Source organism: Natator depressus, chromosome 1, assembly GCF_965152275.1.
Source record: "Natator depressus isolate rNatDep1 chromosome 1, rNatDep2.hap1, whole genome shotgun sequence".
Lineage (NCBI taxonomy): Eukaryota > Metazoa > Chordata > Testudines > Cheloniidae > Natator > Natator depressus.
This window is the reverse complement of record NC_134234.1, coordinates 3101587-3173675: the sequence shown is the minus strand read 5'-3', so window position 1 is coordinate 3173675 and position 72089 is coordinate 3101587. Positions and strand designations below refer to the sequence as shown.

At 45.9% G+C, this 72089-nt stretch overlaps 2 protein-coding genes and 1 pseudogene across 2 annotated transcripts; 2 read left to right on the top strand and 1 right to left on the bottom strand.

The window, feature by feature from the left end:
- Positions 1-15355: 15355 nt before the first annotated feature.
- LOC141999504 (olfactory receptor 52K2-like) lies at positions 15356-16297 on the top strand. Its single transcript, XM_074973064.1, has one exon. The coding sequence runs from the start codon at positions 15356-15358 to the stop codon at positions 16295-16297; it is 942 nt and encodes a 313-aa protein (XP_074829165.1).
- Positions 16298-24346: 8049 nt separating this feature from the next.
- LOC141981000 (olfactory receptor 52K1-like) lies at positions 24347-24967 on the bottom strand (annotated as a pseudogene).
- A 22068-nt stretch (positions 24968-47035) lies between these two features.
- Positions 47036-47977, top strand: LOC141980999 (olfactory receptor 52K2-like). The gene has a single exon (XM_074942823.1). The coding sequence runs from the start codon at positions 47036-47038 to the stop codon at positions 47975-47977; it is 942 nt and encodes a 313-aa protein (XP_074798924.1).
- Positions 47978-72089: the final 24112 nt, after the last annotated feature.

The window sequence follows — 72089 nt, the reverse complement described above, 5'->3', positions numbered from 1 at the left end:
ACTATCATGTAATTAGTATACGTTTTGTACAAAGTATGCCTTGTGAGATATCATTCTGAAAGCCTTGATCTGCTAGACACTAATATCTCATTGGATTGTATGTGCTATCTTTGTATGTGAAGTTATGAAGTCTGACTATGTATGTGTTACTGAAACATGTCCTGAGGCTGAAAACACCAACAAGCAGCCTTTCAGATACAAAAGTAAAAAGGCCAAAGAATGTTTATGGCTAATTGAGGAAATGCACACAAGCACAACAATTACCCCAGGAACTGTGTACAATAGAAACCTCTCAGAGATATCACTACATAACGGGAACTGTTTGACCCATGTCACAGCAAAAGAGCTTTCCAGCAAGTGGGAAGAAGATATAAAAGGGGGAGAATTACATCATGATGGTATCTCACTCTGCCTACAACCACAAACCTGGAAACATCTGATAAACAAGGGCTGAACTGTGGGAAGCGATGGCCCCAGGCTACGGGATTGCTAGCCTGTGTATGAAAACTTGGGAAACCCAAGCTGAAAAGCCAAGACAGCTTGTGCCCTAAGAATCTGCCAGCCTGTCACTCAGGGTGAGAATTTGCTATTTCATATCCTACCTGTCTAGTATATTAAGCTTAGTTTGTGGTTTCTGTTTATTTACTAGGTAATCTTCTTTGATTTGTTTGTTATCACTTATAATCACTTAAAATCTGTCTTTTGTAGTTAATAAACTTGTTTTTATCTTGCCTAAAACCAGAGTGTGGAAATCATACTTAGGTGGGAAGCTGTTGCATATCTTCCTCCACATTGAGAGAGGGAGTGAATTTCATGAGCTTACCCTGTACAGTTCTCTGTGCAGCACAAGACGGTACAATTTTGGGTTTACCCTTCAAAGCGGGGTGTGCACTTGAGTAACTGGGCAGTTCCTTAGCTGAGCCTTCCCATACAGAGCTGATTTCAGAAGCTGCAGCTGGGTGTGTCCCTACCTGTGTGTATGCTGGTGAAAGAGCAAGTGTGGAAAGCTTAGCAACTTGTTACAGTGTGAGAGGGAGCCCAGGCTGATGGCTCATCTCTTTGATAAACTAAATAGATTGAGCTCCTTGAGTCTATCATGAAAATATATGTTTTCTAATCATTTAATCATTCTCGTGGCTTTTCTCTGAACTCTCTCCAACTTATTAACCACCTTCCTGAATTGTTGACTCCAGAACTGGACACAGGATTCCAGCAGTAGTCACATCAGTGCCAAATACAGAGGTAAAATAACCTCTCTACACCTGCTTGAGATTCCCCTGTTCATGCATTCAAGGACTACATTTGCACTGGGAGCTCATGTTCAGCTGATTATTCACCATGACACTCAATCTTTTTTCAGAGTCACTGCTTCCCAGGACAGCGTCCCACATCCTGTAAATATGGCCTGCATTCTCTGTCCCTAGATGTATGCATTTACATTTAGCTATATTACAACACATATTGTTTTCTTGTACCCAGTTTACCGAGCAATGAAATCACACTGTATCAGTGACTTGTTCTCTTCATTATCTTCCACTCTGTATTGAGGAAGAGTGCCCTCCCACAGACCCGGACGGGGAATAACCTCTCACTGAGCCCTGGTGGATGGTATAAGCTTTATACAGAGTAAAACAGATTTATTTGGGGTTTGGATCCCATTGGGAGCTGGGCGCTGGAAGTAGGTGACTTGCTGAGCAGTTTTTGGTTAACGTCTGAAGCTTTGAGGGCATGGACCAGACCCTGGGCCTGAGTTGCAGCAGGCTAACGTGTCTGGCTCAACAAGACAGGGTTCTGGAGTCCCAAGCTGGCAGGGAAAATGGGCTCAGAGGTAATTCCAACATGTCAAGTGACAGTCCCAAGGGGGTCTCTGTGACCGTCAAAATGTGTTTTAACACAAATGTGAAATCCTTCATCTAGGAAAAAAAACTTTAGGTTACATTAATAAGAAGGTAGACTGTGTCCTGGGAAGGAGTGAGTCTGAACAGGACTTGGGAGTCACAGTAGCTAGCCAAATGAATGTCAGTTCCAAGTTCAATGCTATAGCAAAAAAAGACAATCCTCAGACGCACAAGAAGAGTAAAGTCAAGTAGGAATAGGGACGTGGCACGACCTCTGTATAGGGCAATTACTGTGAGCCTATTAGTGGAATAATGTCCCCAGTTCTGCTGGCCACACTTCAGAAAGCATGTTGATAATTTGGAAAGGGTTCAGATCATAACCTAGCACACCCAGAAAATGTGCAATCGTCCAACCAGCTCTGTAGAAATACAAGTGATCTCACCAACTACCATCCAGTGTCTGACCCCCTTCCTAAGCCAGCTAATGGAGAAATATGGACTCAGCACCAGGCCTTGGCCTGAGCCATGGTACTGAGAGAGAGCCAGGATTCTGCACCTTTCAGGCAGCACTGGAGACAGGTTTTTGATGAGCTTCTTAATTAAAGCTGTTTTAGGCCAGGGGTACACGAGTCACTTTTGCTGGGATAGCAACATTGGCAACCAGGTGATTTTTTGCAACATTTCTAACCAGGCAAAAGCTCTAGTGTAGACACAGTTATGCCGGCATAAAAGCGCTTTTGCTGGTGTAGCTTATTTTACTTACTGCCGATTTAAGACGCGTCTACACGAAGAGGGTTTGCCAGAAGGACTACACTGCCTCTGATGGAGTCTTAAAACTTGGGTCAGGCGTGGGAGCTAAACTCTTGTTTTGTAACTGACCAGACACTGAGTTGGCATCAGGTTCCTTTACCCTGCAACAGGGGCTACATGCTCCCCACATTACCCCAATCCCAGGGCGGTGCAGGGCAGGCCTGACCCCAGCACTCTAGAACCGGCCCCAGCTCAGAGACCCATGGAGTCCCTATGGCTGTCTCCCCCAGTCCCAGCACAAGCCCTGCCTCGCCACACTCACTGGAGTCTTCCTCAGCCCAGCCTCTGATGTGGCCAGGCAGCCACGGCCTGTGAAGTCCTCAAGGTCATGCAGGAGCCATACGGCTGAGGGGGCGGGCCAGCCCACATCCACAGGCAGAGATGGCCAGACCCAGTGGGAGAGAGTGGCCTTGTGACCTGGCCTATGGGGTTGCAATGACACTCAAATTCACAGCAGCTTTGTGATTCCTGCAGCCAATGGGCAGCCAGGGATTTTCTTGCAGCCGGATCTATGAATGACTCCAGGAACGTACAGCACTTGAACGGGCTCCTAGAGTTCGTGAGCCTTGGCAAACCCTGCATGGCTTTTAATTTGTTTGATAATAATGAGCTCCCCCCTATGTTTCTACTTGTTCCTGGTGCATCAACCTACCCAGCCCCCTCGGGGTGCCGTATGCACAAGCAGGGGGAAGCAGGGGACTGTTTCCTCAGTCTCAGACTCTCTGCTGAGCTGCGGCTGCTGAGGTGAGTCAGAATTCTGCTGGGATCCCCCAGCGATGGCTATAAACCTCCCTGCCCAGCGCTCCTCCGGCACTTCACAGAGACTCTCTGGACACCTCCCGCTGCCCAGGGCAGCCCCTCTGCTGAGCAGGAGCCCGGTGAGTGCAGGGCTTTGGAGCCCAGAAATGGCCCTGGTTAGCAGCACCTGCCCCACATAATAGCCCAGAGAAAGCACAGCACTGAGACAGGTGAGGGTGCATCCTGCAGATTGCGCCAGGCCAGGGAGGGCCAAATCGCACCTGGAGCTGCAGCTAGCAAGAGATGTCAAGAGTAACAAGAAGGGTTTCTTCAGGTATGTTGGCAACAAGAAGAAAGCCAAGGAAAGTGTGGGCCCCTTACTGAATGAGGGAGGCAACCTAGTGACAGAGGATGTGGAAAAAGCTAATGTACTCAATGCTTTTTTTGCCTCTGTTTTCACTAACAAGGTCAGCTCCCAGACTGCTGCGCTGGGCATCACAGAATGGGGAAGAGATGGCCAGCCCTCTGTGGAGATAGAGGTGGTTAGGGACTATTTAGAAAAGCTGGACGTGCACAAGTCCATGGGGCCGGACGAGTTGCATCCGAGAGTGCTGAAGGAATTGGCGGCTGTGATTGCAGAGCCCTTGGCCATTATCTTTGAAAACTCGTGGCGAATGGGGGAAGTCCCGGATGACTGGAAAAAGGCTAATGTAGTGCCAATCTTTAAAAAAGGGAAGAAAGAGGATCCTGGGAACTACAGGCCAGTCAGCCTCACCTCAGTCCCTGGAAAAATCATGGAGCAGGTCCTCAAAGAATCAATCCTGAAGCACTTACACGAGAGGAAAGTGATCAGGAACAGTCAGCATGGGTTCACCAAGGGAAGGTCATGCCTGACTAATCTAATCGCCTTTTATGATGAGATTACTGGTTCTGTGGATGAAGGGAAAGCAGTGGATGTATTGTTTCTTGACTTTAGCAAAGCTTTTGACACGGTCTCCCACAGTATTCTTGTCAGCAAGTTAAGGAAGTATGGGCTGGATGAATGCACTATAAGGTGGGTAGAAAGCTGGCTAGATTGTCGGGCTCAACGGGTAGTGATCAATGGCTCCTTGTCTAGTTGGCAGCCGGTGTCAAGTGGTGTGCCCCAGGGGTCGGTCCTGGGGCCGGTTTTGTTCAATATCTTCATAAATGATCTGGAGGATGGTGTGGATTGCACTCTCAGCAAATTTGCGGATGATACTAAACTGGGAGGAGTGGTAGATACGCTGGAGGGGAGGGATAGGATACAGAAGGACCTAGACAAATTGGAGGATTGGGCCAAAAGAAATCTGATGAGGTTCAATAAGGATAAGTGCAGGGTCCTGCACTTAGGATGGAAGAATCCAATGCACCGCTACAGACTAGGGACCGAATGGCTAGGCAGCAGTTCTGCAGAAAAGGACCTAGGGGTGACAGTGGACGAGAAGCTGGATATGAGTCTACAGTGTGCCCTTGTTGCCAAGAAGGCCAATGGCATTTTGGGATGTATAAGTAGGGGCATAGCGAGCAGATCGAGGGACGTGATCGTTCCCCTCTATTCGACACTGGTGAGGCCTCATCTGGAGTACTGTGTCCAGTTTTGGGCCCCACACTACAAGAAGGATGTGGATAAATTGGAGAGAGTCCAGCGAAGGGCAACAAAAATGATTAGGGGTCTAGAGCACATGACTTATGAGGAGAGGCTGAGGGAGCTGGGATTGTTTAGTCTGCAGAAGAGAAGAATGAGGGGGGATTTGATAGCTGCTTTCAACTACCTGAAAGGGGGTTCCAAAGAGGATGGCTCTAGACTGTTCTCAATGGTAGCAGATGACAGAACGAGGAGTAATGGTCTCAAGTTGCAATGGGGGAGGTTTAGATTGGATATTAGGAAAAACTTTTTCACTAAGAGGGTGGTGAAACACTGGAATGCGTTACCTAGGGAGGTGGTAGAATCTCCTTCCTTAGAGGTTTTTAAGGTCAGGCTTGACAAAGCCCTGGCTGGGATGATTTAACTGGGAATTGGTCCTGCTTCGAGCAGGGGGTTGGACTAGATGACCTTCTGGGGTCCCTTCCAACCCTGATATTCTATGATTCTATGATTCTATGGAAGCTCAGATAGGGGCAGGCTGAGGGTCTGGGGGGAGAGCTCTGAGAGCCGCTTGTCTGGAAGATTACTCTGCAGGAAAGGCGCTTAGCCTGGGTGACCCTCTTAGCTTCATCCCCCTTTAACTGCCCAGCAGGGGCAGCGTTATTCAGTGGGGCTTGGCTGGGAAATGTGAATTCAGCATGAATTTCCCTCTCCCACACAGTGGTGGCCCTGTATATAAGCGGCGTATATATCCCAGAATATGATCAAGCTAATTGCAACCATATTATGTGCATTCCTCCAGAATGAATTGATAAAATAGAACACCACATAGTTAATGGTTAATTTGGAGATGGGCTTTCAGGAGCAAGGTCATAAGCACTGGCAGTTTTGCTAATTAGTATAAGAAAAGTGAATAACTACAAATAAAAAAAAAATATGTAAATAAACAGCCGTAAGTCTAGACACCTCTAAAAATAAAAGTCTATTAAACGTTAAAAAAGATAACAACTTAATAGGGGTCATTGTGACTTATATGTTTTATAGAAGTTAGTTATGAAAAGTTTAAATAATAAAGCGTACTTGGGAGCAGTCCTCGGTGGCTGTCCTGAATAGACGTTTTCCTGACACCTTTACTCCCCGGCAGGGAGGTGTTTGGCCAGCACTGACCTTTCATTGATTACTCAATACAGTCTCAGAATATAGGTAAATATCTGGGATGTTCTTAATCTGTTGCTTATTTCTGAGTGTGCTTAAATCTAGTATACCGCAGTGATAGACAAGAGCATGTTCACTTGCATTACTCCTTGATCAGACAGAATCACTAAGTTCCTCTTGGTTTACTTCTTACACTGCCTGAAGTGAAATAGTTAAATTGCCCCTCTTGGAGGTTCTGACAACCCCCGGCAACAGATACTGGCGAGCCAAGCCAGGAGTGGTGTAAGGAGAGGAACGATTAATGCACGTGGTGTGTTTGTGTTATTTGCAATAGGTGAGGGGGGCAGTGGAACTGGGTAGCAACCTGTAATTCTTCACACCATGGCTTGTGTGTTGATTTGCGGTCACACTCCATTGTTGGTTTACAGGCTCAGGCTGAAAAGTCTGATTTAGTAAAAAAGAGATGTCAGAAGGACAGGAAACGCCTGAAAAAAAGAAACTAGAAATAGCTTTGAATAACAGCTTGGCAAATTTTATACAGAAAAAAAACGTGGGAACAGCCCTTGGAAGGCTCCTGCATTTAGTGGCCCTGGAGAGTTCTTGCAGCTCTGTAAACCATGGGAAGCCTGGGCTGGTACAGGAAAAGGGGGGGATCCTAATGTTAAAGAAAAGAAAAAAAGCTGCATTACAGGGGCTACGGATGGCACAACAACATTCAACCAGGAGTTAGAATATTTAAGGGTTAAAAGAAAAAGAAATAAGAAAAAAATATATATAACTAATTTCTCGGCAAATTCCAAAACCCTCCGAGCCACCCCCCTCTCACACAGGCAGCACAGCTGGTAGCTATGCAGAAGCAAGTGTGTAATAGTAAAAAAACCCACCAGGCTGGAGCAGGAAGTGTCCCTGTTAAGACAGGAGAGTGAATCGGCTGTCAGAGCCTTAATACAGGAATCCCATAGTAGAGCTCAGGCTGACCATGGGAATGTAAGAGGCAAATTTGTGCTCTTAGCACTATGTTGGGAGAGCAGAAGGGAAGAGTGGCTGTGATTCGAGGTAGTCACAGCCTGGGAAGGGGGGGCGGGGTCAGATGAGGATATCGACTTGTGTCCTTCTCATTATGATAACGAGAAAAGTGATCCCCATGATCTTCCTTTTCCCTTGGGCACTTCTAAGCAATCCCCTTACGGTCCCCTGCTTGGAACACTGGAAAAGCTGCAGAAGCCCCAGCCCATGGCTTCCATATTGACCACCTCAGTATGGAAACAGGGTGGTCAGAGGGGGGAGGAACAGAAAAGCAGGGGGAAGTTAGACCCTTTCCCCCTGATCAGGTTAGAGCTGCAGGGAAATGATCTGGTCTGTTACATCAGAGCACAGCCTTGGGGTGCCTGGCCAGGGTAGCTGGCACCCCTGGACTCACCCCAACAGATGTGGCTGCTTTGGTAAGTGAATGTATAACCCCTGAGGATTTTGCAGGGCTTTCTTACAGCACCCAGGTATGGACACCTCCTGAAAATAATGATGCCCAAAACCATATTTACTTACAAGGGGAAGTGTTAGAGGCACTTTCCCCAGGGGAAAGTCTTGTGGTAATATTCCATCAGGAGAAGCAACAAAGGGGGGGAAACCAGAAAGCTATGTGGCTAAGAAGAAATTAGCATTTAAGAACTCTGGGTTAACTATTCCTCAGCATCCTGTATATGAGTCAGATGAATTTAAACAGGCTTTAAGTCAATGCTTTATCCGCATGATTCAAATGGCCCTGGCTGGCAATTACCCAGAGGAGGTTCTTTTAAGAGCCATTGAAGCAAAGGCTAAGGAAGCCTATCAGGTCCAGACAGGTTTCAGAGTAACAGCCGTGTTAGTCTGTATTCGCAAAAAGAAAAGGAGTACTTGTGGCACCTTAGAGACTAACCAATTTATTTGAGCATAAGCTTTCGTGAGCTACAGCTCACTTCATCGGATGCATACTGTGGAAAAAAACAGTATGCATCCGATGAAGTGAGCTGTAGCTCACGAAAGCTTATGCTCAAATAAATTGGTTAGTCTCTAAGGTGCCACAAGCACTTCTTTTCTTTTTGCAGGTCCAGAAAGAAATTTACCCTCCTAAAAAGAAAGTTGACAAGTTGGCTGCAGTTACTGTCCCAGATGCTGGCCCCAAGGAGGCCAAAAAGGAACAAAAATAAGTAAATAAATAAATAAAACCTCTTAAAGGGTCAAACCAAGTCTCCTAATCCCTGGCAACTGACAATGTAAAGACGGCTCCTAAGGTATGAGCCAAAAAATAGACTGCCCACTTCTGACTTGTTGTTAAAGCTGGCTGAGCATGAAGGGAAATCCCCGAGTGCACCCCTGCTACCATCGCCACTGCCAGTTGCCTCCCTGTAGGGAGGCCGGGCACCCCCAGCTCCCCCAGTAATGGCACATTTGGACACCAATGGGTGGGGAAGCTTCATGGTTCATGTGGAGTTTGAAGGTGGGGCGCGCGGACAAAATCTGCTGCTAGATACAGGTGCCACTTACTCCCTGACTAGTAACCAGAATAAGAACCTGTCTGGCCCTCCTGCTGGAGTTAAGACCTTACAGGGATTTAATGAGGTGCAGAGTGTTGTTCCCTTTTGCAAAAGTATTTTATATTGAATAAAATAACAAGGGGAAATTTGACTTAATGGATCTGGGAGAAGAAGGGATTTTAGGAACTGATGTCGTAAGAGAACTAAACATCTTAGTTGATTTTGCTAACAGGGTTCTGTGGGAAACACTTCTTGGCACATCCTGGGAACCAGTAAAGATTTCAGCAAGCTACTGGATATTAGCCCTTAAGGGATTTAAAGAATTGGAGGGGCCCACATGGGCTCTAGAAGTTCTGGCAATTGCAGAGTAATACCGGGAGGTGTGGGCCAAAAACAAAATAAAATGTGGTCAAATTAAAGCAAAAATCCGAGTTACAGACCCTGATCCCCCACCCCTGAAGCAAAACATGTTTCCAAGAGAGGCACAATCCAGACTAAAAGTACAATTAATGGGCTTTAAGCCAAGGGGTTTTAGTGGAACAGTCAAGCCCCAATAATGCTGCTCTCTGGCCGGTCCTAAAACGCAATGGAAAGACTTGGAGGCTGGAAGTTGATTTTCGTCCCCTTAATTGGGTTACACCCCCAATGGCCCCCATAGTGGCTAAGTATTGGGAGGTGATGGCCTCCATAGTGTGTGTGTGGGGGGGGTGGGTCAGTGGTTTTCAGTTTTAGATCTAGCCAATGCTTTCTTTGCTATCCCTTTACATGGGAACAGCTATTACAAATTTGCTTTTACCTTAAAAAAAAACCAGTTATGTTTTGCCAAAACTCCAATGGGATGGACTAACAGCCCTATTATTTCCCATGCCCATGCAGTTAAGATGTAGAATGGAATGCCTAAAAGAGAAAGTGTGATTTCTTATGTGGATGACATTCTGATTTGCACCCAGACCAAAAAATAAATTGGAAGTACTGGATAGGGTGTTACCAAAAATTCAGAAAAATGGGTTCAAAGTAAGCCCAAAGAAAGCCCAGTTGTGTTCCCAACAAGTGACTTACCTTGCGGTGACTTTGGGACAGGAGGGAAGTTCCTCTGATCAGCAGAGAGTGGAGCTGATTCTTAAATTACCAGCTCCCACAGATGTTACAGCTTTCAGATCAGGAATGGTAAATTTCTCCTGAAATTTTATAAATGGATTTTCATAAAAGGCAGCCCCACTGCATAATTTGTTAAACAAGGGGGTGATTTAATTTGTTAAACAGCAGATCGAGGGACGTGATCATTCCCCTCTATTCGACATTGGTGAGGCCTCATCTGGAGTACTGTGTCCAGTTTTGGGCCCCACACTACAAGAAGGATGTGGATAAATTGGAGAGAGTCCAGCGAAGGGCAACAAAAATGATTAGGGGTCTGGAACACATGACTTATGAGGAGAGCCTGAGGGATCTGGGATTGTTTAGTCTACAGAAGAGAAGAATGAGGGGGGATTTGATAGCTGCTTTCAACTACCTGAAAGGTGGATCCAAGGAGGATGGATCTAGACTGTTCTCAGTGATAGCAGATGACAGGACAAGGAGTAATGGTCTCAAGTTGCAGTGGGGAAGATTTAGGTTGGATATTAGGAAAAACTTTTTCACCAAGAGGGTGGTGAAACACTGGAATGCGTTACCTAGGGAGGTGGTGGAATCCCCTTCCTTAAAAGTTTTTAAGGTCAGGCTTGACAAAGCCCTGGCTGGGATGATTTAATTGGGGATTGGTCGTGCTTTGAGCAGGGGGTTGGACTAGATGACCTCCAGAGGTCCCTTCCAACCCTGATATTCTATGATTCTATGAACGGAACTGGGATCACCCACAGCAGGAAGCCACGATCCAGTTAAAGCAGGCTTTAGTTGAGGCCCCATCTTTGGCATATCCTCAGGTGGAACAACCATTTGTGTTATAGCTGGCAACTACAGAAAAGGGATTAGAAGATCTGCTAAGTCAGAATCATGGAACAAGACTCTGTCCTGTGGCTTATGCCTTCAAAATTTTAAATAAAATAGAAAGTGGGTTTACTCCATGTAAAAAAAATAAAGCTTTTTAGCATTAGTTTGGGCTTAGAAGCATTAAGAATATCTGGTGGTATTGTTCCCAGTGTTATTAAAAACTGCCCACTCCCCAGTAAAGTATGTGCTCACTAAAAAAAATTAAGAATGTCCACGTGTCCATCCACAGACTAGAAAAGTGGACCCTAGCCTTGTTAAATACAAATGTAAATATAACCCCCCACTCCAGTGGTGTCCCCCAGTACCCTACGGTCTCATGATCGAGGGTGAGGAGTATGAGTGTCCCTTACCAGAGCCAGTACCCCTAGACTCCTCACCCTTTGAGGCAGGAGCTGTGTTAAATGAAATACAGGACAAGGTGAATGTGATATGGTTTACATATGGCTCTTGTTTTCACAAAAAGGGGAAGCCATACACAGGATATGGTGCTGTACAATTTCCTACTAAGGGTGTATTTAGAGGACAGTGCCTGCTGCACTCTGCCCAGGCAGCTGCGATTGTGGCCACCGCAGTAGCCCTTGAACATACCCCCACCACTCAGAGGGTGGCCGTTTTACTGATTCAGATTGGGTCCCCTGTGCCCTCGTGCACTGGGTTCCCAAGTAAAAAAAAAAGGCATGAAATCTGCAGATGGGAAGCCCACAGAGCATGCTGACAAGTTAATGTACGTGTGGTCTTTAGCAAAGGCATGGAATACACTAACACATCTAAAAAAAGGGTAATGCTCCTTAAAAAAAATCTGAGGAAGAAAAATGGAATAACCGGGCTGATCAGGAAGCAAAACAAGGGGCAAGGGAAGGAGAGAAAGGAAATGCTAAACAAATAGATTTAATCACCCTTCAAAGTCAGGATCCCCGTCTAGCACAGATCGTAGCAAGAAAGCAATACAGAGAATGGAAAGTGTGGCAAAATGAATCCAAATTAATTCTAGCCACTAAGATTGGCAAGAAAGAAGGAGTAGTTTGGGTGATACCCACAGTATTAAGAACACAAATGATTTATTTAGCCCATGGGGGGCATTTGAAAGTAAAAAAAATAAAATCAACCTTGGCTAGATTGCAAGCCACCAGCTGGTGGCCAAATGTAAGCAGTAATGTGGGACAGTTTGTAAATAACTGTCTGCCCTGTGCAGCAAATAATGCTGATTCCAAAGTAATCAAAGGACCTCTAAGAAACCAGAGGATTGAAGCACCTTGGGCCCATTTCGAGATTGATTACATTGGCCCTTTGCCAAGAACGGCCAGGGTTAATCTGTATTGTTTAGTGATTGTTGATCCATTTACTAAATGGAATGAAGCAATCACAACCGAAAATAATACAGCCCAAATAACAGCCCAGGTGCTCATTAAGTAGGTAATAACATGGTGAGGAATCCCCCCCAAAATTAATTCAGATCAAGGGGAATTCCCTTCATTGGGAATATCACCAAAGGAATTTGTCAAGCATTAGAAATTAAGCAGAGACTGCACATAGCAGGGCACTCTCAAAGTTCAGGCCAAATAGAAAAAAAATTAACCACACTCTTAAAACAGCTCTAAAGAAAGTAGTGAACCTGCCGGGTAAAAACTGGGACATCAGCTGTGGCCCCCATGAAGTTACCGCATTCAAGGCAATGACTGGAAGAGATGTGTTCCTTCCAGAACAAAGGTGGGTAGATGGGACACCACCCGATAACCTGCAACCTCGAGTCCTTACAGACCAATGGATGCAGCGGCTGTTAAAAGTTGTCACGAGTACTCCTAGGCAGGTTGCTGGGGCCCTAGAGTTAATATTGGGGGAAAAAATAAAAAAATGGATCCAATGCAGAGCCCCAGGAGTGGCAGATAGGGAATATGGTTATGTAGCGACTAATTAAAAAAAAAAAAAAACATGCTCTAAGTCCAGTCTGGGCAGGCCTGTAAAAATTTGCAATAAGGCAAGTCCCACTGTTTATCAGTTAGAAATGTGTACAAAAAACCCCATCAACACTAAAATGATTCCACTCCTCACAGATAAAACAGTAAAAAAAAGAAGAAAAGGAGTACTTGTGGCACCTTAGAGACTAACCAATAAATTGGTTATTCTCTAAGGTGCCACAAGTCCTCCTTTTCTTTTTGCGAATACAGACTAACACGGCTGTTACTCTGAAACCTAAAAAAAAGAAAACCCTAATCAGCCCCAAACAAATTAAAATTACTGCACATGCTAGACCCCAAAATGGCGTTTGGAGCACAATAACAAATAATTAAGAACCCACTCCTGAGAAAGGTGGGGGGGAGGCGGGGAAGCTCAGCCAGCTGGTCTAAGTACAAATTAATATGTTTAGTTTGTATTATTATGTAACCTCCCGCTATATAAAATAAAAGATTTGTTTTGTGTTTCAGATCAAGTGGTGAATGTTCAAAAATTAAAAAAAATAAGGCACTCCTGGGTGGTGTGTTTGCTGGAATTGCAACTCCAGGTGTGCTTCTTTAAATGTATAAATCCAAAAGCTGTTGTATTTGAGGTGAGGGAAGACTTCCCATAAATAACTGCAAAATGAAGAGTGAACAATACCCTTGACATCACTACTGGCTTCAATATCCTGGGGAAACATATAGACCCCCCCGGATGGACACTCTCCCACTATGATAAAGCTGAAAGGCTTGAACTTAGACAAAATAAACATCAGTGTGGGAATAAACAACTGGTAATGCATTATAGTTTCAATGAAACTAATTTAGTTAAACAGATGCAAACCCTTGTGTGGTCACTTTTATTTTGGTTTAAATTTCTCCCTAATCTTCTTAAACTTAATTGCAATAAGCCATTCTTAGTCTGAAATCAAAATGTCCACAAAGTCTTTTGCACCAATTTAACTGAATGAGTATAAAATTGCACCCTACGTTAAACCAGAACAGCCCCATGTATACACGAGCCCCAACCTCTACTTTGCATCCAGTGACCCCGGAAAAACCAGGCCAGGAGCTGGTTGAAGTTCTCCTAGCTTGCACGAAGACACTAGTACACTGCAATTAGATCAGGGATCTCAAACACATGGCCTTTGGAGTTATTTCCTGCAGCCCGCCATAGGTGCTGACTCCACCAGCAGCCAAGTTCCCCTCACCCCCCACCTCCCCTCCAAAAGGGTTCATTAGAGGAAGGCGGGCTACACGTGTAGGTGTAATTCCCAGCTTGGGCAGATGCACCCACACTAGTTCTGACCCAGCTCTCTCACTACAAATAGAAGTGTAGGTTTCAGAGTAGCAGCCGTGTTAGTCTGTATTCGCAAAAAGAAGAGGAGTACTTGGGGCACCTTAGAGACTAACAAATTTATTTGAGCATAAGCTTTCGTGAGCTACAGCTGGCATGGTGTGAGTAGTGGGACAGGCCAGCCTCCCAAATACACAGCTAGGGATACCCCTGGGCTTGAATTCTGCCCCCTGCATCACCATGGCTACCCTGCTGTGTTTAGCATGCTGGCTCTCTCAGGGCTGGGAGCGACGTTTCCGGCTGCTGTGTAGACAAACCCGCACGCCCTAGGCAGAGGCGTGAGAACATCACTGGGGGAGAAGTAGGCAAGGCGTGCCCTGCGTTCCCGTCATGAAATCATTTGTTCCCAATCCTTTGGGTGCTTTGTGTGCAAAGATCCATCCAATGTCCATAGGACACCTGGGCTCAGAGAGCTCCATGGTCAAATGCCTGATATGAACCTCCTGGGTCCTTCCTCCAAAAGGCAGGGCTGTGAAAAAGGCCACATCTGTCCCAGGAATATGAGGAGCTCAGCCCTGTGTCTCCTGGCACCAGGGCCGTCCTTAGGCATATGTGTAGGACACCCGGAAATTTGGGGCACTCCTGGGTCTTAGAGTCTATCCCCCCTCTGCCTCTTCCTATCCCATCATGGCAGGTTTTCCCTAGCTGTGAATCCTGAAACAAGAGACTTTAGGCACAACAGAATCAGTCCGGCTGAAGGGTTTTCTCCTCTCATGTGAATTTATTGCTGGAATTGATGCTGGCTTGACAGCCCTGGAGAAAGCTTTGGGGGAGCCAATCTACAATCCCCCATGCCATTCCAATAGACCTCATCTTTGACTGACAGAGGCTGCCTCTGTCCCACAAGAATCAGGGCTGAGCCATCCAAATCCTTTACCCACGTGAATGGTAATGCTCACATCACTTTCCCTCCGCTCCCCTGCTGCAGGTATTCAGGAGGCAGTGCACAATTTGTAAAAATGGTTTGAATCAGGTCTTTCTTTCAGCTGCCCGCAATGGGCCAGATCTCCAGCTCCTGTACATGTGTACAACTCTAATAGCTCTCTGCCCATTTATGCCAGCTCAGGACTGGGCCTGATGAATCTATTTTAAGGCAAGTTTTTCATGGACAGTTCATAGTGCATCTAATGAGAGGAGTGTAGAGAAAAAGAAACAGAGCTTTGAACTGCTACAGAGCCCTCACTTACCGCTTATTGTCTCTGTAATGAGGGTGGAATGGCTGCGGTGCAGGAGCCAGGAATAGGTTATTTGTGACTCGCTCTTCATGTGGCATTGGCACAGGACGGGTGAAGAACTAATGCTGAAAAAACGCCGTCTTGTTGGGTTCCCATCAGACAGTTACTGATTCTTTTAATCGTTAGTTACAGGGACAGGAAGTAGCCGTGCCGTGGAACTGAACGTACCCAACCGACCCCGCCATGGCAGCTTCCAACTGGACCACGCCCAACCCCTCCACCTTCATCCTCCTCGGCATCCCGGGACTGGAGGCAGCACACGTCTGGATCTCCATCCCCTTTTGCTCCATCTACATTCTGTCCCTCCTGGGGAACGGCCTCCTCCTGGCTGTTATCAAGACCGAGCCGAGCCTCCACGAGCCCATGTACCTTTTCCTTTCCATGCTGGCGCTCGCCGACCTGGTCGTATCCACCACCACTCTGCCCAAAACCCTCTGCATTTTCTGGTTCAGAGAAAAGGCTATTCACATCAACAGTTGCCTGGCCCAGATTTTTTTGATTCACTCAGTTACTACCATGGAGTCTGGGTTCATGCTGGCCATGGCCTTTGATCGCTACGTTGCTATCTGTAACCCGCTGCGACACTCGGCCATCCTGACCAATAGGGCCATAACCAAGATAGGGTTGGGCGTTGTGATGAGGGGATGCGTGTTATTAGGCCCACACCCATTCCTGCTTCAGCGACTCCCGTACTGCAGGACAAGAATCATTTCTCACACCTATTGTGAGTTCATGGCGATGGTGAAACTGGCCTGTGCAGACACAACGGTCATGAGTGCCTATAGTCTAGCAGTAGCGTTTCTTGCCGCGGGATCAGATTTTATCCTCATTGTCCTGTCCTACATCCTGATCCTCTGGGCCGTCTTCAGATTCCCCTCCAAGAAGGCACGGCAGAAGTCCCTCGGCACCTGCAGTTCCCATGTCTGTGTCATGCTGGTGTTTTACATCCCCGCGCTCTTCAACTTCCTCTCCCACCGCTTTGGCCACGTGGCTCCCCACGTTCACATCCTCAGTGCCAACATTTACCTGCTCTTCCCTCCGATGATGAACCCCATCATCTATGGGGTGAGGACCCCTGGGATCAGGCAGAGGGTGCTCCACATCTTGGGCATCAAATCAGCCTGAAGGCGAACGGGACGGGTCAGCGGCTGGGGAGCAAGATGGGTGCCAGGGCCAGCAGGGTCGGGGATCCAGACGGCTCAGTCACCCCCAACGGTGGAACCCCTTCTCAGCCTTACTGAACAGCAGGGCTAATAAACAGGCTTGTCTGGGTCTGCAGCACAACAGAGCTTCGACTTTTCACTGCTCCAGAACATTGTTATCACTTGTCATTTTTGTTGGCCCAATCAAGATCAGGGCCTCCTTGTGTGAGGTGCTCTGTGACATAATGCTAGAGACCATCCCTGCCCCATGGGCTTCAATCCAAACAGACAAGACGGACCAACCGTGGGCAAAGCAGGGTTGTGGTCATCCCAGATCACAGGTGGGGAATGAGGCCAAGAGAGCCCAAGGACTTGCCCAACATCACACAGGGAGTCTAAGAGAAAGCCAGCCAAGCTCTCCCTATTGGGCGTGAGGAGAAATAGTCCCCTGGGGGTAGGTTACCACCAGCTGCCCCATGCAGGGGGTTTGAACCTGATCTGGTCATTGTCAAACGGAGGAGATTGGATTATGCCAGACTCCGGCCTGAGCCACTTAACACAGATCTGAGCCCTGGTCCAGAGCCTGAACCACAAGACCAGACTCCCAATCTACCACATAGCAAACTCATGCCCAGCCGACTACCTGTTTCCCTGCCATGCACCCTCTCATGTCCACCCTCTCATGCCTCTGCCACCCGCCACACACCCTCTCACACCCAGCCAGGTGTCCCTGTTGGATCATATTAAAGAAGTTCTGTATTAAAATCACAAATGAGTTTGATTCCCCATAGTTTAAATTCCAGGGTATTACTAATTAAGAGGTCTCTTGGTTTTTGGTACTGTTTCTCTCCCCCTATGCGTGAAACTTGCAAGCTGCTAATTGCGTTAGTACATTCTAAGACAGAGTCTGTTCTCAAAGCAATTCACACAGAGAGAGACTCAAAGCAATACTCTGTAACAACAGAAACAGCACCCAGAGACTCCCCGCCCTTTTGTTGTGTTAACAATTGTGATTAAAACAGACATAGAGGATGTATGTGGATGGATGCTTGGTGTGGATAATAACTGAATGATCAGGGAGGTGCCAGCCTAAGAATCCAGTGTCCATGGGCTGAAGAAGGCATCAAGTGGAAATAACCAGAGGACCCCCGGAGGGCAGACTGGAATCCACCCGACAGCCTCAAGAATGGGAGAACCAAAGAACAAGATAACATCTAGCAGCACGGAGCCGTCAGGAATGTGACATCTGCTGATTGATTCAGCAACAGCATGATGAAGCAATTCCCATAGACTGGCATAGGAAGAAATTCCTATAAAAATGGACTCTAGAAAGTGAGAACTTTGGGGTCTGATTCTGCAAACCAACTTCCAGGAACATCAGATGAGCATCTGACAAGGCCCTGCTCCCTCCTCATGTCCAGGCCACCTGGCCCGTGGCTTGGCATGAGCAACTCTAAGGCTGGTAACTATGATAACAACCTTGCAGAACCTGTGTGTCTGTGTGTGTGTGTGTATGAATGAATGTGTGAATAAATATGAGATTGAATGGAATGTTATAGCTATAACTGCTTACTATGATTTGTTCTGTATTCACAATAAATGTGGTATTTTGCCTTATCCTTTTAATAAGATCCTGCTGGTTTTTAATTTATCTGTATAACATCCCTTTACCCCCTGCCCAGCTGACTGCCCCTCTTTCCTCCTGCCATGCTCCCTCTCACACCCAGCCCACTGCTCCTCCCCCCCGTCACCTTCCCTCTCATGCCCAGCGGGCTGCCCCTCTTCCCCATGCCGCCCATCCTCTCACTCCCAGCCGGGTGCCTCTCTCCCCCTCAGAATCTTCCCTTGGTTCCCAGGCCAGAAGGAGCTTCACTGACTATCTCATCTGACCCCCTGCCTGGCACAGGCCCGAGGACTTCACCACAACAGTTCCAGCAATAAGTCCATATCTTATGGTTCAGTAAGAGGATGTACTTTTCCAAAGACATCCAGTCCCAATCTCAGGACACTGAGCAATGGTTGGTGAGAGAGACAAGCTTTTGGGCTTCCACAGCTCTCTCACCAACAGAAGCTGGTCCAATAAAAGATATTCCTCACCCAGGTAATCTAATGTCCTGGGACTGACGTGGCTTTAACACCACATGCAATATATATTCCAATCATTTAAGTATGCATAGTATTAAGCATTAAGAACAGTTATAGAGCCCAAATTGTGGGGGACGGGGGAGCCCAGAAGAGGCTGCCTTCCTATACAGTCACTCCCAGGTGAGGTGCAGCTCACCCCCTTTCCCTGGCCACTTCTGAAGCATTTCTCTCCTGTCTGTGCTGGGTTCAGCTGCTATTTTTGAAATCCAGTGCAAAGTGTAAAAACGTCACCGCTACCCATGTAACTAAAGAAGATGGAGAGGGTTCCCGTCATCCTGGCCTGACCCCGTCCCATCCCATGCTTTTGGGTATGTCTAGACACAGATCCAGCTGTCAGTTTTCTAGCAATGTTCACAATTTCCTCGTTCTCTGCTGTGCTAGCCCTCGTGTCATACAGAGCAGAAACTTCTTTCCTCAGCGCTCGGTCACTTCTGCAGTCCAGGTGTCCCCTTTCAGGGGCAGGCTCTTAAAAAAACCTGTTATGCTGGCCCTTAAATGCAGACTGCAAGCTGGCATGCCCCTGTGCCCAATTCCAGCCATAAGTGTAAACCTTCTGCCAGGTGGAGCAGCAGCAACCAGGGCTGTTTTCAGTATCTAGGGGTTCCTTTTCAACAATATAACATAGAACCGGCTTAAGCAGGATCTTCTGCCTCATGTTCTTGAGTTCTACAACCAAGAGTTCCTTTTCTGTGTCCCCTTCTGCTCCCTCACCATACCCCACTCACAGTGATTGTCCTTGGTCAGTAAGGACCCAGGGTTCAGAGATGCATCTGTGTGAGTTCACCTCCCACATGAGGAAGAAGGCACCTTGCTTGCTCTGCCATCTGAGCACTTGATCTGGCTGGCCACTCCACCAGCCACTGCTCCTTGCTGCCCCGCCAGCCATGGCTCCCTGCTCTCTCTGGCCCCACCTCTGAGCACCCATTAATGACCATCTGCTACAACCTGCCTCTCTGCCGTGACCTTGGCAGGTCAGCCTCTTAGAGTGATTTTTCAGCTCCTAGCAGGTTGAGCAGAAACACAATCCCACCACAACTGATTTTCATAGAATCACAGAATCATAGAATATCAGGGTTGGAAGGGACCTCAGGAGGTCATCTAGTCCAACCCCCTGCTCAAAGCAGGACCAATCCCCAATTAAATCATCCCAGCCAGGGCTTTGTCAAGCCTGACCTTAAAAACTTCTAAGGAAGGAGATTCTACCACCTCCCTAGGTAACGCATTCCAGTGTTTCACCACCCTCCTAGAGAAAAAGTTTTTCCTAATATCCAACCGAAATCTCCCCAACTGCAACTTGAGATCGTTACTCCTTGTCCTGTCATCTTCTACCACTGAGAATAGTCTAGAACCATCCTCTTTGGAACCACCTCTCAGGTAGTTGAAAGCAGCTATCAAATCCCCCCTCATTCTTCTCTTCCGCAGACTAAACAATCCCAGTTCCCTCAGCCTCTCCTCATAAGTCCAGACCCCTAATCATTTTTGTTGCCCTTCGCTGGACTCTCTCCAATTTATCCACATCCTTCTTGTAGTGTGGGGACCAAAACTGGACACAGTACTCCAGATGAGGCCTCACCAATGTCGAATAGAGGGGAATGATCACGTCCCTCGATCTGCTCGCTATGCCCCTACTTATACATCCCAAAATGCCATTGGCCTTCTTGGCAACAAGGGCACACTGCTGACTCATATCCAGCTTCTCGTCCACTGTAACCCCTAGGTCCTTTTCCGCAGAACTGCTGCCTAGCCATTCGGTCCCTAGTCTATAGCTGTGCATTGGGTTCTTCCGTCCTAAGTGCAGGACCCTGCATTTATCCTTATTGAACCTCATCAGGTTTCTTTTGGCCCAATCCTCCAATTTATCCAGGTCCCTCTGTATCCTATCTCTGCCCTCCAATGTATCTACCACTCCTCCCAGTTTAGTATCCTCCGCAAATTTGCTAAGAGTGCAATCCACACCATCCTCCAGATCATTTATGAAGATATTGAACAAAACCGGCCCCAGAACCGACCCCTGGGGCACTCCACTTGACACCGGCTGCCAACTAGACATGGAGCCATTGATCACTACCCGTTGAGCCCGACAATCTAGCCAACTTTCTACCCACCTTATAGTACATTCATCCAGCCCATACTTTAACTTGCTGACAAGAATACTGTGGGAGACAGTGTCAAAAGCTTTGCTAAAGTCAAGAAACAATACATCCACTGCTTTCCCTTCATCCACAGAATCAGTAATCTCATCATAGAAGGCGATTAGATTAGTCAGGCATGACCTTCCCTTGGTGAATCCATGCTGACTGTTCCTGATCACTTTACTCTCGTCTAAGTGCTTCAGGATTGATTCCTTGAGGACTGCTCCATGATTTTTCCGGGGACTGAGGTGAGGCTGACTGGCCTGTAGTTCCCAGGATCCTCCTTCTTCCCTTTTTTAAAGATTGGCACTACATTAGCCTTTTTCCAGTCATCTGGGACTTCCCCCGTTCGCCATGAGTTTTCAAAGATAATGGCCAATGGCTCTGCAATCACATCCGCCAATTCCTTTAGCACTCTCGGATGCAACTCGTCCGGCCCCATGGACCTGTGCACGTCCAGCTTTTCTAAATAGTCCCTAACCACCTCTTTCTCCACAGAGGGCTGGCCATCTACTCCCCATGTTGCGATGCCCAGCGCAGCAGTCTGGGAGCTGTCCTTGTTAGTGAAGACAGAGGCAAAAAAAGCATTGAGCACATTAGCTTTTTCCACATCCTCTGTCACTAGGTTGCCTCCCTCATTCAGTAAGGGGCCCACACTTTCCTTGGCTTTCTTCTTGTTGCCAACATACCTGAAGAAACCCTTCTTGTTACTCTTGACATCTCTTGCTAGCTGCAGCTCCAGGTGCGATTTGGCCCTCCTGATTTCATTCCTACATGCCCGAGCAATATTTTTATACTCTTCCCTGGTCATATGTCCAACCTTCCACTTCTTGTAAGCTTCTTTTTTATGTTTAAGATCCGCTAGGATTTCACCATTAAGCCAAGCTGGTTGCCTGCCATATTTACTATTCTTTCGACTCATCGGGATGGTTTCTCCCTGTAACCTCAACAGGGATTCCTTGAAATACAGCCAGCTCTCCTGGACTCCTTTCCCCTTCATGTTAGTCCCCCAGGGGATCTTACCCATCTGCTCCCTGAGGGAGTCAAAGTCTGCTTTCCTGAAGTCCAGGGTCCGTATCCTGCTGTTTACCTTTCTTCCCTGTGTCAGGATCCTGAACTCGACTATCTCATGGTCACTGCCTCCCAGATTCCCATCCACTTTTGCTTCCCCCACTAATTCTTCCCTGTTTGTGAGCAGGAGGTCAAGAAAAGCTCCCCCCCAGTTGGCTCGTCTAGCACTTGCACCAGGAAATTGTCCCCTACGCTGTCCAAAAACTTCCTGGATTGTCTATGCACCGCTGTATTGCTCTCCCAGCAAATATCAGGAAAATTGAAGTCACCCATGAGAACCAGGGCGTGCGATCTAGTAACTTCCGCGAGTTGCCGGAAGAAAGCCTCATCCACCTCATCCCCCTGATCCGGTGGTCTATAGCAGACTCCCACCACTACATCACTCTTGTTGCTCACACTTCTAAACTTAATCCAGAGACACTTAGGTTTTTCTGCAATTTCGTACCGGAGTGTGAGCAGTCATACTGCTCCCTTACATACAGTGCTACTCCCCCACCTTTTCTGCCCTGCCTGTCCTTCCTGAACAGTTTATAACCATCCATGACAGTACTCCAGTCATGTGAGTTATCCCACCAAGTCTCTGTTATTCCAATCACGTCATAATTCCCTGACATCACCAGGACCTCCAGTTCTCCCTGCTTGTTTCCAAGGCTTTGTGCATTCGTATATAAGCACTTAAGAGAACCTGCTGATCGTCCCTCGTTCTCAGTATGAGGCAGGAGCCCTCCCCTCACAGACGTTCCTGCCTGTGCTTCCTCCCGGTATCCCGTTTTCCCACTTACCTCAGGGCTTTGGTCTCCTTCCCCCGGTGTACCTAGTTTAAAGCCCTCCTTACTAGGTTAGCCAGCCTGCTCGCAAAGATGCTCTTCCCTCTCTTCGTAAGATGGAGCCCGTCTCTGCCCAGCACTCCTCCTTCATGGAACACCATCCCATGGTCAAAGAATCCAAAGCCTTCTCTCCGACACCACCTGCGTACCCATTCGTTGACTTCCACGATTCGACGGTCCCTGCCCTGGCCTTTTCCTTCCACGGGGAGGATGGACGAGAAGACCACTTGCGCCTCAAACTCCTTTATTCTTCTTCCCAGAGCCACGTAGTCCGCAGTGATCCGCTCAAGGTCATTCTTGGCAGTATCATTGGTGCCCACGTGGAGAAGCAGGAAGGGGTAGCGATCCGAGGGCTTGATGAGTCTCGGCAGTCTCTCTGTCACATCGCGAATCTTAGCCCCTGGCAAGCAGCAGACTTCTCGGTTTTCCCGGTCAGGGCGGCAGATAGATGACTCAGTCCCCCGGAGGAGAGAGTCCCCGACCACCACCACCCGCCTCCTCCTCTTGGGAGTGGTGGTCGTGGAACGCCCAACCTCAGGACATCGCATCTCATGCCTTCCAACCAGTGGAGTCTCCTGCTTTCTCCCCCCAGATGTATCGTCTGGTCCACTCTCCGCAATGGTACCTGTGGAGAGAACATGAAAGCGGTTAGTTACCTGTGTCTGCGTTGCTGGAACTCGGACGTTCCCCCTTCTTCTTCTGGAGGTCACATGTTGCCAAGCTTCTTCACTGGCCTCTTGGCTCCGCAGTGCAACCTGCTCTAAATCTTTAGAGCTTTGCGCCTGTAGAAGCATATCCTGACGTTTGTCCAGAAAATCCTCAGATTCTCGTATGCAACGCAGGGTCGTTATCTGTTGCTCCAGACCTTCAATCTTCTCTTCCAATATGGAGACCAGCTTGCACTTTGTACAGACAAAGTCGCTTCTGTCCTGTGGAAGAAAGACAAACATGGCACATCCAGTGCAGGTCACAACAGCTGAACCCCCCCCTTCCATATCACCTTCCTACTATGAGCTTCCTCGGAGAAGTTGGCAAGTTGTAAGCCTCACTGGGCTCACTCCAGGCGAACTCCCAGGCAAACTCCTGCTGTGTGCTGCTCTGCTGTCCCCCGCTGCTCAGCTGATTCGCGAAGCTCTGGCTATTTTTAAACAGCCAGGCTTCCCTGAAACAAACAAGCAGACAGCCCCAAGGCCCGCCCCCTGCAGGCTACCAGCCAATCAGACACTCGCTCAGGCTCAGCTACAGCTCACTTCACGAAAGCTTATGCTCAAATAAATTGGTTAGTCTCTAAGGTGCCACAAGTACTCCTTTTCTTTTTGTCTTCACAAGGGTGGAGATTCCAGGAAGGAAGCAAGAGCTGTGCTGAAGAGATCCAGGGAAAGAGCAGGGTGCAGTAGGGATACTATGAGAGGCCCTGGAAAGAAGCAGGCTGCTGTACGGATGTTAGGAGAGACCCTGGGAAGGAGCAGGCTGTGGTAGGGACACTACAAGAGGCCCTAGAATGGAGCAGGCTCCTGTAGGGAGCCTAGGAGGGGTCTGGGAAGGAGCAGTGCTGGAGCAGTTTTTATAGTGGGGATGCTGAGAGCCATTGAACCAAACTGTAAATTGTGCATATGATGGAAACCACTTCTAGCCAGGGGGAATGGCACCCCCACCCCCATACCCCTAGTTCCAGAACCTATTCTGGGAAGTATCAGGCTGCTGTAGGGATTCCAGGAGAGGCTGGGGAAGGAGCAGGCTGCTGTAGGGACTCTAGGAGGGAGCTGGGAAGAAGCAGGCTGCTGTAGGGACGCTTGAAGATGGGTCAGAGGATCTGGACGTAGGACAGGACAACAAGGATAAAATCTAACCCCACTGTTAGAATGCCACAACCAGACCGTAGGCTTTCATGTCTGTTGTGTCTGCACAGGCCAGTTTCACCAGTGCCATTAACTCACAATAACTGTGAGAAATGACATTGGTCCTGCAGTACGGGAGCCATTTCAGCAGGAATGGGTGTGGACCCACTAACACATCCCCCCTCATCACAACACCCAGCCCTATCTTGGCTATGGCCCGATAGGTCAGGACGGCCGAATGTCACAGCAGGTTACAAATAGCAAAGTAGCAGTCGAAGGCTATGGCCAGCATGAACCCGGAATCCATGACTGACAATGGATGAAGGCAGTGCATCTGTGTGAGGCAGGCACTGGTGTGAATGGCCCAGTCCCTGAACCAGAATATGCAGAGTGTTATGGGCAGGGTGGTGGTGGATACGACCAGGTCGGCGAGCGCCAGCATGGAAAGGAAAAGGTACATGGGCTCGTGGAGGCTCGGCTTGGTCTTGATAACAGCCAGGAGGAGGCCGTTCCCCAGGAGGGACAGAATGTAGATGGAGCAAAAGGGGATGGAGATCCAGACGTGTGCTGCCTCCAGCCCCGGGATGCCGAGGAGGATGAAGATGGAGAGGTGGGGCGTGGTCCAGTTGGAAGCTGCCATGGTCGGGCCAGTTGGGTGCGTTCAGTTCCATGGCACGGCTGATTCCTGCCCCTGTAACTAACCATTAAAAGAATCAGTAACCATCTCATGGGAACATGACAAGGTGGTATTTTCTCAGCAGTAGCTCATCCAATAGACCCCTAACATCACATGGGCATTGAATCGTAACTAATCCACTATACATCTCAGCCATTCCAGCCATTCTGTTCTGACTGCAACATGCCTATAGCCATTACTGGCCAGGGTTGATTTACAATCATGAGAAGCAATAAAGCAAACTAAGTCCACATTTCCAAGGTCCCAGTGTGGATCAGAGGGTAGAATTTGCCCAACATGTCACAAATTTAACCTCGTGAACAGACACTGAAAGGTCCATGTATTCTATCACCTCCACTGACCCATACAGAACATGCAGGTGCCTCTGTCATAAAAAGGAGAGCTAGGAAACCTGCAGGGTCTGCCTAAGGGAAAGGGACATTTAAACTGAGCTAATGTTCTCCCAATAAGTCCCAATGGATTCAGATATAGGAATTTCTAAATGCACAGAAGAAGACAGAAAATCTGCCCCTCATTGAACAACCCTGTTCATTGTAAGTTAAAAGTTGAATCAAGCCCTGAGACAGGGATTCCCAAAATTTTTGCTGGCACAATCCCATTTTAATGAACTGTTTCCTCCTGGGACCCCAGACAGCAAAATGGCATGTTCCACAGAGTGTGACTTTGTACGTAGGGTGCCTGTGAGTTCACACTGTGCAGAGGATGCCACTTTTTATAGCAAAATAGCGTACTCCGTGCATCATGACCTTGCATGCACCATATATGCAAGGTGATGATGTGTGGAACAGAATGGTGTTTTCCGCACACTAGGGATCACCACAGCCCCATCTGCTGATGGCACAAGCCACCATTTGCAAACCACTGCCCTGAGAGCATCCCAGGTTGGGCTCCTTCAGCTCAAACTTCCAGTCAAGGCACGTTCAAGGTCTCTGGCCTATCTTTGAGGCACTCAGTGGCCTGGGCCTAGCATGTATAAAAGGACCTAAATCCTTGGGTCGAAGACCCGACTCCCATGCTCCTCAGGTTCAATGGGTGCTGTCAGGGTACTCCGCCCACTCAGAACTCTGGGGTACAGATGGGGGGACCCGCATGAAAGACCCCCTAAGCTTATATTCTACGAACTTAGGTTAAAACATCTCCAAGGTACAAATTCCTTCCCTTGTCTTTGGAAGGTATAGCGCTGCCACCACCAAGTGATTTACACAAAAATTCTGGGAAGGGTCACTTGGAATCCTTATCACCCCAAAATATCCCACCAAGCCCCTTCACCCCCTTTCCTGGGGAGGCTTGGGGATAAAATACCAACCATTGCTTAGCAATGTGAGCAGACACTAGACTCTTTGTCTTAAGGACACCAAAATCAATCAGGTTCTTAAAAGAAAAACTTTTATTATAAAGAAAAAAGTAAAAGCATCACACCTTCAAAATCAGGATGGAAGGTAACTTTACAGGGTAATGAAAAGATTTAAAACACAGAGAATTCTCCTCTGGGCTCAGCTTCATAGTTACAAAAACAGGAATAAAACTACCTCTGTAGCATAGGGAAATTCACAAGCCAAAACAAGAGATAACCTAACTCATTTTCTTGCCCTATTCACAGTTTTTGTGGTTTTAGATGGATTATTCCAGGTATATTTTTCAAGAGATGTTGTACCTGCTTGGCTTCTTCCTTCGTCCAGAGAGGGAACACAGAACAACAAAACAAAACCTTCCCCCGCAGATTTGAAAGTATCTTCTTTCCTCATTGGTCCTTCTGTTCCGGTGCCAGCTAGGTGATTTGAACTGCTTAACCCTTTACCAGTAAGGCAATCCAGTACAGCTGCCAAGGAGGGACTTTATGCTACTGAATGGGCTGGCATACATAAAGGTTGCTACCCTTCCCCCTATATTCATAACAGGTGCAAAGTTCATTTATACATCAGAGACATCTTTCCTAGGGGCCAGGCCCAGACTGTGGAGCAAAATCCCATGAGAACTAACGACCACTCCCAAACCTCCCCAACTTCCCCTCCAAGTGCAAAGTGCACTTCTTCAACCAGCCCTCTCTAGCAAGAGCATAGGCTATTTGGGCACTGGAAATCCCCAAACCCTTTGAAAACAAACACTCCATGCTCTGGATACAATTAACTTAGGCTTGAATAGAGACTGGGAGTGGATGGGTCATTACACAAAGTAAAACTATGTCCCCTTTTTTACTTCCCCCTCCACCCCACACTGTTGCTCAGACATTCTTGTCAACTGCTGGAAATGGCCCAGCTTGATTATCACTACAAAAGGTTTTCTCCCCGCCCCCCAGCTCTCCTGCTGGTATTAGCTCATCTTAAGTGATCACTCTCCCTACAGTTTTCAGAGTAACAGCCGTGTTAGTCTGTATTTGCAAAAAGAAAAGGAGTACTTGTGGCACCTTAGAGAGGTGTAAGGAGAGTGATCACTTTAGATAAGCTATTACCAGCAGGATAGTGGGGTGATGGGAGAGAAAACCTTTTGTAGTGGTAAACACCCATTTTTTCATGGTTTATGTTTATAAAAAGGTCTTCTGTACTTTCCACAGTATACATCCAATGAAGTGAGCTGTAGCTCACGAAAACTTATGCTCAAATAAATTGGTTAGTCTGTAAGGTGCCACACGTACTCCTTTTCTTTTCTCCTTACAGTGTGTATGGTAACACCCATTGTTTCATGTTCTCTGTGTATATAAATCTCCCCACTGTATTTTCCACTGAATGCATCCAATGAAGTGAGCTGTAGCCCATGAAAGCTTATGCTCAAATAAATTTGTTAGTCTCTAAGGTGCCACAAGTCCTCCTTTTCTTTTTGCAAATACAGACTAACACGGCTGCTACTCTGAAACTCCATACACCGTTCTCCCCATGAAGAGCTCTGTGTAAGCTTGGAAGCTTGTTACATTTCCTAATAAAAGGTATTACTTTGTCTTCCTAGATGTTAGTCATGTCACCAGGCTGGGACCCTTTGGATTAACCTTCTAATCAAGGCACGTTCAAGGTCACTGACCTATCTTTGAGTGGCCTGGCCCCAGCATATCTAAAAGGACCTAAATCCCAAGGATGAAGATCTGACCCCCATGTTCCTCAGTCTCAGTGGAACTTTCTATCATGAGTGAAAAGCTCATTTAGACCTTTCCCAGGGGCCAAGCCCAGGCTGTGGAACAAAAGGACCACTCCCATGAGAACTAAGGACCACTCCCAACCCTCCCCACCTTCCGCTCCAAGTGCAAAGTGCACTTCTTCAACCAGCCATCTCTGGTATAAGTACTGGCTGTGTGGGCATCAGAAACCCCCAAACCCTTTTCCCTGCTTTTCCCTGTGCCTGAGCATACGGTGCCTCAAGGGAGCTGGGGAATGGGGTGCATCAGGGACAAGCAGAAATGACGGGAAAATCTCCTTGCAAAAATATCAATATAAATAAAGTTTTTTTTCCAAGTGTTGTTAATTTGGGAGATTCTTTCAAAGTCACTACACCAGGAAGGGTCCTGACTCCTGATTCTTTGGGAGTCTACTCTGTCTTATGGCCTGTTTTGATAGGGGGATGGGGGTGAAGGTTGGATTCCACGTCACTTCTCATTGCTTCTGTCCCTCATTTTTAAGAGGCGTGGATCAGGTTCTGCCCTCAGAGACATGGGGCAACTCCCATCACAGACAGTGAGAGCTGCACAAAGGGCTGACGGGGGCAGGGGGAACAATTGTACCGGAACCCCAAGCTCAGGGTGGGGCTCCAACATGTCTGTAATGTCTGTGTAAATACAGTGAAATTGTAGGGAGGGCAGCCCCAGAGAACATTAAGTACCAGGGTCCCCAGATTTCTCTCAACAGGCCTGCTGCACATAGACTAGGGGGCAGAAACTGGCCATGCATTTTTCTAAAGCAAATGGCATGTGGTTGTTATTGGTAGCAATTGCATAGTGGAAACGTTTGTAATTCAGCAGCACCCAATAATCCAGCAGTTATAACAGATCTCTGTGTGATGTGAGGGGGGGAAGAGATAGCTCAGTGGTTTGAGCATTGGCCTGCTAACCCCAGGGGTGTGAGTTCAATCCTTGAGGGGGCCATTTAGGGACCTGGGGAAAAAAATGGGGATTGGTCCTGCTTTGAGCAGGGCATTGGACTTAGGTGACCTCCTGAGGTCCCTTCCAACCCTGATATTCTATGTATCCCATGAAGGCTGCCAAAATATGTCCAGATTGGGCCCCCATAGGTCTCGATGTCTGAATGTGTGATGTGCTATGTCCCCTTGCTGTCCACTCACTGCTCTGCATTGTTCATAACTAATGTTTCTATAGCAAGCTCTGTTAGGACAGGTTATATAGCAAGTTGCAGCACGTTTATGGGGTCACTTCACCCATTGCATAAATGCAGACAGCTGTAGGGTGAAACAGGCAAGTTGCTTCCACCTATCTACTCCATTGATCCCTCTTTCCACACAGCCCTCTCTCTGCCTGTCTGTCTAGCACAGCGCAGCAAGAGTTAAGGGCATGAAGTGGAAAAGAAATGCACAGCCAGGTGAATCTACAAAGAAATCTTTCAGGAGATGCAAAGCAATTCCTCAGGTTGAAATTGGACCAGATCTAATGCTCCTAAATCCTTCATAAAGTGCCACGGGATCTTTGATAGGCACAAGTGTCCAGCCCCTTGGTTTTAGGTCTCACCAACCCTCTGAAACCCCACCAGGTGAACAGATGAATCCAGGGAGAGGAGAAGTCAAGAAATTTGATATGATTGATATTAGTGAAAGCTAGCAGAACGATGCACAACTGGAATGTTAGAATCCACGGATTAATTGATCGTTTCCAAGGAGGGCATGACCAAGACGATAAGAACAGCTATACTGGTTGTGATGGGGTTACAGTGGACGAGAAGCTGGATATGAGTCAACAGTGTGCCCTTGTTGCCAAGAAGGCCAATGGCATTTTGGGATGTATATGTAGGGGCATTGCCAGCAGATCGAGGGACGTGATCGTTCCCCTCTATTCGACATTGGTGAGGCCTCATCTGGAGTACTGAGTCCAGTTTTGGGCCCCACACTACAAGAAGGATGTGGAAAAACTCAAAAGAGTCCAGCAGAGGGCAACGAAAATGATTAGGGGACTGGAACACATGACTTATGGGGAGAAGATGAGGGAACTGGGATTGTTTAGTCTGCAGAAGAGAAGAATGAGGGGGATTCGATAGCTGCTTTCAACTACCTGAAAGGGGGTTCCAAAGAGGATGGATCTAGACTGTTCTCAGTGGTAGCTGATGACAGAACAAGGAGTAATGGTCTCAAGCTGCAGAGGGGGAGGTTTAGGTTGGATATTAGGAAAACCTTTTTCACTAGGAGGGTGGTTACCTAGGGAGGTGGTGGAATCTCCTTCCTTAGATATTTTTAAGGTCAGGCTTGACAAAGCCCTGGCTGGGATGCTTTAGTTGGGGATAGGTCCTGCTTTGAGCAGGGGGTTTGTCATAAATATAAAGGGAAGGGTAAACCCCTTTAAAATCCCTCCTGGCCAGAGGAAATCTCCTCTCACCTGTAAAGGGTTAAGAAGCTAAAGATAACCTCGCTGGCACCTGACCAAAATGACCAATGAGGAGACAAGATACTTTCAAAAGCTGGGAGGAGGGAGAGAAACAAAGTGTATGTGTGTCTGTCTATATTTTGTCTTTGCCGGGGATAGACCAGGAATGAAGCCTTAGAACTTTAGTAAGTAATCTAGCTAGGTACGTGTTAGATTATGATTTCTTTAAATGGCTGAGAAAAGAATTGTGCTGAATAGAATAACTATTTCTGTCTGTGTATCTTTTTTGTAACTTAAGGTTTTTGCCTAGAGGGGTTCTCTATGTTTTGAATCTAATTACTCTGTAAGGTATCTACCATCCTGACTTTACAGGGGGGATTTTTTTTTATTTCTATTTACTTCTATTTCTATTAAAAGTCTTTTTGTAAGAAAACTGAATGCTTTTTCATTGTTCTCAGATCCAAGGGTTTGGGTCTGTAGTCACCTAGGCAAATTGGTGAGGCTTTTTACCAAACCTTGTCCAGGAAGTGGGGTGCAAGGTTTGGGAAGTATTTTGGGGGGAAAGACGTGTCCAAACAGCTCTTCCCCAGTAACCAGTATTTGTTTGGTGGTGGTAGCGGCCAATCCAAGGACAAAAGGGTGGAATATTTTGTACCTTGGGGAAGTTTTGACCTAAGCTGGTAAAGATAAGCTTAGGAGGTTTTTCATGCAGGTCTCCACATCTGTACCCTAGAGTTCAGAGTGGGGGAGGAACCTTGACAGGGTTGGACTAGATGACTTCCTGAGGTCCCTTCCAACCCTGATATTCTATGATTCTATGATGGGATCGCCGGGCTGCAACCTGGACTGTGGGACAGCTGTGCCCCCTGAACAAATTGATCTGGCTTTTCTCTCAGAATGCCTAACTGGTGACAAGCAGCGAAGCCCTCCAGGTGCTGTACAACTCAGTACAACCAGATGTGTAGCCTCCTCACCCAGCCCGATTGCACGAATGCTCCCAGAGCCACTTATGAATCACACAGAGAAAGGCACCAGCCAAATCCTCCAGCTCCCAGCCTTGTACCTCAGGAATATACCATCTTGCACTGCTCAAGACCTTTGCTTGAGCAATGCAAGTTTATTAATTGGCTCGCCACTTCATCAGTGGAAAGTAGACATACACCTGCCTTTGTAAACCTGAGCAGATTTACCAAGCACTTCAGTAACACTCACTGGTAAAGATAAACATTAGAATATGTTTATTGATTACAAAAGATAGATTGTAAGTGATTATAAGTGATAGGCAAAAAGTCAGAGTAGTTACCAAAGGATAATAAAAGACAAGCATGCAGTCTAAATTTCCAACCTTACTAGACTAGGCAATATCTGGACTAAGTCATTTTTTCTCATCCCACTGGATACTGCAGGTTGGTTACAGTATTTCATACGCAGGCTCTCCCTGTTAGCCTGGGCACCAGCCTCCTCAGCTCCAGCGTTCTGATTGCCTTCAGCATAGGTGGGGGAGGAGAAAGGAAAAACCATGAGGACTATATCCCCTATTTTATATCCTCAGTCCATGTGCTTGGAGAATACAAGTCCAGGCATGTCTGGTAGGCATTGCAGATTCACTAGGCGAGGCTGAGCAATTCCCGTGGTGTGGAGTTGGGCAAGTGAGTCATTGCATTGTATCTCCCTTGCTGGACAATGGTTGTTGATGGTTATTCGATGCCCACCTAGGCGTTGGTTACCTCCCTTGTTGCTTTGTCTGATGAGCTACTATCTGGGTGATTCCCCAGATCACAGCATATTTTAGTGACAACCACACAACACTTATCCCTCTGCACTAATGATATACATATTTCAATAGAACAATGGGTTTCAGCATATCATAACTGTTAGTGTATAGATATTCAGGTCTTCCTGCAAAGGCCTAGACTTTAAGAATGTAGGTATATGTTTATCATTTAGCTAGTAATAGAGGTATACAAGAAAGGATCTGTGTAAGGGCCTTCTCTCACCGTGACAGTCTGAGGCCCTGTTCTTAGGCTAAGGCCTTTGGCTAAGCAGCAGAGGCAGCCATAAGCTGGGAAGCGACCGGTCACCTCCTCACATCCCAAACTAGTCAATATGGGGCAGTTAAGAAGGTTATTCGATCTATCACATCCAGAGAAAGGGAAGAGCCTAGAAGATATAAAAGGAAATTTAGGTTGATAGTTTTCTGTCTGGTAAGAACTCACTTATCAATAGACACAGCTGGGAAACTCTTATGTCTTTATAGATGTAGTTGTGAAATCCTCACTTCTGTATTGTTTTGTCATTACAGTTCCCACTTTGCTATTGTTTATTTGCATGGTCACTGTCTGGTTCTGTGATTGTTTCTGTCTGCTGTATAATTAATTTTGCTGGGTGTAAACTAATTAAGGTGGTGCCATGTAATTGGTTAGCTAATCATGTTACAATATGTTAGGATTGGTTAGTTAAATTTCAGTAGAATGATTGGTTAAGGTATAGCTAAGAATATTACTATATAAATTAGGAGCAAACAGGAAGTAAGTTGGGATTCGAAAATAAGGAAAAAGGAAGTTCACCTCAATATACATTGAATTGTTTGCATCTTCAGACTTTGGGTATTGTTGCTCTCTGTTCAAGCGAGAAGGACCAGGGAAGTGGGAGAGTGAAGGAATAAGCTCTCTAGCAATAACCTTTCCCATGATACCTTACATGGCATGCTTTATATGAAATATCACAATTATATACAAATGATGAATATGGGATTACAGGGCTCTCCCCTGTGGTACAAAGTATCACACTGGTTAAGACCAATGGTCCACCTAGCCCAGTATACTGTCTTCCTAGTAGCCAATTCCAGGGTGCTTCAGAGGGAATGATCAGAACAGGTAATTATCAAGTGATCCATCCCTGTCACCCATTCCCAGCTTCTGGCAAATAGGCTAGGGACACCATCCCTGCCTATCCTTGCTAATAGCCTTTGGTGGACCTATCCTCCATTAATGTATCTAGTTCTTTTTAACCCTGTTATAGTTTTGACCTTCACAACATCCTCTGGCAAAGAGTTCCACTGGTTGACTCTGCGATGTGTGAAAAAAATACTTCCTTTTGCTTGTTTTAAACCTGCTGACTATTAATTGCATTGGGTGACCCCTAGTGTATGTGTTATGAGAAGGAGTAACACACACTTCCTTATTTACTTTCTCCACACCAGTCATGATTTTATTGACCTCTATCATATCCTCCCTTAGTTGTCTCTTAATCAAGCTGAAAAGTTCCAGTCTTATCAATCTCAAAAAACTGTTTGATACCCTAATCATTTTTGTTGCCCCTTTCTGTAGCTTTTCCAATTCCAATATATCTTTTTTGAGATGGAGCAACCACATCTGCACACAATATTCAAGATTTAGGCATAGCATGGATATACATTGAGGCAATATGGCATTTTCTGTTGTATTATCGATCCCTTTCCTAATGCTTCCCAGCATTCTGTTCGCTTTTTTGTCTGCCACTGCACATTGAGTGGATGTTTTCAGAGAACTCTCCACAATCACTCCAACATCTCTTTCTTATCGATCAGTGTACTAAAGGATTGATCATGGTGCTGCCTGTTTTAGGACAGGCCTACACTCCAGAATTGCTTTGGTATAACTATATCACTCAGGGGAAAGCCCTCTCCCATCACCGTAGAGTCTTCATTAAAGTGCTACAGCAGCATGGCTGCGTCAGTGCAGCTGGGCCGATGCAGCATTTCAAGTGTAGCCCCACGCCCCTAGGTATTAGGCCAGGGACAGGATGAACAGCTCTCAGACACCTACCTATAATGTGCAGAAAGATACACTGCATTATAACGAGGGATTTCAGTTTGGGAGGCATAGGCTGGTGGCCTCATGCTGCCATAAGTAAAACGTCCCTGGAGATTCTACAATGTAGAGATGATAACTTCGTAATACAAAAGGTATTGTAACCAACTCAGGATAATTCTCCACTGGATTTCAATGTTATGGATAAAGATCAAGTGCATCACTGAATTAAAAATTGATGGTTACCTGGTTGCAAGGGATCACAATCTACTTTCAGTGGCTATTTGCAAACAGAATGTAGTTAAGATGATCATTGGCTGTTATTTAGGAGTGTTTTATTAGATGCCCACAAAAACCACTGTTCTGCAGTCATGCACTATGGCTTCTTTGGTTAAAAAAAAAACATCATGGTTGAGAGGAGAAGTGAAGGCACTAGTTAAACATTAAAGACATCCCAACATATACCCAATGGGGAAATGGGGAAGATGACAACAAGGCATTCAAATCTGCTGACAGGAAATGCAGGCAATTGATAACAGATGGCAAAGCTGTGCTGATGTAGTATTCTTATTCTTTAAAGCATTGAAGTTAGTTCTGCATGGCAATCCCATTTTAAAAATCACTTTAAAAGTTGATGTAGCTCATACCAAATGGATTAAAATCTGGTTAACTGATACTTTGCAAAAAGTAATTGTAAATGGGAAGGCATCAACCAATGGGAGTGTTCCTAGGGAAGCGTCCTGTTTTTGGTCCAATGCTCATTGCAGGTAAAATTTGCAGATTACACAAAAATTCGTGGAGTGGTAAACAATGATGGGGACAACTCAGTGATGCAGACTGGCTGGGTCACAAATTCAGAGACTGAAGTGGCAGACGGGACCATTGTGGTCATCTATCTGACCACCTGTATAACGCAGGCCATAGGACTTCCCTTCATCCATTTCTGTTTGAACTAAAGCAGATGTTTCGGAAAAACATCCAATTTTGATTTAAAAATTTTCAGTGATGGAAAATCCACCATGACCCTTGGTGAATTTGTTCCAATGGTTAGTTGCTTTCAGTTAAAACTTTGCACCTTATTGGTGGCATGGGTTCATCTGAACATGTGTTTTAACACGAATGTGAAGTCCTATATTTGAGAACAAAGACTGTAGGTTACATAAGATGGGAGACTGCGTCCTGGGAAGGAGTGACTCTGACCAGGACTCGGAAGACACAGTAGCTAGCCAAAGGAATGTGAGCTCCTAGTCCAATGCTATAGCAAAAAATAAATAAATAAATAAAAATAGAAAAGACAATCCTCAGATGCACAAGAAGGAGAATATCCAGTAGGAGTAGGGGCATGATATGACCTCTGTGAGCCCATTAGCAGAATACTGTCCCCAGTTCTGTTGTCCACACTTCAGAAAGCATGTTGATAAATTGGAAAGTGTTCAGATCATAACCTAGCACACCCAGAAAATGTGCAAGCATCCAACCAGCTCTGTAGAAAAGCAGCAATCTCACCAACTACCATCCAGTGTCTGACCTCCCATTCCTAAACCAGCTAATGGAGAAATATTGATTGAGCACCATGCCCTCGCCTGAGCTATGACTGAGAGAGAGCCAGGATTCTGCACCTTTCAGGCAGCACTGGAAACAGTTTTTTAATGAGCTTCTCAATTAAAACTGTTTTAGGCCAGGACTAAACTAGAAACTTTTGCTGGGATAGCAATGTTGGCTGGGGGAAGGGGGGTAGAGGGGTGATTTGTTACAACATTTCTAATCAGGCAAAAGACCTAGTGTAGACAATTCTACTGGCATAAAAATGCTTTTGCTGGTGTAGCTTATTACACTTACTTCCGGTATGAGCTGCGTCTACACGAGGAGGGTTTGCCAGTAGGGCTACACTGCCTCTGATGGAGTCTTAAAACTTGGGTCAGGCATGGGACCTAAACTCTTGTTTTGTAACTGACCAGACACTGAGTTGGCAGCAGGGTCCTTTACCCTCCAACAGGGGCTACACGCTCCCCACATTCCCCCAATCCCAGGATGGGGGGGGGTTGGTAGGGGGAAGGCCTGATGCCAGCACCCTAGAACCAGCCCCAGCTCAGAGACCCCTGGAGGCCCTATGGGAGATTCCCCAGTCCCAGCACAAGCCCTGCCTCGCCCCACTCGCAGCCACAGACTATGAAGTCCTCAAGGTCACGCAGGAGCCATGGTGCTGGGTGGGCCCAGCCCAGCCCACACCTGCAGGCAGAGATGGCCAGACCCAGTAGGAGCGAGTGGCCTTGTGACCTGGCCTACGGGGTCGCAATGACATTTAAATTCGCAGCAACGATCAAAAGTTGTGGTTTCTGCAACCAACCGGCAGCCAGGGATTTTCTTGCAGCCAGATCTATGAACGACTCCAGGAACGTACAGCACTTGAACGGGCTCCTAGAGTTCATGAGCCTTGGCAAACCCTGCATGGCTTTTAATTTGTTTGATAATAATGATCTTTATCCGTTTTCTCTGCTTGTCCCTGGTGCATCGGCCTGCCCAGCCCCCTTGGGGCGCCATATGCCCAAGCAGGGGGAAGCAGGGGACTGTTTCCCCAGTCTCACACTCTCTGCTGAGCTGCGGCTTCTCAGGTGAGGCAGAACCCTGCTGGGATCCCCCAGCGATGGCTATAAACCTCCCTGCCCAGCACTCCTCCAGCACTTCTCAGAGACTCTCCAGAAGCCTGCCGCTGGCTGGGGAAGCCCCTCTCTGCTGAGCCGGAGCTGGGTGAGTGCAGGGCTTTGGAGCCCAGAAATGGCCCTCAATAGCATCACATTCTCCCACGTAATAGCCCAGATGAAGCACAGAGCTGAGTTAGGTGACGGGGGATCCTGCAGGTTGTGCCAGACCAAGGATGCTCAGATAGGGGCAGGCTCAGGGTCTGGTGAAAGAGCTCGGAGAGGCACATGTCTGGAAGATTGGTCTGCAGGACAGATGCTTAGCCTGGGGGACCCTCTAAGTTGCATCCCTCTTGAACTGCACAGAAGGGGCAGGGTTATTCAGTGGGGTTTGGCTGGGAAACATGGAGCTGTTGCCCTGGATTTAAGGGGTGAATATATTTCAAAATGTGTTCAACATAATTGCAACCATATTATGTGAACTCAGCCACAATGAATGAGTAAAAAATAATACCACATAGTTCAGGGTTAATTTGGAGACAGGCTTGCAGAAGCAAGGTCATAGGTACTGGCAGTTTTGCTAATCAGTATATAAAAAAGTAAATAACTAAAAATAAAAAACAATATGCAAATAAACAACCTCATGTCTAAGCGCCTCTACTAATAAAAGTTTATTAAAAGTTTTAAAAAGTAATAACTTAATGGGGTCATTATGACCAGTATGTTTCATAGAAGTTAGTTATAAAATGTTTAAATAATAAAGTGTACTTGGGAGCAGTCCTCAGAAGCTATCCTGGGAGAGACGTTTTTCTGACATCTTTACTCCCTGGCAGGAAGGCATTTGGCCAGTGCTGATCTGTCGTTGATTACTCAATACAGTCTCAGAATATCGGTAAACATCTGGGATGTTCTAAACCTGTTGCTTATGTCTGCGTGTTCTTACATCTAATAAACTGCAACGTTAGACAAGAGAACACCTATTTGAATTACTCCTTGATCAAACAGAATCGCTGAGTTCCTGTTGACTTATTCCTTACACCTATACACAGGAATCCCATAGTAGAGCTCAGGCTGACCATGGGGAATGTAAGAGGAAAATTTGTGCTCTTAGCACTATGTTGGGAGAGCAGAAGGGCTGTGATTCGAGGTAGTCACAGCCTGGGAAGCGGGGGCGGGTCAGATGAGGATGTTGACTCTTATCCTTCTCATTATGATAATGAGGAAAGTGATCCCCATGATCTTCCTTTTCCCTTGGGCACTTCTAAGCAATCCCCTTATGGTCCCCTGCTTGAAACACTAGAAAAGCTGCAGAAGCCCCAGCCCATGGCTCCAATAGTGACGACCTGAGCATGGAAACAGGATGGTCAGAAGGGGGAAGGAACAGAAGAGCAGTAGAGATTTTACCATAAAACGGTATAAAAAAAAGAAAACCTTAATCAGCTCCAAACAAATTAAAATTACTGAACATGCTAGACCCCAAAAGGACATTTGGAGCACAATAAAAAAAAATTAAGAACCCACTCCCAAGAAAGTTTTGTGTTTCAAATCAAGTACGTGAACGTTAAAAAAAAAATAAAAAATTAACTTGTGCCATGTTTGCTGGCATTGGATCTCCAGGTGTGCTTCTTTAAATGTATAAATCCAAAATCTGTTGTATTTGAGGCAAGGGAAGACTTCCCATAAATAACAGCAACATGTAAAGTGAACAATACCCTTGACATCACTACTGGTTCCAATATCCTGGGGGGAAAAATTACTCTTTTAGACCCCCACCGATGGATATTTTCCCACTACGGTAAAGCTGAAAGTGTGGGGAAAAACATCAGTGTGTGAATGAACAAGAACTGGCAATGCATTATAGTTTGGATTGCAAAGGATTTGTACTGGCGATTACAGAATCCCTAGCACTTCGGTGGCAACATCACCATTCTTTTGTATTCACATGGACTTGTTGAAAAAGCATATATGGTAATATAAAAAAATAAAGACTGCCCATATGGTTGTTTTCGGTGCGTGGAATCTGCCAGACTGCTAATTAATTGTAGCAAGCCCAAGTGCACTCATTTGTGGAATGACATCCCTAAGCGAACAACCCCGGGGGAAAAAAGAATCCATTGTAGGCTGTAATATTCCCCCTTGTTTCCAAAGGCGATAAAATAAAAATAAAAAAAGCAAAATTGCAAATAGTGACAACAAAAAAAAAGGAAAATCCTTTTGTCTTCCACTTAAAAAGGCCCGGGTTTTCAGAAAGCTTACAACAAAAATAAAAAAGGTTTAAAATAAAGGATGGTAAAATGGTGCCTTGGTAAAATAGTTATCAACATGCAGCCCTATATCACAGAAAAAGGGCTCCTTCAGGGACCCCATAAAGTCAGAGGCGTGGAGGTGTAAACTTTGGAACCAACTTAAAATAATTTAATTGGAGCATATGTGGTTCAAACCAATGTAAAAAAGCAATTGGTAACTAATCCATTCCACAGCGTAAAAAAAAGTAATTGTGAATATTACCTTAGCAAATATTTTAGCAATAAAACCCCATTGTAAAAAGTTTGTTCAACCATTAGATCAGAGCTGAAAAAGTTAAATAAATCTTCATAATATTCCCATACCGCATATGAATAAAAAAGGGACATCTTCGTAACACTTGGTGCTGAGGTCGAAGTTCTTAATAGCATAAATAAAAAGGCAAATAAAATAAATGCAATGGATCAACTCCTAAAGGAGTGAGCAATGCTCCTGAAGGTATCCTTAGATCAGCTAAGTTCCAGACAAAATAGGGTGGCGCAGGTTTCAGAAATATAGAAACAATTCCTAAAAAAAAAAAAAAAAAAAAAAAAGGATCACCTCCGTCTCCGGCAGGTGGTTGGTGTCCTCCAGAGAAATGTTTCCTTGGCCCTGGCATGCATGGAAGTGCAAATGTAAGTTATTAATATGGCAAAAATATCGTTTGGAATGGCATAAATGAAACCATTAAAGGTTTCTCCTGTTACAGCCCTCGGCTTTAATATTAATCAAACATAATAGAACACATGGATCATAAAGTACTGGACATAAAAAAGGCCCCAAAATAAAAAACGGTGAAATTACGGCCTGCCTAAAAAAATCTGGAATTAAATATAAATGTATTAAAAATGCTTTGCAAGCACAAAATATATGTTTAAAAGTAATAAAATGTGTTTTTTTTTCTATTAATCCATTGGCAAATAAATCTGTAGTTGTTTATGTGGGTAATAATTGTGTATGCCGTATAAGTTAGTGTCCTGTGCTCATCATTAACTGTGTGAACAATACAACCCACAATCCCCCCCAAAATAAGTGTTTTTGTCAATTTGTAGTAATTAAAAATGTAATTTTGAATGCTAAGTATTAAAATACAGACAATTAAAAGTAAAAGTAAAATGCATCTTATGCTCCAATGTAATACCTGTACCTATTAAAATTAATTTAATTGCTATAAAAATGTTATTTGAGCATTCCCATTTCAAAAAAAATATTTGCAAGTTTCAAGGTAGGAGACGTGTAAAGTCATGGTTACTGTCCACCATGTTTCTAATAAAATTAACCAGTAATTAAAAGGGTCAGGAGAGATTCGGAACACAATTGGTGGGAGACATTGTTGGTATGGTCTCCCATGGCATTGGAAATTTTCAGTTTGGCTTTATATCAAACTGTGGTGATTCTAATGCTTCAAGTGGCATTGGTTGTTGTGTTCTTAGCACAGACATGCTGGATAAGGTCGGAAGATCGATGGGTTGCAAAGCTAAAGATTTTACAAACCATGGGCACGTCCCAAAAATAAGTCTGGTCTTTAAACAAGGCAAAGTCATGGGTGAAACCGAAAAGTGCCAATGAGAAAATTCTTGCTCAGTCTTGGTTGAGAGCCTTGAGCCTAATACTGGACTTTCAAAAATAACTCACTGAACTCATTATATATATATATATATATATATATATATATATATATGAAGGCCTCAATATTTAAATATATGGCCTTTGAAAATGGGAATGTTGACCTGGATTTAAGGGGTGCGTATACCCCAGAATGTGATCAAGCTAATTGCCACCATATTATGAGCACACCACCACAATGAATTAATAAAATAAAACACCACATAGTTAAGGGTCAATCTGAAGACAGGCTTTCAGGAGCAAGGTCATAACTACTGGCAGTTTTGCTAATCAGTATAAAAAAAGTAAATAACTAAAAATAAAAAAATGTAAATAAACAGCCCTAAGTCTATACACCTCTAATAAGAAAAGTTTATGAAAAATTTAAAAAGTAATAACTTAATATTTTTGTTGATTTAGTTGGGGATTGGTCCTGCTTTGAGCAGGGGGTTGGACTAGATGACCTCCTGAGGTCCCTTCCAACCCTGATATTCTATGATTCTATGATTCTATGAATAGGGGTCATTATGATCAATGTGTTTAGTAGAAGTTAGTTATAAAAAGTTTAAATAATAAAGTGTACTTGGGAGCAGTCCTAGGAAGCTATCCTGGGAGAGACGTTTTCCTGACATCTTTACTCCCTGGCAGGGAGGTGCTTGGTCAGCGCTGACCTGTCGTTGATTACGGCATGTCTGTGTGCGCTTACATCTAATAAACAGCAGTGTGAGCCAAGAGCATGCTGACTGGCATTACCCCTGGATCAGACAGAATCTGAGTTCCTGTTGATTTATTCCTTACATGGCCTGAAGTTAAATAGTTAAGTTGCCCCTTTTGGGGTTTCTGACACAAGGTCATAAGTACTGGCAGTTTTGCTAATTAGTATAAAAAAGTAAATAACTAAAAATAAAGAATAAAATCTAAATAAACAGACTTAAGTCTAGATGCCCCTAATAGTAAAAGTTCACAAAAAGTTAACGGAGCTCCTGTAGGTTTCCCAGCTCTCCTCTTTGTGGCAGAGACCCCTGTATATTCTAGGCAGGGTTGGTGGTTTGATAATATGTGACCATGCTGTTCCGTGTGAGGGTCGGATTCTGCCCTCACAAAGCTTCTCCCGCCTAGGTCCCATTGGATCCAACGCAACCGCTTGCACCTGTCTGAAGGTAGAATTTGGCTGGGAGGTTATTATCAGCGTATCATTCAATCCATCTGCATGGGATTGACATTGTGATGACAATGTCTTCAGACAGCTTCTGTCCTCGGACACAGCGGCCCCTTGAAATGTGGGATTAGTTTAATGCATCAACAATGGCCTCAGTGCTTCACTGTCTGTCTGCTGGGAATCTGTTCTCCTGCCAGGTGTGTGAATGGTCCATATCCCCTGTGTGTGTGACGGCAGGGGTCTCTCTGTGTGTCATCTGCCGTTACTTATTTGTAGTACAGCAGTTCTCAGAGGCCGTAATTAGAAGCTCTCTGCCCAACTTTCAAAGGACGAATAGGTCTCATTGTAAAGACTTTCCACCCAAACTTTGAAATGTGCAGATCTCGATTCAGTACATACAAATTATACCTCACTTGGGATAGAGCGAGCCCTCTGCCGGAGCCAGCCCAGGCAGTGACAAGGGCTGTTTCTCTGAGTGTGGGTTGAGATACCTGTCAGTTAAATGACAGATCCCAAGATCAATACCCACTCCCAGGAGTGTCCTAAAGGTTTGTAACACTCCTCTGACAGCAGATCGGTCTCATTCACTTCCAGGTTAGCAGGCAGTGATTTATTCATAGGCATGTCCATAGTGCTCATTGGGACCAAGCTAGCTCTCCTGAGATCCAAGCTGGTGCCCTAGCCACAAGTCCCTGGTCCAGGTGTGTGCTTTGGGTAGCAGACATGCCATGGGATGTGTGGCTGGTTGTTTGCATTCTCAGACAGGGAAATGAGTCAGTTTTCATTTTTCTAATTTCTTCCAGGCCAGAATTGATGGCCATCTTTGCCCTGAGAGTGTCCCCACCCCCAACCCCTGTGGGTGAGGAGCCCAATGGAATAGAAACGGGTTCTTCCAAAATGTGACAGGAGGCTGCCATTCCAGGACTAGTACTCTGCTTCTCACTCCAGTGACAGGCGGCCTCCGGGTTGGGGCATCACTGCTGCTTAATTGAGGCCTTGCCTACTTTAGAAAGTTGAACCAGTTTTTAAACTGATTTAGTTCAACTGGTGCAAACGCGTGTGTGGATGCCCCTATCTCACTTTCAGAAGGGCTTACTGCAGTTTAGCGTAGACTGATTCTCAGCCAGCTTAACCTAAACCAAAACAACAGAGGCCAGACAAGTTTGCACCAGTTGAACGAAAGCACTTTAAACACACCCCTTGTATTAAACCGGGGCAAATTTTTCCTGCAGACACATTCGGAGGCCTCATCTACACACAGGCCAGGTCTACACTACAGACCTATATCAGTCTATCCATGTCATTCAGGGGTGTGAAAAATCCACATCCCTGAGCAACGTAGTTATACTGACCTAACCCCCCCCCTCCGGTATAGACAGCACTATGTCTCCTGCTGACAAAGCTACCACCTCTTGGGGAGGTGGACTAACTCCACAGACAGAAGAAGCTCTCCCATCAGCGCAGTAGCGTCTTCACTGAAGTGCCACAGCGGCTCTGCGGCATGCTGTAGCACTGTACATGAAGAAAAGCCAACGGACTTGCACCATTTTAACGAAACTGGTTTATTTAAACAGATGCAAACCCTTGTGTGGGCACTTTTTTTATTGGTTTAATTCTGTCCCTAATCTTCTTAAACTAAACTGCAATAAGCCATTCTTAGTCTGAAAACAAAATGTCCACAAAGTCTTTTGCACCAATTTAACTGAAGGAGTTTAAATTATGCCCTATGTTAAACCAGTGCAACCCTGTGCATACCCGAGCCCCACAGTCTACTTTGTACCCAGTGTCCCCAGAAAACCCAGGCCAGGAGCTGGCGGACGTTCTCGTAGCATGCACAAAGCCAGTAGCAAGCTGCACTTAGACAATGGACAGAACTCTGGTCATGGCTCATTCATTAAAGGCTGAGCTGTAAATGCCCGTGTGGTTAGTACTGATGGTGTGAGTAAAGTTACCAAAAGGGTTCATTAGAGCAAGGCGGGCAACATCTGGAGGTGGAATTCCCAGCTTGGGGAGACGCACCCGCGCTAGCTCTGTCCCAGCTCTCTCACTACAAATAGAAGCGTAGCTGCTATGGCGTGTGCAGTGGGGCAGGCCAGCCTCCCAAATACACAGCTAGGGGTTCTGATGGGCCTGAGCTTGTCCCCTCCCATGACCACGGCTACCCTGCTGTGTTTAGCATGCTCATTTTATCAGAGCTGGGAGCAACGTCTCCAGCTGCTGTGTAGACAAACCCGCAGACACTAGATGGAAGAGTTAGAACATCACTGGGGGAGAAGTAGGCAAGCGTGCCCTCTGTTAGGGGGCTTATTCCTTCACCCACTTACTTCCCTGGTCCTTCTCGCATGAACAGAGAGCAACAATACCCGAAGTCCAAAGGTGCAAACAATTCGATGTTTATTGGGGTGAACTTCCAGCAAGCATGATTCCAGTTTCCTTCCTTAGTATCCTCCTTCCCAGCTCTGACACCACAGAGCCTTACACCTGTGTCCCTGTTCCCATTTCCCCCTTTAGCCAAACAGGATTCCAATTTCCTTACTCCCATTCCCTGTTCCCATTTCCCCCTTTAGCCAAACAGGATTCCAGTTTCCCCACTCCCACTCCCTGTTCCCATCTCCCCCTTTAGCAAAACATGGTTCCAATTTCCTTACCCCCATTCCCTGTTCCCATCTCCCCCACCCACACGCCCACCCCCTCCCACCCACGCCCCCTCACTTCCTCATTGACTACAGATTATATAGTAAAACTTGAGTTCTGCTTAGCTATACCTTAACCAATCATTTTCCTGAAATTAACTAACCAATCCTAACATATTGTAACATAATTATGTAACCAATTATATCCCACCACCTTAATTAGTTTACACCCAGCAAAATTAATTATACAGCAGACAGAAACAATCACAGAACCAGACAGAGATTATACAGACAAACAATAGCAAAGTGGGAACTATAATGACAAAACAATACAGAAGTGAGGATTTCACATCCCAGTATTGATAAGTGAGTTCTTGCCAGGCAGGATGCTGTTTCCTTTTACATTTTCCAGGCACTTCCCTTTCTCTGGAGGTGATAGGCACTATCAGGACAGGATTGTATCCTAACAGCCCAATAGCACCTTCTTTCAATGTGACTAGTTTGGGACGTGAGGAGGTGACCGGTCACTTCCCAGCTTATGGCTGCCTCTGCTGCTTAGCCAAAGGCCTTAGCCTAAGACCAGGGCCTCAGACTGTCACAGGGAGAGAAGGCCCTTACACCAGCAGACAGTGATTTTGATCCTCTCTTTTATACCTCTAGAACTAGCCAAGTGATAAGAATACACCTAAATTCTTAAAGTACAGGCCTTTGCAGACAGGCCTGAATATCTATATTCTAACACCCTGCATTCCCATCATGAAATCATGTGGTCCCAATCCTTTGGGCGCTTTGTGTGCAAAGCTCCCGCCAATGTCCATAGGACTCCTGGGCTCAGAGAGCTCCCAGGTCAGACCCCTGGTATGAACCTCCTGCATCCTTCCTCCAAAGGGCAGGGCCGTGAGAAAGGCCACATCTCTCCCAGGAATCTGCGGGGCTCAGCCCAAGCCATCCTTAGGCATAGGCAGCATACACAGCTGTGTAGGGTACCCAAAAATTTGGTTCTTAGTGTCTAACCTCCCCGCACCTTTTCCTATCCCTGTTCTGACCCTTCCTGCAGGCTCCCACCACAGCTGGCTGCTGCAGCCTGGTGAGTCTTCCTCTGGAGGGGATCTAGTACTTAAATGTGAAAAAGCCTCCAGCCTGCCAGAACTATTAGCTCAACATTGAAACTGTTAAAGAGCCATTCAAGAGGTAGTGAAACCATTTGCCAACCCCCAGGTATATACTGTCAGTTTCTGAACAGGACCTTAGTTTAAAATTTGTTTTAAAATATTTCATTAGCGTGTTACTGAAGATTATAAATTTACATCTCTAAAAAATCCTTGCATAGATTTTTAGAAGCACAATCTGAGGATTCATCTTTAGCCTTAAATGCTTGAACCTTCAGACATATAGTTTTTTAAATAAATCCTTCAAAAGACCACCCTTACCTAAAATACACATGCCAGCCCAGGCTGCCATCAGGCATAGGGGCACCAGTTTAATAATACTATATAGGGCCCCATAAATCCTAAGGATGGCCCTGTCTGACACTCTAAGAGGGCAGCTTCTCCCTAGCTGTGAATGCTGCAAAAACAGACTTAGACACAACAGAATCAGTCCAGCTGAATCATTTGCTCTTCTCATGTGAGTTTATTGCTGGAATTGATGCTGTCTTTACAGCTCTGGAGAAAGCTTTGCGGGAGCCAATCTACAATCCCCCACGCCATTCCAATAAGCTTCACCTCTGACTGACAGAGGCTGCCTCGAGGGACGGGGAGGGCAACTTCCGGGCCCGCTCCTCCCCATCCTCTCTGCTGAGATTCCCCATTGTCTCACAAGAATCAGGGCTGAGCCATCCAAATCCTTTACCCACATGAATGGTAATGCTCACATCACTTTCCCTCCCCTCCCCTGCTGCAGGTATTCAGGAGGCAGTGCACAATTAGGAAAAACGGTTCAAAACAGGTCTCTCTTTCAGCTGGCTGCAATGGGCCAGATCTCCAGCTGGTGTAAATGGGTATAACTGTAATGGCTCTCTGCTCATTTCTGACAGCTCAGGACTGAGCCTGATGAGTCAATTTTCAGGCAGGATTTTCACGGACAGTTCATAGTGCATCTAATGAGAGGAGTGTAGAGAAAAAGAAACAGTGATTTGAACTGCTACAGAGCCCTCACTTACCACTAAAAGCCTCTGTAATGAGGGTGGAATGGCTGCAGTGCAGGAGCCAAGAATAGGCTATTTGTGACTCACTCTTCGTGTGCCATTAGCACAGGACACGTGAAGAACTAATGCTGAGAAAATGCCACCTTGTCATGTTCCCATATGATGGTTAATGATTGTTTTAATGGTTAGTTACAGGGCCTGGAAGCAGCCATGCCATGGAACTGAACACATCCAGCTGGCCCCACTATGGCAGCTTCCAACTGGACCGTGCCCCACCCCTCCACCTTCATCCTCCTTGGCATCCCAGGGCTGGAGGCGGCGCACGTTTGGATCTCCATCCCCTTCTGCTCCGTCTACCTTCTGTCCCTACTGGGGAATGGCCTCCTCCTGGCTGTTATCAAGACTGAGCCGAGCCTCCATGAGCCCATGTACCTTTTCCTTTCCATGCTGGCACTCGCCGACCTGGTCATCTCCACCACCACCCTGCCCAAAACCCTCTGCATTTTCTGGTTCAGGGACCACACAATTCATACCAACGGTTGCCTGACCCAGATTTTTTTGATTCACTCAATTACTTGCATGGAGTCCGGGTTTATGTTGGCCATGGCCTTTGATCGCTATGTCGCTATCTGTAACCCGCTGCGACACTCAGCCATCCTGACCAATCGGGCTGTAGCCAAGATAGGGCTGGTCATTGTGATGAGGGGGGCCGTGTTACTGGTCCCACACCCATTGCTGCTGAAACAGCTCCGGTACTGCAAGACCAATGTCATTTCTCACACCTATTGTGAGTTCATGGCACTGGTGAAACTGGCCTGTGAGGACACGACAGTCATGAGTGCCTATAGTCTGGCCGTATCGTTTTTCGCCGGGGGATTAGATTTGATCCTCATTGTCCTGTCCTACATCCTGATTCTCCAGGCAGTCTTCAGACTCCCCTCCAAGGAGGCTCGGCGCAAGTCCCTTGGCACCTGCAGTGCCCACGTCTGCGCCATGCTGGTTTTTTACACCCCAGCAAGCTTCACCTATTTCTCCCACCGCTTCGGCCATGTGGAGCCCCATGTTCACATCCTCATCGCCAACATGTACTTGCTGTTCCCTCCCATGATGAACCCCATCATCTATGGGGTGAGAACCCCAGGGATCCGGCAGAGGGCGCTCCACATCTTGGGCATCAAAATAGACTGAAGGCTCATGGGACAGGTCAGCGGCTGGGGAGCAAGGTCTGTGCAGGCGACGTCAGGACCAGCAAGGCCTGTCATTCAGATGGCTCGGTCACTCCCAGCTGTAGAAACCCACCTCAGCTTTGCTGAGCAGCAGGGCTAATAAACACACTTGTCTGGGTCTGCACTCCAGCACGTCATCGACTTTGCACTGCTCTAGTTCAGTGGTTCTCAAAGCCAGTCCACCGCTTGTTCAGGGAAACCCTGTGCCGGGCCGAACTGGTTTGTTTACCTGCTGCATCTGCAGGTTCGGCCGATCGCGGCTCCCACTGGCTGCTCTAGAGCATTGTTTTCACTCACCATTTCCACGCAGGCAAGCGAGATCAGAGCCTCATTGTGCGAGGTGCTGTGTGACATATAGCAAGAGACCGTCCCCGACCCATGGGCTTCAATCCAAACAGACCAACTGTGGGTAAGGCAGGGTTGCGGTAACCCCACATCACAGGTGTGGGACGAGGACCAGGGAGCCCAAGGACTTGCCCAAGATCACACAGGGAGTCTAAGACAACCAGCAATTGCTTCAGGGTAGCAGCCAACCTCTCCTTATTGGAGATGAGGAGAAACGGTCCCCTGGAGGCAGGTTACACCCAGCTGCCCCATGCAGGGGATCTTGAATCTGATCTGGTCATTGTCAGACAGAGGAGATTGGACTAGACTGGACCCCAGCCTGAGCCAGTGAACCCAGATCTAAACCCCGGTCCAGAGCCTTGACCACAAGGCCAGGCCCCCGATCTACCACATGACAAACTCATACCCAGCTGAATGCCCCTCCCCCCGTCACGCACCCTCTCATGCCCAGCTGGCTGCCCTGCTCCCCCTCTCAGAATCTTTTACATGTTCCCAGGCCAGAAGGAACCTCTCTATCTCATCTAACCCCCTGCCTATGGGTACTCAGAGAGGCCTGGGAAGAGGTAAGAGGGGTTCTCACTACAGCAAAGCACTTTGGGAAGTCAACTATGACCGGGCCTTGGCAGAGGCTGTGATGTTGCACTCATTATGGTTTAATGAAAATGTGCTAATGAGTGTGAATATAATGTAACTGGAATATGCTTCATGCAAAAGGTCTCTTGTAAGGTATCATTACAAAGCTTATAATCTACTGAATGTGGTCATTCTATTTGTATAAATGTATCACTCTTGTATCTGAAACTAGAAATATGAAATATAACTCTGAGGTCCTATTGTAATTATGCAAATTTTGGGCCATTAATTGTGGTTTGGAATCTTGATGGCTCCCATCAATGAGGACAATTGACTGTGGATGGCTCTGTTTGCAGGCAGGCTGCCCTGTGAGGCAGGCTGGGAGGAATGAAGGCTTGGGGTCTTGCAGTGACATGTGACCATGTCACCTGGTATGGAAATCCATCTTAAACCTGGGGCTTTTCCATTTAGAAGGAGGGGTGGGGACAGAGAGACAAAAGCTTCCCGCTTTGTGCCAAAGCTATATAAAGTGGTGGAACATAATAAAGGCGGCGGCAATGATGAGAAATCCCCTGGCTACCACCTGAGCTGAAACAAGGACTGTACTGGGGAAAGGACTGGGCCCAGACTAGAAAGGAGTCTAGTTTGTAAAAGAAGCTTATTGGAACATCTCTGAGGGTGAGATTTACCTGCATTTAGTTTCCTACACTTAGACTTGTGTGTTTTTGTTTTATTTTGCTTGGTAATTTACTTTGTTCCATCTAAAAGAACAGGAGTACTTGTGGCACCTTAGAGACTAACAAATTTATTTGAGCATAAGCTTTCGTGGGCAACAGCCCACTTCATTGGATGCATAGAATGGAACATATAGTAAGAAGATATATATATACATACAGAGAAGGTGGAAATTGACATAATAACTGTGAGAGGCTAATTCATTAAGATGAGCTATTATCAGCAGGAAAAAAAACTGTTGTAGTGATAATCAAGATGGCCCATTTAGACAGTTGACAAGAAGCTCATCTTAATTAATTAGCCTCTTACAGTTTGTATGGCAACTTCCACCTTCTCTTTATGTATATGTATATCTTCTTACTATATGTTCTGTGGTGGAAAAAATTAACCACGTGTTGTGTTTGGATCAGAACCAAGCCCGAGCCTCCTTTACTGATTACAAGCGCAGGGGGGTAACAGCTCTAAGAAGCTGCCCCCCGATGCAAAGTGCACAGAGCTTTTTAAAGCTTAAAACCACAGACAAATTACACATACTTTCATCTTAATTACCTTATTTGGAATATAGCAAAACAAGCTTTTCCTGTTATTGACAGGTGTTCTTTTGCGGTTATCATTTCTTAAGCTGTGCTGCTGCAATTGCCTTACAATGGAACTTTCCACACTCTTTTCTTATGCTTCATATCCACAGTTAGCTGACCAAAGTTTTAGGCCTACATGGGAAGGTTAGGCCTACTTGGGTCCACTGACTTTTTCCTCCACATCCCCCCCCCTTTTATTTTTTTGGATTGGGCCTAAACTTTCATAGCCACGAGCCCGTTAATTAGTTTTCTTTTCGTTCTTTTGTTCTTCTGCCCAAACTGTGTTACACATTTTATTTACAATCATTAGTGCCACCTGCTTCCTTGCGCCGAGGTTGGCAGGTCTAGGGCTGGACAGGCAATGATAAATACATGTATTACGGCAACAATAACATAACCCTATGCTAGACAGCAGTAAAAGCAACAACATTCCCATGGTGATAATGTGATGTGGTTGGGACTGGTGTATAGCTTTAGTTACAAAACACAATACATTAGTCTGGGTACACAAAGTAGACATTTTATAGGCAGTATAAAAGGTTGTTGTTTTTTTTTTGGCTTGATATACATTTTGGAGCATATGAATTTGTCCCTGTAATTTGGAAATTTTTTGAACTTTTGGTAGGATTGAGAGCAAATTTTGGAATTGGTTAGGCACTAACGTAGTACAGTTAAAGGGTATTTGGAACATAAGGGCTAATTATAGATTTTTATCCGCAGGCCAATAAATGATATGATTGCCTGCGGATAAAAATCTATAATTTTTATTATAATAAATTTGGCTGTGGCGAGATTAAAATGTACGTCATTCAAGATAGTGGTCTTACCATGCACACAGCTAGTATTAGCTTGGAAAAGTAGATGTCCTGTAAGGGTAGTCCCATGTTCCATACTGTCAAGGTTCCTTCCCCACTCTGAACGCTAGGGTACAGATGTGGGGACCTGCATGAAAACCTCCTAAGCTTATCTTTACCAGCTTAGGTCAAAACTTCCCCAAGGTACAAAATATTCCACCCTTTGTCCTTGGATTGGCCGCTACCACCACCAAACAAATACTGGTTACTGGGGAAGAGCTGTTTGGAAACGTCTTTCCCCCCAAAATACTTCCCAAAACCTTGCACCCCAATTTGCCTAGGTGACTACAGACCCAGACCCTTGGATCTTAAGAACAATGAACAATCCTCCCAACACTTACACCCCCTCCCTTTCCTGGGAAATGTTGGATAAAAAGCCTCACCAAATTGCATAGGTGATCACAGACCCAAACCCTTGGATCTGAGAACAATGAAAAAGCATTCAGTTTTCTTACAAGAAGACTTTTAATAGAAATAGGAGTAAATAGAAGTAAAGAAATCCCCTCTGTAAAATCAGGATAGTAGATACCTTACAGGGTAATTAGATTCAAAACATAGAGAATCCCTCTAGGCAAAAACTTAAGTTACAAAAAAAGATGCACACACAGAAATAGTTATTCTATTCAGCACAATTCTTTTCATAGCCATTTAAAGAAATCATAATCTAACACGTACCTAGCTAGATTACTTACTAAAAGTTCTAAGACTCCATTCCTGGTCTATCCCCGGCAAAGGCAGCATAAAGACAGACCCACCGACCCTTTGTTTCTCTCCCTCCTCCCAGCTTTTGAAAGTATCTTGTCTCCTCATTGGTCATTTTGGTCAGGTGCCAGCGAGGTTACCTTTAGCTTCTTAACCCTTTACAGGTGAGAGGATTTTTCCTCTGGCCAGGAGGGATTTTAAAGGGGTTTACCCTTCCCTTTATATTTATGACACATACCCTTCCAACAAATACCGTCTTGAGCTGTGACAACTTTTCCTGGCTTCAGTTTATGTACACACTGAAGCTGTGGGGTTCTAGTGGCCAGAGTGTCCATTGATTTCCTATTTTTATTCAGATATTGGGCGTTATTTCAGGAGCACTGACTATAAATTGGGCAGGCATACCAGGTGGTATAACTTTCCAAATGTCTTGGTGAATTTCCCAATTTTACATGCATCCTTTCCATGGACCCAGCAGGATTCGGTATGTGGAAGCCCACATCCCTCCAACTGGCCTGTATGCTTGGAAGAAACACTGCAAATGTCTACATTTTCAACCAGAGGATCTTTAAGTGTGTCTTCCTGGCCACAGATCAGATGGTACTCCCAAGATGGCTGTAAGGGCAGAGGGCCATGCCTGATGCTCAAGATCCCTCTGAATGGCCGTGAGCTGGTCATTCAGAAAATCCTGAACCTTTGAACAAGCCTGATCCCACTGCAATGCCTTTTCAGCCCCAGAGATGCTAAGCACCATACCTGTTACAAGCTTCTGGGTTATTGCACTAAGTGTGGAAATAATATGTAATTTACCTACTCCCACTTGTGTCTGGGTCAATTGTGCTCCAGTAATAAGGCCTGTGGCTTTTTCTAAGTGCCCCAATTTTTTTTCTCATGTTCTTGACTTTTATGGATATCCCAGATTGCCGCTACGCTATTTGCACCATTTCATAGGTGTTCAGCCAAGTCCCTTTTCTTTCTTGGGGAAACTTAGGCCCTTTGCTGTGCTAACCTGATGTCAGCCCCTTTAGAGCAATTTGGATATGCAGAGGTAATTTAAAACTAGATAAGGGTAGTGTACATTTTACAGTTTTTAGTGTAGCATTAATTACAGTCCATTGAAACTTTAACCCATCTCTTCCTGATGAAGCATTAGACCACATGTGCTGGCTAGACACCTTCACAAAAAGGCAGAGAGGCATTAGCATCAATGGCATCAGAAGGGGTCTATTACAATAGGGTACAGGTTAAATTAACAGTTACTGGGATAATTTTAGTACAGGCAAAATTTCCGGTGGCAGAACAAACTTTTTGGGTATACGTTTGATTATTTACTAGTGAGGCTACTGATTGGTTAAGATCTAGAAAAATATTACTTTTCCATCCCCATCCTAAGTTTGTGAAGAAGGAGAGGCTGAGGAATATTAAAAGTTCTATTTTTAGGTAGTGTTGGATAGCTTTTGCAAGCTATTTTTAAAGATTTCATAGTCTTAATTCACTTAGGTGTCCGGCAATGAGGCAGCAAGGGAGAGGTTACTAGCACAATCACCTTGCTTGGTTGGAGGCTTTATTATGTCCTCAAGTGGAGAGGTTGTTTTCTTCAGGTGGAGAGGTTGTGCCTTTAAAGGCACGGTGGGTCTGTCAGCGGACAAAGGAGAGGTTACCAGCTTTTTACCTTGTCCTTCACTCCTGCTGTTGAGAAGGAGCAACAACGCCAGAAGGAAAGTTAGACTGGTCATCAGTCGGAGAGCCATTACAGTGAGAAACATGGGCAGGTAGTCATTTCTTAGCACTTCACAACGGTGTTGATAATTAACAGGTCTTGATAAGGGTCTGTCATAAATATAAAGGGAAGGGTAAAACCCCTTTAAAATCCCTCCTGGCCAGAGGAAAAATCCTCTCACCTGTAAAGGGTTAAGAAGCTAAAGGTAACCTTGCTGGCACCTGACCAAAATGACCAATGAGGAGACAAGATACTTTCAAAAGCTGGGAGGAGGGAGAAAAACAAAGGGTCTGTGTCTGTCTGTATGCTGCTTTTGCCGGAGACAGAACAGGAATGGAGTCTTAGAACTTTTAGTAAGTAATCTAGCTAAGTATGTGTTAGATTATGATTTCTTTAAATGGCTGAGAAAATAGCTGTGCTGAATAGAATGACTATTCCTGTCTGTGTGTCTTTTTTGTAACTTAAGGTTTTACCTAGAGGGATTCTCTATGTTTTGAATCTAATTACCCTGTAAGGTATCTACCATCCTGATTTTACAAAGGTGATTCTTTTCTTTTTACTTCTATTAAAAGTCTTCTTGTAAGGAAACTGAATGCTTTTTCGTTGTTCTAAGATCCAAGGGTTTGGGTCTGTGGTCACCTTTGCAAATTGGTGAGGATTTTTACCAAACCTTCCCCAGGAAGTGGGGTGCAAGGGTTGGGAGCATTTTGGGGGGAAAGATGTGTCCAAACTACGTTTCCCAGTAAACCCAGTTAAAGTTTGGTGGTGGCAGTGGAAATCCAAGGGCAAAGGGTAAAATTAATTTGTACCTTGGGGAAGTTTAAACCTAAGCTAGTAAAAGTAAGCTTAGGAGGTTTTCATGCAGGTCCCCACATCTGTACCCTAGAGTTCAGAGTGGGGAAGGAACCTTGACAGGGTCTTTGAGCATGGGGCCAGCGTGGTTTCTTGCTGATGGATCTTTATGTAGATCCAGTCTTCTGGTTTCAGTGAGTGGCAGAGCTGCTGTATATAAAAAGACCTAACACATTTTGTTAGTGCCTGACAATAAATAAGCACTGTGTCATCCATTAAATGACTATCCATTTTAGCCAGGGCCAGTGGGGGCACAGCCCATAGTCGCATTGGGTACCCTGTTAGAATTTCATGAGGGCTGAGTCCAGTGTTTCAATTGAGAGTGGCCCTCATATTCATTAATGCTAATGGGAGGGCATTTGGCCACTTTAAATTTGTTTTAGCACAGATCTTGGCCAGTATATTTTTTAAAAATTTCATTTGGACGTTTTACTGTCCCGGTAGACTGCGGATGGTGGGGGCAGTGGAGATTGTGTTGGATCTGTAAAGATGCACATAACTTGTTATAATTTGTCCAATAACATTAGGTCCACTATTACTGTTGCTACTCACAGGTGTGCCAAATTGTGATACAAAATCCTTAAAGTTTTACAACAGTTTTGGCATCTGCCTTTTTACAGGGAAAGGCCTTAACCCAGTTGGAAAATACATCAACTAAAACTAACAAACTTATAATTAAAACATTTAGACATTTAAATAAAATTAATTTGAATATTTACAAAAGGTCCCCAGGAAGGGGGATGTGCTGCCTGTCTAACCTTGGCAGCTTTACCAACACTGTGTTGCTGGCAGATTACACACTGTTGGCAGCATTGCTTAAAATATTCCTTTCTTTACAAATACCCTTGCTGACTGCAGGCAAAACTGAGGAATTACTCCCCATATTTTCCTGTATTTGTTTTATAGGCAGGTCAGGTTTCAATGGCTTCTATTTTTTTATTATTTAGGTGATTTGCATTAACACAGACATTCTTGGATTGCTTTTTATTCAAAGTTATCAGCTGCTTAGAGACTTTGTCTTAAAAGGACACAATTAACTTCTAACTTTTAACTTCTGCTTTTAAGCACACATTGATTTGAAAAGGAAAAAACACAACCCATTTTGGTTCCCCTTTGGCAAAGCGACCGTTGATTACACAGAGCCACCTTAAGACCTAGTGCGGGGCACTGACTACAGCTTCTATCTGCTATTTGTTAGCAAAACAGATTTAAAATCTTTTCCCATTTTCCTGGCTTTGACTGCCCTGCCACAGCCACAGCTTTGGTCTTTATTTAAAAACATTTTAAATCTTGTAAAGCATTAAGTCACCTTAAGGATTAAATGCTAAATACCAAAATTAAACAACACTAGTTTCTTTTGTTTGGCAAAAGTATTTTGGGGGGGGGGGGGGGTTTACAATTTTAAAACAACACCAATTTATTTTAAACTATAAAACAAAGATTGTACACACCAGGAGTGTTTTTTAGCTAATTTGCCTAACCGGTTCATAGTTAAATGATTTTACTTAAATAACCTTTTGCCTGGATTATTTACAGAAATTCTTCCAGAGAAATGTGCCCTTTCTACAAAGGAATGGCTGCAAATAAACCAAGAATTTTCTTTTCATAACACCTTCTTTTAACGTTTGTACAGAGTTTCACTGCTTAACTTCCTCCAGTAACTACAGAGTTAACCTATCACTTTCTTTCTTTTAACTTTCTCAAACTGCGGTTGCCTGCGTGTCTGGGCCCGATCCCTTTTTTTTTTTTTTTTGGCATTATTTTTTTTCATGGGCACAGGCATTGTTTCACTACCAATTTAGCAAGGAGGGGGGATTTTTGACTAACCCCCCCTTTTATTTATTTATACACACCTAGTTACATACACACGCATTTATTCCTCATATCTAGATGCATCTTATTTAACAATAACCTTAATTCTTTTATGTTTGGACTTAATACAACCTTTTCCTTATTTGAGGCAGAAACAACCCCTCAGCACTGGTGCTTTGTAGGAAAGGATGGTAGCAGGGCTAGGGACAATGGGAAAGGTAGGGCATACAGCAGCATTAACAGCGCTGTAAAATGGGGGAGTTACACTCACTGACCGTAGGAATAATGACTCCTTGCTGAATGCAGGAGGTAAGAACAGGTTGGATTTTCCCTTGGCCTGTTTTGATAGAGGGTACTGCTGCACCTCGGGAAGGGGTCTTGCTGGGTTTAGGCAAATCTTAACTGGTTGGGCCCACCCAATGCACCCAACCTGGTTGGCATGATGGGCTCACAAGGCTTACAAGGAGGGAGAGACCTTAGCCAGCTGGTAAAAGTAAGCTTAGGAGGTTTTCATGCAGGTCCCCACATCTGTACCCTAGAGTTCAGAGTGGGGAAGGAACCTTGACATGGTGGCAGAGTGGTGGGATTAACCTGAAATCCTTTTGAGATCAATTTGAGATTTTTTGAACCAGAAAAACAGATTTTAAAAAGGATTTTTTTTTTTCCTTTGGGGCTGCTGGAAAGGAGGTCCAACTGAAAGCAGCTAGTTTTTTCTGTGCTTTGGGGCCAGAGCAGAGACAAAAGGGGATTATCTTTGTGAATTGCAGGTTTTCTTTGCCTGGAGGCAGACTACTTAACCTCCTGCAGGGAAATTCACAGTCTTCACAAACCTGAGGTTTTTTTCCCCCTAAAAGTAAATAGGGGGGTGTTCTACCCATTTGCCTGGAGACAAAAGTGGCAGGGTTGGGGTTTTTTTTTTAGGATTTTGATTTTTTTTTACAAGGAGCACAGTTTTGAAAAGGATTTTTTTTTCCTTTGGGGCTGCTGGAAAGCAGGTTTCCAAGTAGTTGGAGGTTTTTTGCTTTGATTTGGGGCCAGAGCAGAGACAAAGGGAATTGTCTTTTTCTGTAGGCTGACAATCACTATCAGAGAATAGGTATCCTATTCCAGCACAGCAAATTTTACAAGCCAAGTTTTGTTTGTTTTATTTCTAAACCTCGGGTGTAAAATTAGTTAAAAACAGAGAGGTTAGGATGACAGACTCCACGGCTCAACAAAAGCTGGAATTAGCCAGATCTCAGGCTGATGAAAAACAAAAGGAACATGAAAGACAGATAGAACTCATGCGGATGGAGAAGGAGGTACAGGAGGCTGCCCACAGGAGGGAAATGGAGGCAAGAATGTGGAGGAGGAGAAGGAAAAAGAGAGGAAGCATGTGGAGGAGGAGAAGGAAAAAGAGAGGAAGCATGCACTGGAGATGGAGAAGGCAAAGGCTCAGCAGAATATACCAACAAACCATAGCACTCCTTCTCCTGGTACCACTTCCCATCCCAGAAAGTTCCCCAACTACAAGGCAGGCGATGATACGGAGGCCTTCTTAGAAAACTTCGAAAGGGCCAGCTTAGTGGACCCTTAGCTGAGGTGGTGGCTGAAATGCCTAAAGAACACATGAACAAGTATGAACTGTTTAAATCCAAGGCGAGAGTCAGAATGGGGATAACACCCGAGCATTCTCATCGGAGGTTCAGAGACCTAAGGTGGAAACCAGACGTGTCATTTACCCGACATACCTACCACATTGTGAAACATTGGGATGCCTGGATATCAGGAGCAAGTGTTGAATCTCCAGTAAATTTGCCCTTCCTAATGCAAATGGAACATTTCTTAGAGGGTGTTCCTGAGGAAATAGAAAGATACATCCTAGATGGGAAGCCCAAAACTGTAATCGAGGCAGGAGAGATTGGAGCCAGATGGGTGGAGGTGGCCGAGAAGAAGAAAACTGATCGCAGTTGGAGCGGAGACCAGAAGGGACAACGCCAGACCACACCCTATTACCGGGGGCCGCCCAAGGCCCCACCTACCTCCCAAAGAACACTCCAGACCCCTTATCATCCCACCACCCCCTTCTCCAGCAACCCACCTTGCCCCAGTGACCCATCAGCTGGACGATGTTTTAAATGTAACAAGCTGGGGCATGTAAAGGCCAACTGCCCCAAGAACCCCAACAGATTACAGTTCATTGCACCGGAATCACACCAGAGGTCCACAGGCCCAGATACCTCCCAGATACCCTTGGAGCAGTGGGAAACTGTGAGTGTGGGCGGGAAGAAGGTCACCGTGTGGAGAGACACTGGAGCGCAAGTGTCAGGTATCCATGCTTCCTTAGTGGACCCCAATTTAATCAACCCAGAGATCCAAGTGAAGATTCAACCCTTCAAGTCCAACTCTTTCAATTTGCCTACAGCCAAGTTGCCTGTCCAGTACCAGGGCTGGTCAGGAACGTGGACTTTTGCAGTCTATGATGATTATTCCATCCCCATGCTGTTGGGGGAAGACTTGGCCAATCATGTGAAGCGGGCCAAGAGGGTGGGAATGGTCACCGGCAGCCAGGCTAAACAAGCCGTGAGGCTTAGCTCTGTTCCGGAAACTTCTATCAGGACCCGAACTCCAGGCCAATGTCTGCAACAGCAGCAGTGGATCCAGTCCCAGAGACCCAGACGGAACCAGTCCCAGGCCCAGAACAAGCGGAACAACCAGCACCAGACCCACTGTCAGCACTGAATCCAGTACTTGCAACCTCAACACCAGAGGGCCCCACCGAACCTGAACCGGCAGCAGCCCATAACCCTACACAAGAGGCTCAGCTGGAGCCTGAACCCCAACAGAGTGTCCCAGCAGAGAGCTGTTCACAGTCAACGGAAACAGCCCCATCCCGTACATCGCTTTCAGAGGATCCAAGCATAGGTCCACAATCCAATGAGGATCTGATGTCTGCAGCATCAAGGGAACAGTTCCAGACCGAAAAGGAAGCAGATGAAAGCCTACAGAGAGCTTGGACGGTGGCATGGAGCAACCCACCACCTCTCAGCTCCTCTAATCGATCCAGGTTTCTTGTAGAAAAAGGACTTTTATACAAGAAAACTCTTTCTGGTGGACACCAGGAAGACTGGCATCCTCAGAGACAATTGGTAGTTCCGACTAAATACCGGGCCAAGCTCTTGAGCTTAGCCCACGATCATCCTAGTGGCCATGCTGGGGTGAACAGGACCAAAGACTGTTTGGGGGGGTCATTCCACTGGGAGGGAATGGGCAAGGATGTTTCTACCTATATCCGGTCTTGTGAAGTATGCCAAAGAGTGGGAAAACCCCAAGACCAGGTCAAAGCCCCTCTCCAGCCACTCCCCACCATTGAAGTTCCATTTCAGCGAGTAGTTGTGAATATTCTGGGTCCTTTTCCAAAAAAGACACCCAGAGGAAAGCAGTACATACTGACTTTCATGGATTTTGCCACCCGATGGCCGGAAGCAGTAGCTCTAAGCAACCCCAGGGTTAAAAGTGTGTGCCAGGCACTAGCAGACATTTTTCCAGGGTAGGTTGGCCCTCTGACATCCTCACAGATGCAGGGACTAATTTCCTGGCAGGAACTATGGAAAACTTTTGGGAAGCTCATGGGGTAAATCGCTTGGTTGCCACTCCTTACCACCATCAAACAAATGGCCTGGTGGAGAAATTTAATACAACTTTGGGGGACATGATATGTAAATTCGTAAATGAGCACTCCAATGATTGGGACCTAGTGTTGCAGCAGTTGCTCTTTGCCTACAGAGTTGTACCACATCCCAGTTTAGGGTTTTCACCATTTGAACTTGTATCTGGCCGTGAGGTTAAGGGGCCACTACAGTTGGTGAAGCAGCAATGGGAGGGATTTATACCTTCTCCAGGAACTAACATTCTGGACTTTGTAACCAACCTACAAAACACCCTCTGAACCTCTTTAGCCCTTGCTAAAGAAAACCTACAGGATACTCAAAAAGAGCAAAAAGCCTGGTATGATAAACATGCCAGAGAACGTTCCTTCAAAGTAGGGGACCAGGTCATGGTCTTAAAGGCGCTCCAGGCCCATAAAATGGAAGCATCGTGGGAAGGGCCATTCACGGTCCAGGAGTGCCTGGGAGCTGTTAATTATCTCATAGCATTCCCTACCTCCAACCGAAAGCCTAAGGTGGACCATATTAATTCTCCAAAGCCCTTTTATTCCAGAGAATTAAAGGTTTGTCAGTTTACAGCCCAGGGAGGAGATGACGCTGAGTGGCCTGAAGGGGTCTACTACGAAGGGAAGTGGTGGCGTGGAAGAGGTGAACCTCTCCATGACCCTTGGGCGTATGCAGTGACAGCAGATCAAGGAGCTGTGCACTAGCTACACGCCTACGTTCTCAGCCACCCCAGGACTGACTGAACGGACATACCACTCCATTGACACAGGTAATGCTCACCCAATTAAAGTCCCACCTTACCGGGTGTCTCCTCAAGCTAGAACTGCTATAGAACGGGAGATCCGGGATATGTTACAGATGGGTGTAATCTGCCCCTCTGAAAGTGCATGGGCATCTCCAGTGGTTCTAGTTCCCAAATTAGATGGGGAAATACATTTTTGCGTGGACTACCGTAAGCTAAATGCTGTAACTCGCCCAGACAACTATCCGATGCCACGCACAGATGAACTATTAGAGAAACTGGGACGGACCCAGTTCATCTCTACCTTGGACTTAACCAAGGGGTACTGGCAGGTATCGCTAGATGAATCCGCCAAGGAAAGGTCAGCCTTCACCACACATCTCGGGCTGTATGAATTTAATGTACTCCCTTTCAAGCTGCGAAATGCACCCACCACCTTCCAAAGATTTGTCGATGGTCTCCTAGCAGGATTAGGAGAATATGCAGTCACCTACCTTGACGATGTGGCCATCTTTACGGATTCCTGGGCAGACCACCTGGAACATCTACAAAAAGTCCTTGAGCACATAAGGGAGGCAGGACTAGCTGTTAAGGCTAAGAAGTGTCAAATAGGCCTAAACAGAGTGACTTACCTTGGACACCGGGTGGGTCAAGGAACTATCAGCCCCCTACAGGCCAAAGTGGATGCTATCCAAAAGTGGCCTGTCCCAAAGTCAAAGAAATAGGTTCAATCCTTCTTAGGCTTGCCTGGTTATTACAGACGATTTGTACTGCAATACAGCCAAATCGCCGCCCCACTGACAGACCTAACCAAAAAGAAACAGCCAAATGCTGTTCAGTGGACCGAAAAGTGTCAGAAGGCCTTTAACCAGCTTAAAGCGACACTCATGCCTGACCCTGTACTAAGGGCCCCAGACTTTGACAAACCGTTCCTAATAACCACAGATGCGTCCGAGCGTGGTGTGGGAGCAGTTTTAATGCAGAAAGGACCAGATCAAGAATTCCACCCTGTAGTGTTTCTCAGCAAAAAACTGTCTGCGAGGGAAAGCAACTGGTCAGTCAGTGAAAAAGAGTGTTACGCCATTGTCTACGCCCTGGAAAAGCTACGCCCATATGTTTGGGGACGGTGTTTCCACCTGCAAACCGACCATGCTGTGCTACAGTGGCTTCATACCACCATGGGAAATAATAAAAAACTTCTTCGGTGGAGTTTAGCTCTCCAAGATTTTGATTTCGACATCCAACACATCTCAGGAGCTTCTAACAAAGTGGCTGATGCACTCTCCTGTGAAAGTTTCCCAGAATCAACTGGTTAAAATCGTCCTTGAGATGTGGAAAATATTGTTAGTCTTTATGTACTTGGTAGTCTATTTAGAGATGCATGTGTCTTATTAACTCTGTTTTTCCTAGAGCTCCAGGAAGAAATCCCAGCCAGTGTTTCACCCTAGCTGAGATTTGGGGGGCGTGTCATAAATATAAATGGAAGGGTAAACCCCTTTAAAATCCCTCCTGGCCAGAGGAAAAATCCTCTCACCTGTAAAGGGTTAAGAAGCTAAAGGTAACCTCGCTGGCACCTGACCAAAATGACCAATGAGGAGACAAGATACTTTCAAAAGCTGGGAGGAGGGAGAAAAACAAAGGGTCTGTGTCTGTCTGTGTGATGCTTTTGCCAGAGACAGAACAGGAATGGAGTCTTAGAATTTAGTAAGTAATCTAGCTAGGTATGTGTTAGATTATGATTTCTTTAAATGGCTGAGAAAATAGCTGTGCTGAATAGAATGACTATTCCTGTCTGTGTGTCTTTTTTGTAACTTAAGGTTTTGCCGAGAGGGATTCTCTATGTTTTGAATCTAATTACCCTGTAAGGTATTCACCATCCTGATTTTACAGAGGTGATTCTTTTCTTTTTACTTCTATTAAAAGTCTTCTTATAAGGAAACTGAATGCTTTTTCATTGTTCTTAGATCCAAGGATTTGGGTCTGTGGTCACCTATGCAAATTGGTGAGGATTTTTATCAAATCTTCCCCAGGAAGTGGGGTGCCAGGGTTGGGAGGATTTTGGGGGGAAAGATGTGTCCAAAGTCCGTTTTTTCAGGAACCCAGTTAAAGTTTGGTGGTGGCAGTGGAAATCCAAGGGCAAAGGGTAAAATTAATTTGTACCTTGGGGAAGTTTTAACCTAAGCTGGTAAAAGTAAGCTTAGGAGGTTTTCATGCAGGTCCCCACATCTGTACCCTAGAGTTCAGAGTGGGGAAGGAACCTTGACAGTCCTTTACTAGCTGGAGATGGTAACACTGTTCATAATGATGCAGAAAGGGCAAAAATGTTCAATCAACCTTTCTGTGCTGTAATTAGAAAGAAGCAGGATGATGCATTGAGATCACATGAAAGTCTTTCTAGTCCACTCGTAACTATGGATTGTGGTAAACAGCACCAACCAGGGATTAATATTTTTAAATAATCAGACACAGATTTCTCACATGCGAAGAGGCCTAAAAGAGTTGTCTGAGGAGACTTCTGACCTACTGATACTAATTTTTAATAAATATTGGAATATGGGGGATATCTAGAAGACTGATAGAGAGCTAATGTTATACCAGTATTCAAAAAGGGATGACTTGAGTATTAAACGCCGGTTAGCTTGATATCAGTCTTGGGCATAATAATGGAAATGTGGATAGGGAATTTAGTCAATAAAGAATTAAAGGGTAGAACTACAATTCATTCCAATGAACAAGATTTGATGGAAAATAAGACATGTCAAACAGGCGTGATTTGTTTTTTTAGGTGATAACAAATGTCGTTGATAAAGGTAACTGGTGAGATGGAAGAGACTTCGACTATTGCACGTTGTTTGACTTAGTACTACACGGCATTCAAATTAACAAACTAATGCTAGACAGGTTTCAGAGTAACATCCGTGTTAGTCTGTATTCGCAAAAAGAAAAGGAGGACTTGTGGCACCTTAGAGACTAACCAATTTATTTGAGCATAAGCTTTCGTGAGCTACAGCTCACTTCATCGGATGCATACTGTGGAAACTGCAGAAGACTTCTGCAGTTTCCACAGTATGCATCCGATGAAGTGAGCTGTAGCTCACGAAAGCTTATGCTCAAATAAATTGGTTAGTCTCTAAGGTGCCACAAGTACTCCTTTTCTTAATGCTAGACAGTATCACTACAGCACTCATTAGATGGAGTGAGACTGGCTAACAGATAGATCTCAGAAAGGAGATGTCCATGGGGAATCTTCATGCAACAAGGGTTTTTCTAGTGGTTCACAAAGGTCCTTAAGCACCTAACTCCCACAGATTTGAGGCTCTAGGAGCCCAGCTGATCAGCTGCAGAGAGAAGCCTATTTCTATGTGGGATTGCCAGCTGTAAGCCCTCTCCTGGAGCGAGGTACCTAGGACAGGGCAGTGCTTTCTCCTGAGAGACCCAAGAGAGACGTGGGAGACCCAGATCCAAAATCTCTGCTCTACCTGATTTGAAGCAGGGACTTAAACACAGGTCTCCCATATCCCACCTGAATTCTCTGGACTCCAGAAAAATGGTTATTCTGGATGGGACACTCAGTGTGGCTGGCTGGAGCTGTTCCACTTTGTACCAATAAACTTTCATTGGAGCAGGGATTTGAATCTGCATCTCCCACATTCCCGGTGAGGGCGTTAAATCACTGGGCTACAGGATATTCTGGAAATGCACAAACACAGATACACATGCAAACACACATACAATCCCATGTGCACACACATACACATCAATCAATGTGCACACACATGTATAAACACGCACACACACATGCACATGCGCACACACACACACACACACACACAGGTGTCAGGGTTCCCTCCCCACTCTTAACTCTGGGTTACAGATGTGAGGACCCACATGAAAGACCCCCTAAGATTATATTCCACCAGCTTAGGTTAAAAACTTCCCCAAAGCACAAATTCCTTCCCTTGTGCTTGGATGGTACTGCTGCCACCACCAAGTGATTTAGACCCTTCACCCGCTTTCCTGGGGAGGCTTGAGAATAATATACCAACCAGTTGCCTTTAATAAAAGTACAGACCAGACCCTTGGGTTTTTAGGACACTAAAATCAATCAGGTTCTTAAAAGAAGAATTTTATTATAAAGAAAAAAGTAAAAGAAGCACCTCTGTAAAAAAATGATGGAAGGTAATTTTACATGGTAATAAAAAAGATTTATAACAAAGAGGATTCTCCTCTAGGCTCGACTTCAAAGTTACAAAAACAAGAATAAACCTCTGTCTTAGCATAGGGAAAATTCACAAGCTAAAACAAAAGATAAGATAATGCATTTCCTTACTATTGCTTACAGGTTCTGTAATTTTAGATGTATCATTTCAGTAGGAGCTGGGTTACCTGCTTGGTATCTCTCTTTGTCCTAAGAGGGAACAAAACGAAGAGCACAAAACAAAACCTCTCCCCACCCCCAGATTTGAAAGTATCTTCTTTCCCCATTGGTCCTTCTGGTCAGGTGCCAACTAGGTTAATTGACCTGATTAACCCCTTACAGGTAAAGGAGGGATTTTATGCTACTCTTAGCTGTATGTTTATGACAGGAGGCGAGCAAGAGCCAGCCATTGAGAGCTGGCTGCACCAGACACACAGCTGGGAGCACGTGGCTCTCCGTTAGCTTTTGTTACTCTGCTTTAGTTCTAATCACGCCTCCATTCTTCGAGTGCAGACTGTGCCTCCATCTTACAAATTCCCAAGAGAACCCCTGGTACCAGGGAGTAGACCAGAGAAGAGGCCAAAGATAGCAGGGCTGTGGTGAAGGAAGGAAGGAGCCATCCTGGAGATGGAACAAGTGAAAGCCCCCAAGGAGTCAAAAGTCTTCAAGCTTTGCCTATTCTAGAACTTTTGTCCGTAAAACTTTAGTTGGTCGGGGTGTGAAAAACAACAAAAGTTCCACGGACAAAAGCGCCAGTGTGGACAGAGTCATGTCAGCGGGAGACAGAGCTCCTGCTGCTCATTGGGGGTGGTTTAATTATCCCAGCAGGAAAACACTTACTCGGATGTGGGCTGAAACTGCATCCTAAAGAGGCTGTACCGTGGCTGCCAACCCTTCAAAATGCTTTGCTCTGCTCACCAGCATTGCCTGTCTTGCTTGTTGTCAGCTTCAGGCAGCTGTTCCATCCTGGTGAAAGTGGTGTGGTCGTGCAGAAAAGAGAGCCAGAGCTCAGTGTCACCTGCATATGGCTGGCGTTTGAGTCCATGTTGTGTGACCAGTTCCCATCATGGCTGCATGGAGATTTGGAAAAGCCCCAGAGAGGAAACTGATCCTTCTGGGACTCAACCAGGGATGGGTCTAATGCTGGAGGTGCAGTTTCCCATCACCACAAATTGGTTGTGTCCCTCCAAGGATTCAGACCATTTTAGTGCATACCTCTGTCTTCACTAACAAGGACAGCTCCCAGACTGCTGCGCTGGGCATCGCAACATGGGGAGTAGATGGCAAGCCCTCTGTGGAGAAAGAGGTGGTTAGGGACTATTTAGAAAAGCTGGACGTGCACAAGTCCATGGGGCCAGACGAGTTGCATCCGAGAGTGCTAAAGGAATTGGCGGATGTGATTGTAGAGCCATTGGCCATTATCTTTGAAAACTCGTGGCGAACGGGGGAAGTCCCGGATGACTGGAAAAAGGCTAATGTAGTGCCAATCTTTAAAAAAGGGAAGAAGCAGGATCCTGGGAACTACAGGCCAGTCAGCCTCACCTCAGTCCCCAGAAAAATCATGGAGCAGGTCCTCAAGGAATCAATCCTGAAGCACTTACACGAGAGGAAAGTGATCAGGAACAGTGAGCATGGATTCACCAAGGGAAGGTCATGCCTGACTAATCTAATCGCCTTCTATGATGAGATTACTGATTCTGTGGATGAAGGGAAAGCAGTGGATGTATTGTTTCTTGACTTTAGCAAAGCTTTTGACACGGTCTCCCACAGTATTCTTGTCAGCAAGTTAAAGAAGTATGGGCTGGATGAATGCACTATAAGGTGGGTAGAAAGTTGGCTAGATTGTCGGGCTCAACGGGTAGTGATCAATGGCTCCATGTCTAGTTGGCAGCCGGTGTCAAGTGGAGTGCCCCAGGGGTCGGTCCTGGGGCCGGTTTTGTTCAATATCTTCATAAATGATCTGGAGGATGGTGTGGATTGCACTCTCAGCAAATTTGCGGATGATACTAAACTGGGAGGAGTGGTAGATACGTTGGAGGGCAGAGATAGGATACAGAGGGACCTAGACAAATTGGAGGATTGGGCCAAAAGAAACCTGATGAGGTTCAATTAGGATAAGTGCAGGGTCCTGCACTTAGGACGGAAGAACCCAATGCACAGCTACAGACTAGGGACCGAATGGCTAGGCAGCAGTTCTGCGGAAAAGGACCTAGGGGTTACAGTGGACGAGAAGCTGGATATGAGTCAGCAGTGTGCCCTTGTTGCCAAGAAGGCCAATGGCATTTTGGGATGTATAAGTAGGGGCATAGCGAGCAGATCGAGGGACGTGATCGTTCCCCTCTATTCGACATTGGTGAGGCCTCATCTGGAGTACTGTGTCCAGTTTTGGGCCCCACACTACAAGAAGGATGTGGATAAATTGGAGAGAGTCCAGCGAAGGGCAACAAAAATGATTAGGGGTCTGGAACACATGACTTATGAGGAGAGGCTGAGGGAACTGGGATTGTTTAGTCTGCAGAAGAGAAGAATGAGGGGGGATTTGATAGCTGCTTTCAACTACCTGAGAGGTGGTTCCAAAGAGGATGGTTCTAGACTCTTCTCAGTGGTAGAAGATGACAGGACAAGGAGTAATGGTCTCAAGTTGCAGTGGGGGAGGTTTAGGTTGGATATTAGGAAAAACTTTTTCACTAGGAGGGTGGTGAAACACTGGAATGCGTTACCTAGGGAGGTGGTAGAATCTCCTTCCTTAGAAGTTTTTAAGGTCAGGCTTGACAAAGCCCTGGCTGGGATGATTTAATTGGGGATTGGTCCTGCTTTGAGCAGGGGGTTGGACTAGATGACCTCCTGAGGTCCCTTCCAACCCTGATATTCTATGATTCTATGATTCTGCTGCGTCTTAGGTGAGACAGCAGTATCTCATTGTCAACAGTGTCAAATAATGTAAAGTCCAGGAGAATGAACATGGATGTCTGACCTCCATCAATTGACAGGAAGAGATTGTCCATCGGTGCCTCTAAACAGGCGAAGTGGATAGCAGTTGCTAGAAAGGAGAAATTATAAAATATTGAAAATGGATACGGGAAGCAAAAGACACCGGAGACAAATCCATGGCTGGCAGGGCTTAGGAAATAAGGAGAATATTTTTAAGTATATTAGAAACAAAGGAAATCCTAAGAGTGGCATAGATTTTTACTAGATGGGGATGGTAACACTGTTCATAATGATGCAGAAAGGGCAAAAATGTTCAATAAACCTTTCTGTGCTGTATTTGGAAAGAAGCAGGATGCTGCACTCAGATCACATGAACTTCTTTTCAGTCCACTGGTAAGTATGAAGGATGGTAAATAGCACCTACCAGGGATCAGTATTTTTAAATCAGCATTCCCTGATATAACGCGTCCAAGGAGTCCTAAAAGTGTTGTCTGAGGAGATCTCTGCACCGGTAAAATTCATTTCTAATAAATATTGGAACACCAGGGATATCCCAGAAGACTGATAGACTTCTAATGTTATAACAGTATTCAAAAAGGGATGACTTAGATATTAAAAGCTGGTTAGCTTGACATCAATCCTGCGCCTACTAATGGAAAAACACATTTAGAAAATAAGGAATTGAAGGAGAACCACAGTTCATGCTTTTTTTAGGGAATAACAAATGTGGGTGATAAAAGAACTGGGGAGACAGAATAGATTTAGACCATTGCAAGCTGTTTGGCATAGTACCACATGACATTCAGATTAACAAACTAGACATAGCCAGTGTCACAAGAGCACTCATTAGATGGAGTGAGAACTGACTAACTGATAGATCTGGTGGGGAGTTATCTCTAGGTTTCATCAAGTCTGTCTGGTAAAATGCTGGAAGAGACAATCTGTGATGCACATGGAAAACCCCAAAACCGCAGGGTTGAAGGTGTTCACTGACAAAAAAGCTGAAGTGCTCGATAAGAGCCCTTATAAGGCAGCAGTGGGCATAAGCAAAGGTAAATACAAACGGGGTAGAGAATTTAGCAGGGTAATTAGACCAGAACTGCCCACCTGGGTAGAGGGAGGGCTAATGCTTACAATAAAGGGGAAACTCAAAGACGCCTCTGGGTCACTTCTCTGGATGTGGGGGAGGTGAACGAGTGATACAACTTTGCTTTTGCTTTTGGCTAAGTCCCTGCTACAATAAATGGTAATCTCTTAACCGAAGACTCAGGAAAGAATTTTCTGTAGTATCTGGCTGGTGAATCTTTCCCATATTCTCAGGGTTTAGCTGATCGCCATATTTTCCTTCAGGGCAGATTGGAAGAGGCCCTGGAGGTTTTTCGCCTTCCTCTGTAGCATGGGGCACGGGTCACTTGCTGGAGGATTCTCTGCTCCTTGAAGTCTTTAAACCATGATTTGAGGACTTCAATAGCGCAGACATAGGTGAGAGGTTTTTTGCAGGAGTGGGTGGGTGAAATTCTGTGGCCTGCGTTGTGCAGGAGGTCAGACTAGATGATCACAATGGTCCCTTCTGACCTTAGTATCTATGAATCTATGACTCCAGTCTCCACGAGTTCCTGTGTGTCGGCTCAACAAGCCCAACAATGGTGGGATCCCGGGGGGAACCACCAACAGATCTCAGCAAGGACACGTCCATGGGGAATCATCCAATAAGGGGTTTTCTAGTACTTCAGCAAGGTCCTTAAGCACCTAACTCCCACTTTGTGTCTCTAGGGGCCCGGCTGAGAGGCTGGAACAAGGTGGCTATTTCCATGGGGGATTGCCAGCTATGAGCCCTCTCCTGGAGCGAGGTGCCTAGAACAGGTCAGCACTTTCTCGTGAATCTAGCTCTAGCTGATTTGCAGCAGAGACATAAATAGAGGACTCCCACATCCCACGTGAGTGCCCTGAGGACCAGGCAAATGGCTATTCTGGTGGGGGGCTCAGTGTCTCCAGCTGGAGCTCTTGTACAAATAAACATTCAATGGAGCACGGATTTGAATCTGATTCTCCCACTTGCCACGTGAAGGTGTGTGGATACACCTGTCTCCCTTTGGGGGGCTGGAGGCGGGTGGCATTTCAGCCCCTGGGTTGCATCTGTAGGGCTGTCCCCAGGCTCGGAGCAGCATGGCCCTGTGGCCCTAGTCAGTGATACAACCCTTGCCATCAGAGCAGCGTGGCCTAGTGGCCAGGGTCAATAGCGGCCCCTGATATCAGGGCAGTGCAGCTTAGCAGCCAGAATTAATAGAGCTAGTGAGTTGGGCCACCGCCCCAGAGAGGGTGGTGGGCAAGATAGGGGGAACCGGTCCCTCCCTCTCCATCAGGTTCCAACCTAGGGCTCACCACCTGCTTGACAGGGAGCCCACTGAAACACACCAAGCCTGTCTCCAGTTCTGCAGCCACTTCCCCACCAACTTTCCCTGGGTCACTTCCTAACCAATTCTCTGCAGTTTGCCATCTCTAGGTCTCTGTGGTCTCTCCCCTCCCTGTGGCATCTCGAGCCTGTGTGTAGGGCTCTGTCTCCTGCTGTCTGGCCTCCGTGTCCTGGAACCAGCACCACACCTCCTTCCTCACTGGTGGTCACCAAGACTGAGCTGCTCGGTGGCCTTTTATAGCCTGTCTCCAGTTGGAGCATGTTCCCCAGAGCTGAGGGGGTGTGACCTCCGTGGCCAAGAGAGAAGTTTTATTAACCCCCGCAGCACTGGTGAGGGGTTGCTACACCCCATCACAAAGCACTAAACCACTGGGCTAGGGGACGGTATGGGGATCCACAAACACAGATGCACATGCGCACACACACACACGGGCCCATGTGTACACACACACAGCCACGTGCACACATAGACATGGATCCACATTCAAGAATGCCTGTGCACACATGTATGCTGACACATGTGCACAGACACAGATGGACCCACATAAGCACACACGCACACACGCCCACGTGTGCACACACACACAGGTTCACACACAAATGCAGATGCACGTTCACACACACAGATGCACATGCACACATACACACACACACATGGGTCCATGTTCAAACACACACATTCCCAATCTGAAGGCCCCATCCAGGAGGCGGGGTCTGAGCACCTCTAACAGATCAGGCCAGCTGATGAGATGCGGGGGAGACACCTCATTGGAGAATCCCACCAGAATTGAGGCCTGAGCTGAGGCTCTGAGCAGCCCATTAGCTGGGGAGCAGCGTCAGTCCCCAGGTTGCTTTGTGCAGGCCACTGACAGAACCTGAGGCTCCTACAGGGTCAGGCAGCAGATGAGCTGGGGTTTGAGAAAGCAGCGGTGTCTAAGTTCGGTATTTACCTGAGTGCCTTTGTGGATCTAGCCCTGGCCACCTTTCTGGAAGATGCTTTAGTCAAACACAAGTTAAGGTTGTTCAAAGCCGAAGGGGCTGGCTGGCGACGCTTGGAGGAAACAGCCAAGTTCCCGGACGTCCACCTCTCACTTTTAAAGAAAGCTTTGCTCATTTATTTGTACAAGGAGAAGGCTCTCTGCATCAAAAGAGGTTTTAATCTGCCCTTCCCATCCTCCAGTGACTGCAGTGTCCCAGCTGCTTGCCCTGGCAGTGCCCCTTCCTTAGCTGGCTGCTGTAGCACCATGATGGGACAAGAACAGGGTGTGGTGCTGTATGATTGAATATGACCATTTTTATTATTGTTGCGACCATGATTATAGAATTGCAACAAAGGTTGTACATAGTATGTCCTGTCAGGTGTCAGTGGGGAAGTTATGATTTGCTAAATATGATTCTCCTCTTTATATGCATGTATCGCCTTTGTGTCTGAACTTATGGTTATTGGTGATGTACTGGTACCAGAGGAGCAATGCCAGTTCATAGCCAGAACAATGATGCTGGGGGCGGGGTCATGACTCCCAGTTCTTTTTCTCAGCTCTACCACTGACTTATTATGTGGCCTTGGGCAAATCACTTTACCTCTTTGGGGCTCAGTCCATCCATGACATGGAGATAATGCTGCCTAGCAGCCTAGCTAAAGAGCTTCTAGATGTAGTGATCAAAAGCATCATGCAGAGTGTATGTTAGACTCAGCTTCCCTGTCCAGCTTCAGCCCCTGGGCAATGGGTGCCCTGTCGTTCCAGATAAGGTGTCGTGTACGTGTGTGAATAGCCGGCTAATGGCAGGTGTGCTGTTCATCTCCCTCCCTGTCAGCGACCGAACTCACCCCAGCCTCCGCCCAGCATCCCGCCTTCCCAGCTGACGCAGGGGCTTATCCTTCTGCCTCTCTCAGCTGTTGTCCTCGTAGCTTCAAAGCAGATCTTTCCTTGCCCTGCCCCTGAGGCCTGGCTAAGGGCAAAGAGCT

Bases quoted from the DNA above. Each gene is read 5' to 3' on its own strand.
- LOC141999504 (XM_074973064.1), top strand. From the start codon at position 15,356: ATGGCAGCTTCCAACTGGACCACGCCCAACCCCTCCACCTTCATCCTC.
- LOC141980999 (XM_074942823.1), top strand. From the start codon at position 47,036: ATGGCAGCTTCCAACTGGACCGTGCCCCACCCCTCCACCTTCATCCTC.